Below are 72089 nucleotides of genomic sequence, written 5' to 3' on the forward strand. Positions count from 1 at the left end.
CTTTATGAATACCAGTGCTCGCTGATTTCTGGAATCACCGGAGTGTCCCAGTATCTATACTCCCAACAAATGTACAATGTCATGATACGAGATATACAACCTTATCAACGGTCAATTAGAAGAACTGGACTCAAGCAGATACAATGGAGCACATACAATGTAATAACACACATAATACATCATGGTACCATTAATATTCAAACAGTCTTCTATTTAAGAGAGACCAAAAATACAATCCAATAATGTCTTATGTTTATATTATTACATAGCATGTAGTTCAGGGCACAGGATTTCATATATAGTTGGAGGTGGGGGGTGTCTTACATTATTAATAATATTGTCGCGATCCAGGGGTATGTGGACCCACTAGGCCACTTCGATGTAGCGGAGAGGCAGCTAACCAACTCACAGTCTATGCAAAGTTGTATGGAAGAGGTTCGTAGCACAAGGGTACCTGAGATAGTCCAGACGACGGCAGGGCTCTGGCACAGATGGGGCTAGATGTGGCAGGTTGCGCCAGATGTGGTGGATGGCACCAGGAGTAGCAGATGACACCAGACCTGGTGTATTCCAGCAGACGTGGCGGGTTGCGCCAGACGTGGCGGATGGTACCAGGGATGACAGATGACACCAGACGTGGTGTATTCAACAGGTGGCACAACACGACTCCGATACTAGGCAGGCTCAGGAACGAAACACAGCACGAGATTTAGCAGATAGGAAGCAGGGCACGGGAATACTGGGAGCAGAAAACACTAAAAGACCATTTGCAATACAAACATGGGAAAACTACAACAACGCTCAGGCAAGGAGTGGAAGGGCGGAGCCCGTTTTATAATCCAGGGTGCACTGGGGATAGGATAGGGAACTTTTAGGGAGTGCGCACACTGGCCCTTTAAGGCCGGGGACGAGTGCGTGCTTGCACCCTATCGCACATGAAGGGGAGGCCGCGCCTGCCAACACTATGCCAATAGGACACTCTTTCTTTGTTGTTAGAATTTCCGTTATGTACGCCAGACCAGAGGCGGACACAGACTGCAGAGGGCCCCTGTGAAAAGAATGTGCCTGGGACCCCATAACTTAACCACACCCACGCTCATATAAAACTGCGCATATAGACCTCTGGGACCCGCTGCTTCTGTAACTGCCAATCACTTCTATGGGAGTTACGGAAACAGCATAGCTCAGCAAGCTTTGCTGTTTTCGTAACTCCCGAGCATCTAATCAGGAAGTGGCCGGGAAGCAGCAGGAGCCGAGAAAGGCAGAACAGGGTTTAGGGGGCCCCATTCTAGAGCTAGGCGTAGGTCCCAGAGGTGGGACCCGCATCTATCGAACATTTATGGCATATCCTGTGGATATACCAGGAATGTTAAGGAAGTGCAAATCACTTTAACTGTCCACTGAGCTCCACTCTACTCCAAACATTTTTCACAGACAGGGCAGCAACCACTACCTCCTAGTTCTTTTTATATTCAGTCAGTCCCCTTCACAACACTCAGCACACACACCACACAGTAAAAGCATCGGCAGGCTCAGGGGGCGGAGCAAGAAGAACCCTAACATTGATTGGCTGAGAAGCTCAGCCAACCACGATTGGGCTTAATTTGCGCAGCGCCGCTATCCCGGATCGATAACTGGTCCAAAGATAGCGATGCTATCTGGTGGTCTTAGTCCCCCAGTGAGCGTCACAGTCAGATGTTGCACTGCATCTGAGAGTGATGCTGGTTACTAGAGGACGAAGACCACCAGACAAAGCCAGCCTCGCCAGGCCCCTCACCTCCTTATACGTTTTCTAAGCAATAGATCGGCATGGCCGTGCGGCAGACGGAGGGGGCCCCCTCTCACCCTGTGCACTTTCAGAAACTCATAGATCAGGCCTCCTTCCTTAACATATGTTGTTGATGGCATCAATAACATATATGAAGGAAGGGGGCCCGATCTGTGATTTGACAAAAGTGCACAGGGAGGGAAGGGGGACCCCCTCCGTCAGCCACACGCCAGTGTCGATCTATGTGCCGGTCTATGCGCACAGTGTTTAGGGCAGCTGAGCGGGCCCCCAACCCCTCCGGGCCCCTCTGCAGCCAAAACCGGCTGCATCGGCGATATGTCCGCCCCTGTGCCAGACAAAATCCAGGCAAAATGCACTGTGAACCTAGCCTAACATAGATGATACTCTTTTTCCAAAAGAGCTAATGGACATTGCCATTAGCTCCATGTATACAAGGAATTAAATTTTTCCAACTAGTCAATACAGCCGGCTCATAACCTTCACTGATACACATATAAATCATCAGGCATCTGATAAGTACAAGGCCCAAACCACCACTGACATTGTATGTGTATAACAAAACAATGAACTGATGTAGTGATTTGGAGCCAATCTTATCTTACCTAATGTCTTACACAATTGTTAGTAAATGGGGTAGCAATAGATAATTATAATTATTAATTGAAATTGTTATGTCTGTGGCAATAAAACAGTCAGTGACCAACGGAAGTTTGTACCATTATTATTTCCTTGATATAGGACGTGGATCGGTTTAATACTATCATTATTACGGATTATAATTGCAGCATTTTATCAGCTATCAGAACATGGATGAAATGAATATTATTAACACTGGGAATGATTTTTCCGTGTAGATAATCATATGAAATATCTGTAGTGTGTGCCTATCTGGCTCCATGCTATTGTGTGCCACTCTATGTTGCCTCCGTACGGCTCCATACTATGGAGATATGTAATGTATACAAAGTTGAGCTTAGAAATGGTTAAAGAACCAGTTACAAATTCCCAGACTAGACTCGTGTATTTAGCAGCCCAAACATTAAGAGGCCACAGTGTGAATTCATTAACTATTCATATTGATAAAATGAGCTCTAATGATCTCTCTTTAGGTAGCCGCAGACGAGCATTGATAGCCATGTAATGTTTGTTATGTTTCCGTGAACAGGATGTGGGAATGTTTTCGAGGTTCTACTTTCCAACTTACAAAAATATTAAGGGGGTAATGCGCTTGTAGAGTTCACATATATTATATTTTCGTAACAAACACATATGTAGAGATAGTGTACTGAAACATCTAGAGAACTGAATGAAAGATCTAAAAATATTCTGCCATTTGATTATATACACGACATAGTAATATATTACCTTTGAGATTAAACCTGAGTATGCGTAATAGTGCCAAAGTTCATGTGTGGTTCCACATATGGTTACTGTATACAATTTGGTATAAAGACTATATTGTACATCCTGAAATTAAAATCATTAGAATGAGCTGTTGTGTGCAGACACTGAACAAGCAGAGAATGGTGACACAGTATATGAGCACATATTTCTATCTTCTAAAATGTCACTGAGACGGTATCAGTGGAGGTCTGGGTGTGGGGACCCCCCAACTGCTAGAACAAAGTAGCTGCAATGTTCTTCTGGGTGATGTGTCCCTTCAGCTCATAGATCTAAGATTTCTGAAGAAAGCTCAAATGAAGACAACAAAAAGCTGACTGAGAGAAAAATTGTAAATCTAGCTGAGACTGGGCTATAAGACATACTATAACTAGAAGTTAGGGTGATGATGTCCTGTAACTAATTCAATGATTATACAGATGTTTTATTACTCAAGCGTAAAAAAAAAACATACTTGAGGACTTGCAATAATTCAAGAACTAGCCGTTCCGGTATGGCTGTACAATTGTGTATTATTGAACACATTTAGGAAGAGCATTCACATCTCCATAGTATTTGAAAGCATCATCTTGTTGCTGACCTGCACCATGCCCCGTGTCTGCTGTTAATGCTCACATGAAAATGGCATTTGATGGTTTGGTGCAATAACAAAATGTAAGCTTTACTGCTTGGAACCTGTAAAAACCTGACTTAATTACATTGCATACACTCAGTTACTTAATAAAAATGTAAAATAAAGCAAAAGCAGCAAAGCACAGCAAAATAAAAAGTTGTAAGTATCCTCTTTCACCTAAATACCACGATCTACAGATTAGACGTTTATTTAATTACCATAGTTTTTAATACATAAATTGTTGTACCTGTAAAGGTAGCAGTTACTAAAATATTAATGGATCACATATATACTTTGATATAGATCATTTATTGCAAAAAATAATAAAAGCAAGTTCTTCAAATGTGGTAAAGAATAAACATTACACATAATATATTTAACTAGCAACAGACCTAAAAATTTAGGTTTGAAAGTAGTTAACACCAATTCCCCTTCTTTTACGATATATGTAAATGAGCCCTCACACTGAATACACGTTTAAAGGGGTATTCCTACAACAAACATATATGATGAAACCACAGAATAAAGGTGTATTATTTGGGCGTCCCACCTCTGTGACCCCTACCTATCAGGAAAATAAGATCCCTCTGACCCTAGTTTGTTAATCCACAGTGGTGGCAGGTGTATATAGGAGGAAATAAAGCGCAGAGTTGGCCGTGCATGGATGTGGCTCTCTCTTCTGTAGTCTACAGGAGTTACGGAAACAGCTAAGTGTGGCATGCACAGCCAGGTCTCCACTTCATCTCCTCCTATATGTAGTGGCCACTTTGGTTTGCCGAATAGGTGTTCGTGGACCCCTGTTCTACCAATAGTTGGGATTCCAGATGTGGGACCCCTACCTGTCAGACATATTTTGTGGATATGCCATAAATGTCTGTGGTCGGAATACTCCTTGTTCCTGCCCTTGTGCCTGCAGGATTGATATGGAGGGAGGCAGACAGTCACCAGTCCAGAGAATTGTTATCCCTGTAGTAGTAGTAGTAGTAGTGGCTTCATTTATTAGGCCTGTAAAGACATTACTTTGTAAGCCAGGTAAAAAAAAAATATGCAATGTTACCTGGAGTTAAAGGGCATTTGAATATTTAGTTTAGCTCCAGTCTGTACCCTCATTTTTAAGTTTTTGGATGGAAATGTGTAGTAAAAGGGTTATTGGTAAAACATATCCCCATTAAAGATTGTAGTTCCCCTTTAGACAAGCGAATTACAGGAGAATCTGCCCATATTCAACTGTTACCTTGTAACTACCATTTATTTGCAAATATGGCTGAATCTAGCTGCTCAAAAAACTTGAATTTTCAAGGCTTGAGTTGGGCTTTCACACTTAAAGGGGCATTCTTATCAAAGAATGTAATAGCATATCACTAGGATATGCCAGAACATTCTGATTGGTGGGGCTCTGACCCCTGGGAACCCGCAGATCTGAATAATAAAGGGAATGCCCCTCGGGTCTTCTCCTGCACAGCGGCTCTCCTTGCCACCCACTGTGCAGGGAACTGCAAAACCGCTACATTCAAGTGAATGGGGCTGCGTTGTAGTACCCTGGGGTGTGCAGGTAAACACTATGCAGCAGCTGCAGATATAAGTTAGTAGTCCCTTCATTATAAGGATTGTGGGGGTTGTGGCAATCGGACCCCACTGATCAGTAAATTATGGCATATTCTAGTGATATACCATCACATTCTATGGTGAGAATACCCCTTAAAGCAACAGTACATATTTAAAAAAAAATATTGGCAGTATGGTTTACGATGTTTCTTACCATTAATATTGATATGACTATTGGTACTGCCATAATCACTAATAATAATCATAAAAGTTGTATAGTAGTAGCATAAGTAGTAATAATAATAATAGTAGTAATAATAAGATTAAAATACATGTTTTTCTAAAAATTCTTGTTGTTATAAATGAACTTTACAGTTAGAAGATGAATATACATGTTTTTTTTAAAGCTGCGATAGTATTGAAAACCCTCTAATATGAAAGACAGATTTCTATCAACAAAAATGACTACCTCCAAATCAAAAATCTCATAAAATCAATGAAAGGCCACATCTGTTTTTCCTCTCTGCAGTCCTCGTAAGCCAAGGAAGAGAGTGTAAAATGTTTCTACTAATACAAATGTGTAGACATAAATTGGCTGCGCTGACTAGACAACAGAGGCTTAGAATATAATTAGGGGATTTATACTTCTTTCTGAAATGTGGCTTCTCTACATAATTACTATTTAGGTTTTTTTATTCAATGTCTATTTTTGGAGTGAAGATCTACATTTATCTTTCTCCATTTATTATTATTATTATTATTATTATTATTATTATTATTATTATTATTATTATTAATAATAATAGTAGTATTAGTAATTTTATATTTTAAGACTACAGTTTTTAGCTGTTTTCCATGGTGTGGGGTCGGAAGTTTAGTAAATCGTACCCAATGGGAGGAAATGAATTCCTAGCACATTATTAGACTTACATCCAAGAAAAAGAGACTGGAAGCAGCACTCAGCAAAAAAAAATGTGAATTTATTCACCCAACACAGCAACGTTTCACTTCCTCCATGGAAGCATTTTCAAGGCAAAATTCATAAGGCAAAATCTATAGTAATTGCCATTAAATGCTCTATATGGCTAAAAAAAAAAAAAAAAAGTACAGTTAGTGAGACTCGCAGACGAGGTTCCCTGGGAAACAATGCATTCTATGTGTGATTAACATATTAAAGGGAATCTGTTACTCTACTCAAGGAAGTTTCTAGCGCTTTTAACAGAATGAATGAATCCATCTTGGTGCTGATATCTGGCCAAAGGAGGAAAGCTGCAAATACACTTATTTACATATGTTACATGATAGATGGAGCTTCAGGTGTGCACTCAGTCGGTGCCAGAGGGTTTGTTTCAAGTTAATGGGACAGTGCTGCAATACCTCAGAACAGCCACTACAAAAGTAACAGCATGTGACAGTACGAACAGCAATGAAACTTATGTAAACAATGAGGATGTTGCAGCGCTCATACAAGTGCCGTGGGCCCTTTTAACAGCTAATCGGCAGGGTTGCTGAATGTCGGACCCCCACCGATCTATTATTGATAGCCTATCCTTTGGATAGGCCATCAATTTTAAACTTCCTCTAAGTCTATGAATATACAGGAAATTTGGAGCTCTGTGTCAGATACAATTCCAATCCCTATAATCAGTACAGAATTTTGCACCAACTTAGATAAATACTAAATAAAAAAAATGATCAAAGGTGGCTATCCACTTTAAGCAATTTTAGTAAAACTCGTCAAATGATATTTGAGAATCCCATTTTCACGATCTGTGGGTATGTGGACCCACTGGGTCGTACCACCGTAGCGGGACAGCAGCTGGCCAAACAGTGTACCAAGTCAATGTTTATATAGTCCAAGGACAAGGGTACCTGGAGCAGTTCAGACAGTAGTAACGGCTAGGCTAAGATGGGACCTTAGCAGAAGACACCAGGCGTGATGTAACACAGCAGGCGTGACCGATGGCACAACACGACTCCAACTTTCTAAGGCACAGCAACAACGGTAGCATGGGAGAGAGGATACAGGATAACACTAAGGGACCATTTGCAAAACTAACACGGGTAAAAACAACAACGCTCAGGCAATGAGTGAAAGAGTAGAGCCCTTTTTATAATCCACGGTGATCTTTGGTTAATTGATGAATATTTCCCAGTAAAGAAATATTCGGCACACAAGGTGATGATTTTAGCAAATCTTTCGGTTTTATTTTATCAAAAGTTGATGCCAGAGGTTTAGTGCACTAAACCTCTGGCCATCAACTTTTGATAAAATAAAACCGAAAGATTCGCTAAAATCATCACCTTGTGTGCCGAATATTTGTTTACTACGTAATTGGGTTGGGACCCTATTCGTGCACCTACCTGGATCTTGTGCGCTTTGAACCACTACTACCTGATGATTATTTCCCTTTAAAGTCGGGCACGAACGTGTGCGCGCACCCTACGGGACACAACAGAACGGAGCGAAAGTGAGCGCTGGTGTCTCCAGGGGAGGAGATGCGGGCCATCGCTCACAGATCCATGGCTGCAGCCGTCGGGGCGTGAGTAATCCTGACGGTCCGCGGCCGTTACACCCAGGAACTAGAGAACATTACTACTATACACATACATTATGGTAAATTATAAATTAGAATGTATGTCATATTTATAAATAAACGAAAATACATGACAAAAAATCACTATTTTGAAAAAAATAGGGTTACATGCAGGACAAGACATGCTAATAAACATAACATTTTACTTAGATATTAACCATAGGAATTGAGTGGCTACATAATGTCTACAATCAGGATCAGTACAAGTAAGTTCGTAGCTAGAATACTCATTATATACCTCTAAAGCGGTGTTCTAGAAGGTACCTTTCTTATAGTCCGCTAGATTGTACATTTACTGACTTTCTGACATAATGTTATTAAAAATGTTATTAAAAAAAATTGTCGCCTGTCTCCCCCGATGGGCAGCTGTCAAAATCCTACAACTGTATGTTAACAATATGGCTGTATGTGAAGTATCATCCAAAGTTACATTGTTTTCAGTGTGGTTTCTGTGACAATTCTGTGAATGGGGGCCTGTTTACATCAGCGTTAGTGTTTCCATTGCTCTGCTCCGTCTGAGGAGCAGAAGAACAAAGATAAAGGAAGTGCCGGTTCGGTTGTATGACAGACAACATCGGCGCCCGTCGGAAACCATTGACTTTAAAAAAAAAACATTTTTCCCCCAAAATTAGGTGGCCCTAGGCATGCGTCTACATTGCATTTATCATTGCATTTAAATTTGCCCACAGAATTAATATCATTGCAGTATAACAGTATCATGGGACATTCAGAATTTAGATGCACAGAATAAATTGATTCCTCTAGGATTATAACATTTTTGTGCAGAAACTATTTATGAAAAACACACACACACACACACACACACACACACACACACACACACACACACACACACACACACACACACACACACACACACACACACACATAAATATAGAGAAAAGGCATATAAAACCATTGTACTCCTGCTGAAATGCAAATCATGCCAATCTTGCTGGTATATTTTGCAGGGTGTGACTATACTTCCATTTGTTTTGGATTTGATTTATTCGCAGGCTTTTCACATTTTGACAAGAAAACACCTTATTAAACTAAGCAATGACTTTTCATAGCTTTCAGGCTGCAGTTTAACTTTTTTACTCTCTGTATGTGGCTTTATAATGCCCTGAGGTTTTATTTCAGAGAGGCGTTGTTTCCAGCTAATCCTACCCATAATTTCCCTTAATATTACAGTATTTTCCAGGATCCTTGGATTTAATGCAGTGTATGGTAACTAAGGCTAAACATCAATGAAAAGATGCTTGAATAGTGAATATGTGTGAGTGGACAGAAACACAAATGGGGAGAACGTTAAAAGGAAGGTGGAGGAGAACGACGACAAGATTCCCAGGAGAGCCCCATCTGTGAACACTTCACCACTCCCCAACGAATGGAGCTCTGCGTGGGCACAGGTGGATCCCAGCCTCCTGCTGGAGCAGAGCTCAGCGCGTAGCCTGAAAGAAGACTTTCATTACTGTTGGCTGTTTGGATTGGAAAGGAGCCATCTCAAACATTTGCAGGTGGCTTGGCCATACTTTGACACTTAAATATTTGAGGCCGTGATAAAATCAGAATATTACTACAATATGGCGCTATACAAAGTGTAATGTGCAATCCTTAATATGAAATGTATGTTAAAAGATCCATTCCCTGGAGACCACTAAGAAATTCACATTTGAAATTAGTATACTACTTATTCCCAAATGTTTTGGTTTTAATGTGTTTTGGGAGGGAATGGAAATGAAAGCAAGTCCGTCCAAGTTCTTTCGCCTTTCATGCTCATGTTACAACTGTTCGAGGCATACATTTTCAAAAGGCTCACATTTTTTATTTTTGCTTATCCTCCTATGGCAAATAGGAAAACTCATAAGTCTCGCAGATTCATAATCCTGTTTGTAACAGCTCAGACAGGGTGAGGGAAAATAAAGGAAATTTTGACATCATATGGTCAGATGCTATCAAGAAACACTTTGATACCCATGAGAACCTTCTCTCCGGAATACCTGTATCCTCACATGGGAATAAAATCTATCTACAATTGTAAATTATATTCAGATTACAGATTTATAAACGTAATTTACCATGTAGTAATAATACAAAAAAAAACTAGCATTGTACGTCCCAGGGCTGGCCTGACCCAACAGAGGATCACAGGAGCCTCCGGTGGGCCGAGCATATGGTATAGTGGTAGGCAACTCCATCTGAAGCTGCCAAAGAACGGATGATCACTTCTACTGGGGATTTTCACTGTTTTGGATTATTTCAAACATAATATTAGTTCTCAGTGATGATATGACCAGTGGGTGCAATATAGCAATGTTATAAAAGTAGATGTCAAGTAGAGAGATACTATGGAAAAACAACTACGTGACAAGAGCTTCTAATGGTCTTCTGGCAAAGACGTGAATTCCAAGAAGCTTTGGACTTAGTTCAGATGTAGTGGATTTGCATTTTGCGGATTCTGCATCACAAATACACAGCAAAGTACAGTACAATACACGTGGATGGGGTTTTCAAAAGCCAATCCAGATGTAGTGGTAAAAATTTGTATTGAATCGAGGTCATGCTGCGGATTCTTAAATTCGCAGAATGTAAATTATGTTGCGGATTTGTTTCAGATTATTTCTGCTTCAATGTATGGGGTGAAATCCGCAGTGAATCTGGAGCACAATAGACATGCAGCACATGCAGATTTTGCCGTAGAAGACTGCCAACGAAATCTGTGGCAGATTTTTTCGACTACTTGTGGATCTGCCCTTAATACAGGTACAGAGTGTTTCAAAGCTGTACCGGGGTCTTCATCACATACGGGATTTAATCATGTTATACCTGTATTAAAGCCTCTTTTTTTCATATTCAATTTTTTTTTATTGAATTTCAATATACACAGATACAGAACACAGTGGAGTGAACGTCTCCATACACTAAAGGAAGACAACACATAAGGTCAAAGCCCAAAACAAAACAAAAAAAAGTGTCATTAAAGCCTCTTTTAATTCACGTTTGACTCAGGGTCAAGTGCCAATTATAAAGCCCTTTGCTACAGTATTTCTCTACTTAATGTGGGTATATTTAAAAAATGTCCTAACCCTAACACTAATATCTCCTGTACTGTCCTAGTTCGTTCAAAATCAGGCTTCTGTTACAACTGTTTGAGGCATATATTTTCAAAAGGCTCTTGCTTTACAGCTCCTGAACCCTGGGATAGTCATGACCTTCGAATTTATTGTAGGGTTGCGCCTATTCACGTGCAACTCCAATAGGTCGGCGCTCATTATATGGTGTTCTCTAGTCTATCTATTGGATATAACAGACACATTGCCTTAGACATCACAAGCCTCTTTTTTCCGTGTTCATTTTTTATAATTTAGCATTTTCTTTACATTTGTTCTGGAGTGTGGACCTTGCTTGCTTTCATGTAAGGTGCCTCCTGGTGTTGCTTTAGTGTAGAAACAGAAACTTACAGGAGTGCCATATTAATATCATACCTCCCAACCATCCCGGATTCCGGCCAGTGTCCCGCTCTCTCCCAGGCGGGCAGTGGCATGTCCCAGTTTCAACTGTATCTGCGTCCTCATTATGCAAGTAGCATAATTAATATACAATTTAAACCAATTAAACAAAATACATAAAACATAAACAGAATACTACATGCAACCTAGGGATGTCCAAATGTTGTCCTATGTGTTCATTTTATCCTTTGCAACCCTAAGCAACTCTATCAATCCTCAGAGATACCACAATACAATTTTCCTTAAACTGTAAATAAAATCGTAAAACAAATTCATATAACATATACTACATCCACTTTATGTAAAAGCCACATGGTTTGAAACAATTCAAAACAGGACATTTGACATTGAAACAATATAATGTTGCTTCAGAACGGACTTTTCATTATGTGCCTTTGTCCTTTTTGCTAAAAAGAAATTCAATAAAGGTCAAATATCTTGAAGCATGTGCCAAAAAATCCCCACAAATCTTGTTCAATACATGTTGATTTAAAACGTAAAAACGAAACTATAGCACAATGTGGAAATACTGATATGTGGCAATGCTTGTAAACCATTGCAGCGAAAAATATTATTTATGTTTGCCATAAATATAAAAACATAGATAAACACTTTTATCTAATATTCCAATAAACCATAAAGGGAAACCATGAAACATCTATCAAAGAACATAATATTTGATATCCTACCCGATCTGGCGATTTGTAGAAGGTGCTTGTGTGATGACTGAGCTGGACTGGGGAGATGGCATTGCCTGCTGTATTACAACGCTGGTATCATGGTTTGGCAGTCTTGCATTTGATAGCTGGTGTGATGCAGGTCCTGCCATGCCTCCAACCGAATTATGTAGTGTGATGTTCTGCCAGAAGAAGAAAAGAAAATTGCCTATCATTTTGCCTCTTTTGTTTATCAATTTCACCAGATCAAAATCATTGTCAATCCTCTTATGACATTTTTACATGGTCACATAGTTACTTGGGTTGAAAGAGACACATGTCCAGCAAGTTCAACCTTTCTCAGACCTAGCTGTTTGATCTAAAGCAGGGGTGCACACATTTTTTGGGCTTGAGGGATGCATTGGGAGATTGTGCTACTTCAAGGAGGCTGCAATAAAACTTCGGATGCTTAAAAAAGTATTCCCATCTTAGACATTTATGGTTTATCCACAGAATAAAATCTCTGATAGCATGTCTGATAGCTGTGGGTCCCACCTATGGGCCCCACACCTTTCCCCAGTACGGGGGTCCCCCGATCTCGTCCCACATGACGAAGCGGACTATGGCTGCAGCATCCAGGCAGGGAATTAGTGGAGAAGTGGCCGGGTTTATGGAACAGCTGAGCTTATTGTGCTACGCTGTTTCCATAGAACTGAATAGGAGTTACGGAAACAGTGAGTTTGGCTGTTTTCGCCAATATCTCAGCCAGTCCTATGAAGAATGAATGGAGCAGCAGCGTGCATGCTCTACCACTGCTCCATTAACCCCTTTGCGACATGTCATGTACATGGGGAAGTATAGTATGCCTCCGGCAGGGCTTTATAGGCGACAGTCAGTATAGCGCTATTCTGCAATACATTAGTATTGCAGCATGCCATGCAAGCGATCCAACGATCGCTGGCACAAATACCCTGGGGACTAATAAAAAAAAGAAAAATACAGTTCAATAAAGGTTTTTTTAATGTACAAAAAATATATATTAAAAGTTAAAAAACAAAACCTTTTCGCATATTTTCCCTAAAGTAATGTTAAACAAAAACAGTTTACATAACTGGTATTTCCGCATCCGTAAAAGTCCGAACTATTACAATATAATGTTATTTAACCCGCTTGGCTATTAAAAATTAAAACCACCTAAATTGCTATTTTTTGGTCACCTTAGCACCCCAAAAAAATTGAATAAAAAGTAATTAAAAAGTGGCATGTACCCAAAAATGGTACCAATACAAACTATAGCTCGTCCTGCAAAAAATAAGCCATCACACTACTAAATCGACTGAAAAATAAAAAAGTTATGGCTCTCAGAAAGTGGCGACACAAAACCATTTTGTTTTTAAACAAAACGTTTTTTCTTTATAAAAGTGGTAAAACATGGAAGAAATTATAAATTTGGTATCGCTGTCATATCAATCCGTAGAATAAAGTTAACATGTCGTTTTTACTGCATGATGAATGTGCTAAATACGAAACCCAATTCACTGTTTTTTACCTTTCCACCCTACAAATAATTTTTTTTCAGTTTGCCAGTACTATATGGCACATTAAATAATGCCGTGGAACACTACAACTTGTCCCACAAAAAATAAGCCCTCATACAGCTATGTCAATGGAAAAATATAACAGTTATGGCTTTTGGAAGGAGGGAAGGGAAAGACAAAAATGAAAATTTCAAAAATGGCTGCGTCTCCAGGGGACTCTTGTTCTCATGATCACTGGGATCCCAGTGCTGGGACCCCCAGCGGTCAAACAATTATCAGCTATCCTGTGGATAGGTAATAAGTTGTTATTGTGGACAACCCCTTTATGCTCTGGCAATTTCCCCTGTTGGCCATTCTTTCTGCCTGAAAATGAGCGTTTTTCTTTACTACAGGTCACTACAGATACAGGCCACACAGTTACAGGTTATGTCTGTGTGACAGGCATCGTTCAGCAGGAATGCCACAAAGAATTTTTGGGTCCCATACAACTGAAAGTCTGTGCCCCTGACCCAAGCCTTAGAGTAAAGAAGGGAAGTTTGGGGCAGGGTGACAAGTAGGGATAATAAGTCAGGGGCTCTGTTGGGTTGAGGCAGAGAGAACAGAAGGCTTTGTTAGGGGAGGTGGGGGCAGTGGGGGCACCTAGTGACAGAGACTCTGTGTGGGGATGAGAGACAAGGTGTCAGGAGCTCTCTTGAAGGGGCACAAGGTATCAGAGGTTCTGAGAAGAGAGGGACAGTTGGAGTTAGAGATATAGGTTAGCAGGGGTTCTGAGCAGGGTAGAGTTGGGGAGAGACAAGGTACAAAGGACTCTGAGAGGGGAGGGGTAGGAGGGAGAGACAAGGTATAAGTGCTCTGAAAGGGGAGTGGAGTAGACAAGGTGGCACGAGCTCTGTGAGGAGAGGCAGTAAAAGGAGACACAGGGAGCTCTGGGGGGGGGGGGGTGGCAGTAGGTGCCAGGTGTTCTTGGTGGGTGCAAACGGCTAAGAGGGACCATTAAAGCATAAAATTAAAGCTGCTACCTGTACAGAATACAGACAGACAGCAGCTTGAGTCTCTCCCTGCCCTCGAAAAAGAAAATCGTTAATGGTTTACTGAGTGGCGCTCCAGCGGCTGGCCCCAGTGATCTGCAAGGAGGGACACAGCTAATCAGACTGGCAATCAGCTGTTTCTGTTCAGAAGGGCATGCTGCGGGTTGTGCACCGCTGGTCTGTTCCTCTAGAAGGCTAAATAAAAAACCCTGGCCAACAGTAGTTAATTTTGGATCAAAAGAGGGGGAAAAAAATCCTCATGGTTGATGGATAATTTCCCTTGACCAATTCATCTTATAATAAGATCATTCTCAATGTCATTAGTCAAGTCTAGGCTTTTTGAATGCTGCTAATGTATCCGCTAGGGCATTCCAAGGTTGACTACTTTAAGGCATCATTTACACGAGCGTAATATACGCGCGTGCGATGCGCGTGCTTTTCACGCGTGTCGTACGCACCTATATTAGTCTATGGGGCAGTGCAGACAGTGCGTAAATTTTGCGTAGCGCGAGTGCGTTGCGTAAAACTCACGACATGTCCTATCTTTGTGCGCTGTTCGCGCATCACGCACCCATTGAAGTCAATGGGTGCGTGAAAACCACGCATGCCGCACGGAAGCACTTCCGTGGTACGCGCGTGATTCGCGCAACAGCTGTCAAACCATGAATGTAAACAGAAAAGCACCACGTGCTTTTCTGTTTACAAACATCCAAACGGAGTGTCATAATGATGGCGAAAATCACGCAGCCGCGCATCATACACTGATGACACACGCAGCTGTTAACTGCCTTTTGTGCACGCAAAACGCAGCATTTTTTGCGCGCGCAAAACACACACGCTCGTGTAAATCAGGCCTAACTATAAAGAATCCTTTTTTACAAAGGGGAGTGGCTTACTCAGGAGGCGGAACATGCTTGTTGTACACAGCTTCATTGGTGAATAATTTGAGGAGGGTCAAAATGGGGGTGTATTATATGAGGAGGCTGTACTGTACTATACGTTGAGCCAGGGACATAATGTGCTTTACGCAGAGTTTGGAAGGTAATACGCTATACATGATTTAAGGAAGTAATGCACCATACTTAGGGTCAAGGGGGGTAGCCTGCTAAATATGATCTGTCAACGTCCTTTTGATTTAGAATATTATCTGATAGCAAATGCCAACAGTGGGCATCAGGTTTTTATTGTTGGGGTTGTTATTGTCAAGCAGAATAGTGTATCCTGCTCTGGTATTTTACCAAGTACAAAAAAAAACACCCCCGTAATAAATGTAAGAAATATTTTGGCACCCACCAAGTATAACTATTTTTTCTATTTATTGACCTGGCAGAAATAAAACTGAAAAAAATGTTGTATATCAGCATGAAATATCTATGAAATAGCTATACATTGAGATAAATAACGTGTTCAATACAAACTTTACCATAATTTAGGAGCTTTCAGAATGACGAGGAGGCGTCAATTAATTCTGGATTTCTGATAAATATAAAGGAACTTTTTAAAGACAGCCTGCTGTATATCCAGCCCCGCATTTTCAAACATTTGTTTTACGATTTAAGATGTATTTAACACCTCTGAAGGAGTAAGACTCAAAGCTGGAACTGAACGGCATAAAACCAGTTGCACAAAGTAAAATAAATACACCTTTCAGTGTAGACGTCTTACGGGTTTCAGCAGAGCTGGATTGAAACAAGAGTATTTGGAATAAAAGTTCAAAGTGACAATATGAGAAATGGCAGGTCTCAAAATTATAAGTGCTGCATTAATAGGCTCAGGAAAAAATTTGCGTACACAGTACTTTATATAGAGCAGCTTGTACATACTACCTGTACCAAAAATAGCCTGGTTACGGTAAACTGCGGTAGTGATACCTCCACACACCTCATCACTGAGAACAGTACATGGGTCTCACACTATCTTTTTCCTATAGGCACTCTCTCGACGCTCAGCCTCTACCGGTGCATCATAAAGCCAACAGTTTTGACTTTCACACTATTAGGGTATGTTCACACGCACTAATTACGGACGTAATTTGGGCGTTTTTGCCCCGAATTACATCCGAAAATAGCGCCTCAATAGCGTTGACAAACATCTGCCCATTGAAAGCAATGGGCAGACGTTTGTCTGTTCACACGAGGCGTATATTTACGCACCGCTGTCAAATGACGGCGCGTAAATAGACGCCCGCGTCAAAGAAGTGACCTGTCACTTCTTTGGGCGTAATTGGAGCCGTTACTCATTGACTCCAATTAATAGCAGCGCCAATTACGTCCGTAATGGACGCGGCGTTTAAGCGCCTGCACATGCCGTTACGGCTGAAATTACGGGGATGTTTTCAGGCGGAAACATCCCCGTAATTTCAGCCGTTACGGACGCCCTCGTGTGAACATACCCTTATAATGGAAACTATTTACATTACGTTTGTATTTATGTACCGATGTAGCACTGCAGAGTTTGTCTAACTAGACCTGTCATTTGGCACACATTATCCTGACATCATAAAGACCTTTTTTTTTTAGATAGCTCGGATGTAAACCTACTGTATTGTCAAACTAATAGATTAACTCAGAGAGATATCGTAATACAAAGTCTATGTTGCCACCAAGGCCAGAATATAGGGATGGCAAAAAGGGCAATTGCCGAACTGCCTACACTACTTAGGGGCCTCCAGTTTCCCAGTACCATTACAGAGGGCCTGTCATTTGGTCGTAAAAATGTAACTGAGTTACTGACCTGAATGGCGCTGTCTCCCTGATTCCAGCGCTGTTTTTATTTTTTTCCTGAACCTTCCCGAGTGATATGGCCCACCGTTGTTTTCTCCCTATATGCCAATTTGCACTGAACTACACATTTAGGCTTCATGCACACGACCGTGCCCGTAATCACAACCCGCGATTGTGGGCGCGGCCGGCCACCAATGCCCGCGGGCCGCAGTCTGCATTTTCGGCCCGTTCTCCCATACACCGTATGGGAGCACGGCCCGTAAAGCGCAAAAGATAGGACGTTCTATCTTTTGCGGTACAGTTCTACGACACAGACACCTATCTGTAGCGATACGGAAAGGTGTCCGCGGCCAGTAGAACTGAATGGGTCCGTAATTGCAGACCGTATTATGGTCCGCATTTACGGAGAATTTTTACGGTCGTGTGCATGGGACCTAAGTGTGTATGTTCAGTGCATGCGCTGGGGAATACTACCGGCACATATGCTGCACGTGTCCATAGACCGGACAGGAAGCAAAAGATGTATTCTTTTGGCGTCTGCCATCCAGGTACACGCCAGTATAATTTATTTTTTTCAAGTGAAGCATGCTGTAATTACCTACAAAGTTGGCAACTACAAAAATAATGTATACCATGCAGTATATGTTTTTTTTTTTAACATGGCAGCCCTATAGCTGACATATGCAACTGTATGCCATACAATTGCATACATCCGTGGTTGGTGTCTGGTGCATACATTGGAAGATCTTCCCAACATTTTGGTTGTCCAGGTTTAGAAATGGCTGCTTTCTTGCAAAAACAGTGCCACACCTATCCTTGGTTTATGTCTGGTATTACAGCTCTATTGAAGTAAATTTGGCAGAGTTGCAATACCACACACAACCTGTGGATAGGTGTGGCGCTGTTTTTGCAAGAAAGACTGCATGTTTTTCTAATTCTGGACAACCCCTTTAACATGGCATAAATAGACATTAAAATCAGAAGTCCTTTCTCCTTTTTGGAGCTATGATGCCCAGTTTCTCTGCATTGTTATCTAGAAAAAAATACAGCGTCTGCCATACTCCTATGTATCCACTTTATTCCAGATGACCAAAGAATCAGTCAAGTTTAAATACAGTATGCTGGATCCTTGTTTTCCTCAATAGCAATAGAGTAATACGTCTGTGTTTAAAATCTAATAGAGCTGCCAAAGAGATGCAGGATCCCTCTGCTGTATGAGTTCCATGCAAATCTGACAAAAAAAAGTGTGGCATGCTCCATCACTCTGTATGTATAGAGATATTCTTCCCTAGAAGCATATGTTCAACAGAGCCTGTACCGCAGTGCACGGAGACTGTACCGCAGTGCATGTAGCCTATACGGCTCCGAACTAAAGGAACAGTGAAGAATCCATGCACTGGGCTCTGCCTCATGCATGAGCCTGTAATTGTCAGCAAATTTACTGTGCTGAACCATACTAGTCCTTCTCAATGAATTAGAATATCATCAAAAAGTTTATTTATTTCAGTAATTCAATTCAAAAAGTGAAACTCATGTATTATATTTATTCATTACACACAGAGTGATCTATTTCCAGCATTTTTTCCTTTTAATGTTGATGATTATGGTAACAGTTAATGAAAACCCAAAATTTAGTCTCAGAAAATTAGAATATTGGGTAAATGTTGAAGATTGTAGACTCATGGTGTCACACTCTAATGAGCGAATCAACACAAAACACCTGCAAAGGTTTCCTAAGCCTTTAAATGGTCCAACAGTCTGGTTCAGTAGGCTACACAATCATGGGGAAGACTGCTGACATGACAGTTGTCCAGAAGACAGTCATTGACACCCTCCACAAGGAGGGTAAGTCACAAGAGGATATTGCTAAAAAAAAAGTTGGCTGTTCACAGAGTGCTGTATCCAACAATATTAATGGAATGTTGAGAGGAAGGAAAAAGTGAGGTAGAAAAAGGTGCAGAAGCAACAGGGATAACCGCAGCCTTGAGAGGATTGTCAAAAAAAGACCATTTAATAATCTGGGGGAAATTCACAAGGAGTGGACTGCGGCTGGAGTCTGTGCTTCAAGAGCCACCACACACAGATGTATCCAGGACATGGGCTACAACTGTCACATTCCTTGAGACAACGTCAGAAGCGTCTTACCTGGGCTAAGGAGAAAAAGGACTGGTTTGTTGCTCAGTGGTCCAATGTCCTGTTTTCAGATGATCGTAAATTTTGCATTTCATTTGGAAATCAAGGTCCCAGAATCTGGAGGAAAAGTGGCGAGGCATCAATCCAAGTTGCTCGTGGTCCAGTGTGAGGTTTCCACAGTCAGTGATGGTTTGGGGGCCGTGTCATCTGCTGGTGTTGGTCCACTGTGTTATGTTATATCAAGTCCAGAGTCAATGCAGCCGTCTACCAATTTTCGAGCACTTCATTTATCCCTCTGCTGACAAGCTTTATGGAGATGCTGATTTCATTTTCCAGCAGGACTTGGCACCTGCCCACACTGCCAAAAGTACCAATACCAGGTCTATTAACCGCAGTATCACTGTGCTTGATTGGCCAGCAAACTCGCCTGACCTAAACCCCATAGAGACCAACACTGCAGACGAGCTGAAGGCCGCTATCAAAGCAACTTGGGCTTCCATAACACCTCAACAGTGCCACAGGCTGATCGCCTCCATGCCACGCCGCATTGATAACACCTCAGCAGTGCCACAGGCTGATCGCCTCCATGCCACGCCGCATTGATGCAGTAATTCATGCAAAAGGAGCCCCGACCAAGTATTAAGTGCATATACTGTACATACTTTTCAGTAGGCCAACATTTCGGTATTAAAAATAATTTTTGAAATTGGGCTTATGTAATATTCTAATTTTCTGAGACGCTAAATTTTGGGTTTTCATTAACTGTTACCATAATCATCAACATTAAAAGGAAAAAATGCTGGAAATAGATCACTCTGTGTGCAATGAATCTATATAATATATGCGTTTCACTTTTTGAATTGAATTATTGAAATAAATTAACTTTTCGATGATATTCTAATTCATTGAGAAGGACTAGTATATTAAAAAATATTATAATACTGGGATATGTTCTGCAACTTAACAACTGATTACATATGTTTTTTGTGTTTTTTAAAAAAATAAAGGGTAAGGATTATTCACTAATATATCTGCGTATTAACATACTATACATAGTAATGTTAGTTTTGTAGTCAGTATCATAAATATGTGAGACTATTACAAACAATTCACACATATTCTGCTAGAGAAAAAAAAAGGCAATCAAAAGCATTTTTGTTTTTTTACTATTTGGGAGTTCTCCTTTTTTTACTCTATATACTAATGTGGATTCTAAGACCCTGTTAACCAGGAGTTTTTTGCAGAAAGAAAAAATCTGCCTCAGAATTCCTTTTTTCCCATGTTTTTCGTGGCCCATGACTATTGAAAGCCATTGAAAGCCCACGGCCACTGAATCTAATTCCAGGAGTGAAACACTCTCAGAAACGAGTGCCGTGATTTTCTTTGGCCTCCCATTTATTACAAGGGGACGCCGAGACCATGGAAAGAAATAGCTTGTTGCTTTTTTTTCCCGTGAGCGGCCAACAGCTGTCCATGTTAAAAAAAATACCTCTGCCTCCCATTGAAATCAATGGGGATGGCGATTGATGGTTGATTCTGACGCAGTTGTGCACATCAAAATCAGCGCCAAAGAACTCTGTGCGAACTGACCCTTAGGCAGATTCTACAGCCTTGCACCCCAGCTTTGCCTCAGTTTGATGCCGTGTGTATATACATATTTGCTACAAGTTTGTAAAATGTGTGTTCTGTGACTGGATTTCTATGGAATGGCAGGTAGGATTGGTAGTGGGACCTTTCAGTCCGTTTCCGACTCCAGTACGGCCATTATTCCTAGCCCAGTTAGCTCAGGTGAAGCTACTGGACTCATTACTGAGCCATAAAAGCTCTACATCTAGTGCAGAGGGGGGCAGAGCCTGGGAATCTACACAAGGATAGTGTGCAAAGCCTGATCTAAGGAACATTGTACTCCTGGTTTATAATAGGTGGGGAAACTTGCTGTTTAGTTAGTGTCCAATCAGGCCAGGTGTTTGCTTAGTTTATATGATGCAAGATTTGGATACTGGATAACCACTTATTTCTTTTTGGACTTTAAACTTGAACAGTATCAACGTTTTGATATATATGTATATATGATATATATCACAGGTGCATGACCAGTGTAAGCCAATGTAAGCCAATTGTTAGGACAATAGAGTTCATTCATGTAATTCTGGCACTTCTACAGCACTAGGGTTAGATACTTATGCAAGCAGAATTTCTCAGTTTTTATCCTATTTAAAAAAATCTACTGACAAAGAATGAATTGGGAATTTGGAAAATTTACTTGGGCTGCATTCAGACAGCCGTAATACTAATGCGTTATAGCTTCCTCATTAAGGCCAAAATACACAGACCACCTGTGGTTCTACTGAACCGAACTTAGATTAAGGCTGGATTCACACGAACGTGTATTGCGTCCGTGCGGGCCGCGTGGTTTTCACGCGCCACGCACAGACCAATACAAGTCTATGGGGCAGTACAGACAGTCCGTGCTTTTTGCGCAGCGTTTGTCCGCTGCGCAAAAAGCGCGACATGGTCAATATCTCTGCGTATTTTGCGCATCACGCACCCATTGAAGTCAATGGGTGCGTGAAAACCACTCAGGTCGCACGGAAGCACTTCCGTGCGAACTGCCTGTTTCGCGCACCAGCTGTCAAAAGGATGAATGTAAACAGAAAAGCACCACGTGCTTTTCTGTTTACAAACATCCGAATGGCGTGTCATAATGATGGCGGCTGCGCGAAAAGCACGCAGCCGCGCATCATATGATGCTGTCTCATGGAGCAGGTAAAACGCCACACACGTCTGAATCAGCCCTAACAGAAGCTCCTATAAGGGTCTAAATTCAGAGCTCATTAGATGCACAAGTGGTAATGCAGCCATTATGCGGATATTACAATGCATCGGTATTACAGCTCTCTGAAAGTGGCCTAGGTAAATGATTAAACTCATAATTCCTTATTTGTCGTTTAATTTTTTTTTTTTTTAAATAATACGATTAAGGCCTTATTCACAAGACAGTGAAAAAAAATGGGAATTAAAAACTGATCAACTGTCAGTTTTTCATGTCCCTTTTGCATCAGTGTGTCTCTAAATTTTCATCCATTTACAGTCCGTCGCTCCTTTTTTAATGGCCGTTTTTCATCCATTTGTCATCCGTTTTTCATGACAAAAAGGATGGATTTCATTTGTCAGGTGTTTTTTTTGTCCCAACCCCCTGAAATCACCACAGTGCCCATGTAGATAGTGCTGCAATGTCCCTGTAGATAGTGTCACAGTGCCTACTGTAGATAATGGCCACATAGGGTGCGTGAAAACTGCACACGGCACACGGACGCACTTCCTTGTGCCGCGCGTGATACGCGCTACAGTAGTCAAAACTATGAATGAAAACAGAAAAGAACCACATGCTTTTCTGTTTACAAACATAAAAACAGTGTCATAATGATGGCGGCTGCGCGAAAATCACACAGCCACGCATCATATGCTGCTGACACACGGAGCTTTTATGGACCTTTTGCGTGCGCAAAATTCCGCGTTTTTTGCACGTGCAAAACGCACACGCTCGTGCGAATCCGGCCTAAAAGTGATGATGGTCTACACTAACCGTATTTTAAGTGTTCTTGCCCGGCTTAGGCAGAACTATAATGGAAGTCTCATAGGGATGGGGGGAGAGCCCATTTCTCGTAACTAGCTTGGAACTAGAAGTTGGAGGGCTAATTCTTTTGCGTATCTTTTGTATATGTCCGATGTGAGGCCATCCGGACCTGGGGCTTTCCCAAAAGGAAGAGCGGCAATGTCCTCTGAGAGCTCTGTCATAGTAATAGGGGCCTCTAAGAGTGCCAGCTGGGTCTCGTTTAGTTTGGGTAAGGTAGATCTAATTGGTATTTGACCACATATAATATGACATTTTTCTTGAATACGCTCTACTATGTCATTGATTGTATTACGAATGTATGCTTATACAGCACACATTGTGGCATATTACAAACCTCAGTAAATGATTGCTTTTATTGCGAGTGATGTTTCATCTCCTACTTTTATCTTATTCATTACCTTATTTGTGACATTTGTAATAAAGATTTGATATTTTTAGTAAGATTCTTTTGACTGTGTGCCCTTTTGCAGATTTAAATTATTTATTGAATTTATATATATATATATATATATATATATATATATATATATATTCATCCACCGACCATATATACATGCATCCACCTACCCTATTTATTCAGTTTACAGAGCTATGGCCACTCACTTCTAGATTCTTTTTGTCTGAGCTTATGATCTAATTCATGGCAGACTTTGCAAAGCCCCAGCTTTACATGAGAAATGCAAACAGTTCATGTAATAAAAACCAGGCAACATATTGAGATTGGCCACATTCCAAACACTTTATATGTTTTATTTCAACCAAATCTCGGCAATGAACTGAACAGTTACTGCAGTTTGTTGAGAATTCACCTTGGTATATACAATATATATGCCTAGATATTGCTAACTTCATAAAAACCTGTGTGTGTAATAAACTTCTCTCCTAAACTGAATAACGTATTTAATTCCAAAAGTTAGACCTTCAAACTTTTACATATAATATCTCTGAATGTCATGATCAGTTTCTTAATATTCTGCATTATCTATTACAAGTATAAGGCCTGTATGCTCAGATGCAGAAATGTGTACTCAATGAGTATTAACCAAGCATATGTGTAGCACTTCCAATAATACAATTATTGAAAGCTTATGGCCTTAAAATTCTTAAAATAAATTGGAAAGTCTGTTCCTATGACTTGGCCTTTGTAATAGCTTAAAGGGAACCTGTCACTAGGTTGAAGGCCACTAAACCACCAGTATGTCATTATGCAGCGTTCCAAACCTGCCCATGTCTAACCCGTTAGTTTCAGCATTAGGTAGTAAAAGAACTTATAAATTACCCGAGATGAGTCCAGCAGCATTAGACAAATGCGCATGGAGTCGATGTAGCCGGAACAAAAATGTTAAACCCCAGATGCATGACGACGTGCTGGTGGTTTAGTGGCCCGAAATCTAGTGATGGCTTACGTCATTTGCTTCATGTTGGTTCACTGGTTAGCATTGTTGCTTTGCAGAACTGAGGTCCATGGTTCAATTCTAACCAAGGAGAACATCTGCATGCTTTTTTTTTTTCCCCCACACTCCCAAGACATACTGATTCGTTAATTGGTTTCCTATAAAATTAGCGCTAGTGTGCATGTGTCTGAGAAAGGGAAATTAGATTGTGAGCCCTATTGGGGACAGGGACTGATGTGAATAGTGAATAGTGAAAGTCTCTTTGTTAATGGTGACATTTGACTATATAAGCTACAGGAACTTCATAATTTTACATGATTGATATTGGGCTAATAAACTGAACAATTCAAATGTTGCTATTTGAGATGAGCAAATTTGTTGAAATCCGTTTGGGTCCGATTTTATTGAATTGGCGGTACTTTATATGGTATAACTTTATTCTTAGGCAAATTTTAATAAGGGGAATCACATTAAAATAACCATTTGTATTGCAAAATAATTTTGTTCTTATTGTTTTAGACTAACTGCTGCCTAACATAAATTTGTGTAATATAAAGGTGAATACAGATATTAAACAATACATTTTCATAAAGGCTTCCGAACAAGAAATACAATCCAATAAATGGTGGTAATTTGAATGTGCAAAACACATTTAATAATCAGTAGTTGTCATTTACTCTTTATCCATTTCAATATTTTCAAACGGTAAGTGACTAATTGTATCTAATTGAAGAACATTATGAGCTTACACAAGTTCGGTATCTGATCAGGATGAAGGCTTTCGTGAACCAGAGCCTTTCATAATAAATATCCTAAATGACTCCGTCTACTACAGAGGGTTAAGCTATTATAGACTAAAACTTCTTGGTCAAACGATGAGCACAAATTCACAAAATTATCTACTTTTCCAACCATCTTTGTCATCAAGATTAAACAAGTCCATCTCAATACAATGTGAATATTTCTGGTAGTCAGAAGGTTTTTCAACAATTTAGACCCCAAGAGTGTTTGATAAATGACCTCCATGCCTGTCCCATGCATTAGTATAGGCTAATAACTTAATTGTATGTTTATCTCTTGCCTGGAGGAGCAACTCAACAATGCTATCTTGTTCCAGGCAAGCTGAAACTCCTGTCCTGTCAATCACATTTACCAGCAAGTTTAGAAGAGTCGGTCCTGAGTCTTATTGAGTTATATCCATTGTCTAAAAAGCTAAATGCCCAATTTATGTCTGCAAAACTCCAGCCTCATTTCATGGCATTATTGAATTACTATTTTTACTCCTGAATTGCCTCATGAATCATCAGTGAAAGGGGCTTCTGTCGCCCAATGGTCTTTCTGACATGGACTATAACCTTCATCTCTACAGAGATAATTGGGTAATGTCAAGGCGTGATGCCTGTAAGTATTGCCCTGTCAAAGTCCGAGAGCTTCACCTAATTTAACATTTAGAGAGAGAGAAGACAATAGGCACATGTATCAGGATCATCAATTACAAATCAAACATTCGGACTGGAACTTGAGAATTTACTTGTAGAGAAATTTACTATGGGTTTACCATGGCCTTTACTTTATAAAACAATGTAAAGTATACACCAACATTTTTTACCAATGTTGCCAGAAGCCATATGCTGTCTCCTGATCTACGATTTGTTTAATGGATGGACTTTAAATTGTATTGAGTTGTATGATACTAGAAAACATGGCTGATTTCTTCATGAAACAGCGCCACTCTTGTTTATTGGCTGGGTCCAGAATTACAGCTCAGCCCCATTCATGTGTATGGGGTTGGACTGCAATACCAAGTACAGCCCATGGACAAGAGTGGTATTTTTTCTAATATCATACAACCCCTTTACTATACTCCCTTACACCTAAGGCTAACTCTCTAATTCACTTATGGCTGATAAAAACACAAGAATATAATATGTTATTTTCAAAGGAAGGCAAATTGACTAGTATTTCTTCCCTGTGGGAGGGAGTTGGAGGGTAGATCAGATCTAAGAAACGAAATAAAATTCCTTTGGCTTTAATGATTTTCGAACAAAAAGATACAGAATCCATTGTTCTTTTGAGCCTGAAGAAGAGTCTTCATGGGACATGTTGAGCTTGTAATAACTATGTAATACTTACTGCCATAAATCTATGTAGCAAAATATGCGCTTATGTCATAGCTGTTACTCTTCATTAATCTATTGTATACTTCTTGGCAGCAATTATAGTGACTTGCAAAATGGTCAAAATTGCAGAATGAAATAGTCTGTAGTGTGCCATGAAGTCATGTTCCCATACATCTTGTACCATTTTCTCTAATACTTATGTTATAGCTTAACCCCTTAGTGGCCAGCCCATTTTAGGCTCTAATGACCAAGCAATTTTTTTATTTTATTTTTCGTTTTTCTATAGTAGCTGTATGAAGACTTCTTTTTTTGGGGGAGAATAGAAAAAAACAAACTGAAATTCCACCATAGTTCTATGTGTTTTAAATTGACGCTTTTCTCTGTGAGGCAAAAATAACACATTACCTTTATTCTTTGGCTCGGTACGATTACGACGATACCACATATGTATAGAATTTTTTATGTTTTACGACTTTTGCACAATAAAAACACGTTCCAAGAGCCGTCATTTTTTTATTTTTCTGTCAATGTAGTGATTTTTTGGGCTTGCTTTTTGTGGGACGAGACGTAGTTTTAAACGGTACTGTTTTGGGGTACATTGGACTTATTGATTAACTTTTATTATGACTTTTTGGGGGGCAATGGAAAAAAATAGCAATTTCGCCATTGTTTTTTGCAGGTTTTTTGTACGGTGGTCACCTTGCGGTTTAAATTACATATTAACTTTATTGTTTGAGTCATTATTGTCGCGGTGATACCATATATGTGTACTTTTATTTATTTTTTACACTTTTACTGAATAAAACCACTTTTTATGGAAAAAAATGGTTTTATTTATTTTTTTACTGTAATTTTTATTTAACATAACTTACTTATTTATTTTACCACGTGCTTTTCTGTTTACAAACATCCAAACGGAGTGTCATAATGATGGCGGCTGCGCGAAAATCACACAGCCGCGCATCATACGCTGATGACACATGGAGCTGTTATGTGCCTTTTGCGCACGCAAAACGCTGTGTTTTTTGCGTGCGCAAAACGCTACACGCTCGTGTAAATCAGGCCTAAGCCTGTATGCTGCCAAACTTGTGGTTCTTGCTGAGTGAGGACGGCACAGAAGTCTTCTGCGCATGCTCGCTCTTTGTTGAAGATAGGGAAACAGCGCATGCGTGGTTTCCCTGCACAGAGAAAGACGGTGAGTGAATAGTAGAAAAGGGAGAAGGAACAGAACACGCTCAACCACTATGCGAAGATCTACTGAAGGTCATGTCCAGTAGCAACGAAAGGTAAACAGAGAGCTGCGATGTCATATTTAGGGGGATAGAAGTCAGGAATGGTAGATTTTTATAAAATGAGTGTATTTACAAAGACTAATGCTTTTAGGCAGAGAACACAATGATCCAGATGTTACATTCCCTTTAAGGGCTTGTCCACACGTAATGGAATTGCTGCAGAAAATTTCTGCAGCAATTCCGCTAAAACTAGCAGACATTCCACTGCGGAAAAACCGCACCATTTCCTGAGTTTTTTACTGTCCACTTTCCACAGCAGGAATTGACATGCTGCGGAACGAAAAATACGCACATCAGGTAAATTTCGGGACGGAAATTTTACGCAGAGTGTGGAGATTTATTAAATCTCATCTACTTTACTGCTATTGTATTCCGCTGTGTATTTTCCGTCTGGAATTCCAGATGGAAAATACGCAGAATTCCATTAAGTGTGGACAAGCTCTAATGCTCCGGACACCAGCTTCCATTCTTACCAGGAGCAGCCGCAGGGTTGTTGCAGCTTGTGCCTCAGTGACAGATTCTCTTTGAGGGTATGTGCACACGATAACGTCAATTACGTCTGAAATTACGGAGCTGTTTTCAGGAGAAAACTGCTCCTGCATTTCAGACGTAATTGCTCGTACTCGCGTTTTGCGAGGTGTCCATTACGGACGTAATTTGGAGCTGTTCTTCATTGAAGTCAATGAAAAACGGCTCAAATTACGTCCCAAGAAGTGTCCTGCACTTCTTTGACGAGGCTGTTATTTTACGCACCGTCTTTTGACAGCGACGGGTAAAATTACAGGTCGTCGGCACAGTACATCGGCAAACACATTGAAATGAATGGGCCGACGTATTGGAGCCGTGTTTTCAGGCGTAATTCGAGGCGTAAAACGCCTCCATTACGCCTGAAAATAGGTCGTGTGAACCCAGCCTAACTGCATCTACATTTATATTTTTTTTAGACATTTCCGTTCTTTGATAACAAGGAAATCAATATGGCTGCTGAGGTTGGCCCAATCTCTAGTGCCAACAAATAAAACCTTGATGTCACTGGTACACTGTCAAACTTGTAGTAAGCATTTCTCTTCCATCAGTATACCTTTGTATTTTGTGTTGAGAAATATTGCTGTCCTTCCACAACATTTCCGATTTAAACCTGGCAAGTACATTGGACAGTCAAGGTTTCCTAGTGTGAATAGGAGAGGAAATTCAGCGCTATTCCGTGACCTTGACTTATTTCCTCGCTGTGTGAAGCATATTTTTCCTCAGGAAGATCACCGCTTCATAATCCCAGTGCTTTTCGTTCTTCAGGGACTTTAATCTATCAGCACCATTAGGAGCTAAAGAAAATAGACAAGGAGTGAGGCGTTCATGTTTGTATAGGCAGAGTTCATGCCTCGACCCATATAAGTACCTGATGACAATTTGCATAACTAATTATAAAGATGGGGCGGGGGGAACTAAATGCATATACGGTGCCTTTAAAAAATATTCACCCCTTTGGACATTATTATGTATTATTGTGTAACAGCATTGAATGATAGTGGATTTAGTAACGTTTTTCTGCAATTGATCAGCAGTAAAAATAAATCTTTACAAAATGATCTACAATCTTTAAAGTTATTAAACACTATATGCAAAACTATTCATCCGATTACTATTAGGGCATGTTCAGATGTGGCAGAAATTTTCCACTGCAGATTTTGCTGCAAATTCACGGTAAATACACAACGAATCTGCAGCAAAATTAGGATATTTGTGGGTTTGTCCAGACATTGCAGATTTCTACAAATCTGCACTGTGTAAACAAGGCCTAAGGCCCATGCACACAACCGTATTTTTCATCAGTAATTACGGACAGTAATTACTGACCCATTCATTTCTATTGGCCACGGACACCTTTCAATATTTTTACTGATGGGTGTCCATGCTGAAAAAATTATAGAACCTGTCCTATTCTTGTCAGTAATTACGGCAAGGAATCTCCCATAGAAGTGTATGGGAGCTTCCGTAAATACGGGTGGCTACGGATGTGCATCCGTATACCATCCATATTTATGGAAGCGTTGCTATGCAATATGCTGACGACATCATTTGCATGTTCCCTCTGTTTTTACAGATCCCTATATAAGGATGAAGTACGGATGCAATATGGACCGTATTTATGGACACACTTCCATATGTACGGATAAAATACTGATACCTACGGATCCGTATTTACGGACAGTATTTCGGGATAGATGAAAATACGGTCGTGTGCATGGGGCCTAAGGCCGGGTTCCCATGGGTCGGATACCCTGCGTAAAACTCACGCAGCGTGTCCGACCTGGAACCCACAGTAGATTCCGTCTGAAAAATCGCACCACGTTGTGGTGCAGTTTTTCGAACGAAATTTCTTCTACAGAAGAAGGCGCTCATACTTACCCTCTCTGTCTTCTCTGCGCGTGGTCCGGTCTCCTACGATGACGTTGCAGGCCATGTGACGCTGCAGCCTGTGATTGGAGGTGACAGGAGGCAGGACTGCAGGAAGAACGAGGGGCGTTCTGGGTAAGTATGATTTATTTATTTTTTACGGAGCTGCGATTTTTGTGGCATAATTGCTGCGATTACGCTGCAAAAGTCGCAACACTTGGCATTCTGTTGCGGGTTTTGCATCCCCATTGAATTCAATGGGAAAAACCCGCAACAGAAAATCAACAAAAAAGCAGCAGAAATTTCTGCTGCGGATTTAAATTCCACACCGCAGGTCAATTTATTAACGTTTACGCTGCAGGTTTTTTCCACAGCGTGGGCATGATATTTTCTAAATTTCATCCACTTTGCTGCTACTGTAAATGCTGCAGAATTTGCGCACAGAATTCCGTTTTGGAAATTCTGCAGCGTTTACGGTATGTGGGAACCCGGCAGATTTTGTTGCGGAAATTTTCTGTGAATGAAGATCAGAAATTCATACACCTGCTGCAGAAACAAGCCCACTCAGATAACTGGAACAGATTTTCAGTCATAGAAATTTCTGCAACAAAATGTGCCACGTGTGAATCCACTCTTACCGCAGAATACGTTTTTAACTGCGTCTTTACCACAATAGTTTTCTTTTACCATGGCAAAAACTACACATACTGTATAAACATGCAATTTTTCCACCTTCTTAACCACACCACTACTGTCCCCTGTAAATACACCCTGAAAACCTCTGTGTCTGGAAGGTACATCTGTTGATGAGTCAGATGCCAAATGTAACACCATGAAGGAAAAAAAAGAACACATCAGACAACTCCATGGCAGGGTTGCCAACCATCCGTAAATTTACGGACAGGCCGGAAAAATGGGTGTTTTTTTTGTCTGCCGTCCGTAGCATCCGGCAGAAAAAAGCACTGTCCGGGATTTTTCTGAAGTCTCCCAGAACTTTGCACTGCACATGCGCCAAAATGTACATGCGCAGTGCAAAGGAATAGTAGGCCGTGGACGGGCATATTTTAATCTGAAAATATGCAGGCCGGCCGCTACCAAGTGAGGTCGGATCCGGGAGTGGACCAATCCAGTCACCTGACCTATCACCTGACATAAGGTCAGGTGGCTCAGGTCAGATGACTGGACCGGTTCACTCCTGTGTCGTCACCAACCCCAGTCAAGAGTGATCCTCCACTGCTTTGCCGCATGACCACCTCTTCCTGATGGTGAGTCACGTCAGGCAGAGCAGAGAGTGGAAGCAGTAGGCTACAACTACCGCTCTCCGCTCTGTTTGCACTAAGTACGCTGTGCGGCGCTATTTACAAGGAAAGGGGGGCTGTGCTGTGCTATTTACAAGGGGGTCTGTGCTGCGCTGTTTACAAGGGGGGCTGTGCTGCGATATTTACAAGGGGGGGCCGTGCGGCACTATCAACAAGGGGGCTGTGTGGAGCTATCCACAAGGGGGGCTGAGTGGAGATATCTGCAAGGGGGGGGCATTGTGGTGCTATCAACAAGGGGGGCTGTGTGGCGCTATCTACAAGGGGGGCTGTGCAGCGCTATCTACAAGGGGGGCTGTGTGGCGCTATCTACAAGGGGCTGTGTGTGGCGCTATCTACAAGGGGAGCTGTGTGGCACTATTTACAAGGGGGGCTGTGTGGCACTATCTACAAGGGGGAGCTGTGTGGCACTATCTACAAGGGGAGGCTGTGCGGCGCTTTCTACAGGGGGGCCGTGGGGCACTATCTACAAGGGGGGCTGTGTGGCGCTATCTGCAAGGGGGGCTATGTGGCGCTATCTACAAGGGGGGGCTGTGTGGCGCTATCTACAAGGGGCTGTGTGTGGTGCTATCTACAAGGGGGCTGTGTGTCGCTATCTACAAGTGGGGGCTGTGGGAACCCGGCAGATTTTGTTGCAGATATTTTCTGCGAATGAAGATCAGTAATTCATACACCTGCTGCAGAAACAATCCCACTCAGATAACTGGAACTGATTTTCAGTCATAGAAAGTTCTGCAACAAAATGTGCCACGTGTGAATCCACTCTTACCGCAGAATACGTTTTTAACTGCGTCTTTACCACAATAGTTTTCTTTTATCATGGCAAAAACTGCACATACTGTAAAAACATGCAATTTTTCCACCTTCTTAACCACACCACTACTGTCCCCTGTAAATACACCCTGAAAACCTCTGTTTCTGGAAGGTACATCTGTTGTTGAGTCAGATGCCAAATGTAACACCATGAAGGAAAAAAAAGAACACATCAGACAACTCCATGGCAGGGTGGCCAACCATCCGTAACTTTACGGACAGTCCGGAAAAATGGGTGTTTTTTTCTGGAGTCCGTAGCATCCGGCAGAAAAAAGCACTGTCCGGGATTTTTCTGAAGTCTCCCAGAACTTTGCACTGTGCATGCGCCAAAATGTACATGCGCAGTGCAAAGGAATAGTAGGCCGTGACCGGGCATATTTTAATCTGAAAATCTGCAGGCCGGCCGCTACCAAGTGAGGTCGGATCCGGGAGTGGTAGCAGTAGGCTACAACTACTGCTCTCCACTCTGTTTGCCCTAAGTACGCTGTGCGGCGCTATTTACAAGGGATGGGGGGCTGTGCTGCGCTATTTACAAGGGGGGTCTGTGCTACGCTATTTACAAGGGGGGCTGTGCTGCGATATTTACAAGGGGGGGCTGTGCGGCGCTATCAACGGGGGCGGCTGTGTGGAGCTATCTACAAGGGGGGCTGAGTGGTGCTATCTACAAGGGAGGGCTGTGTGGCGCTATCTACAAGGGGGGTTGTGCAGCGCTATCTACAAGGGGGGGTTGTGCAGCGCTATCTACAAGGGGGGGCTGTGTGGCGCTATCTACCCAGGGGCTGTGTGTGGCGCAATCTACAAGGGGGCTGTGTGGCACTATCTACAAGGGGGGCTGTGTGGCACTATCTACAAGGGGGAGCTGTGGGGCACTATCTACAAGGGGAGGCTGTGCGGCGCTTTCTACAGGGGGGACTGTGTGGCGCTGTCTACAAGGGGGCTGTGTGTCGCTATCTACAAGGGGGGCTGTGTGGCACTATCTACAAGGGGGAGCTGTGTGGCGCTATCTACAAGGGGGGCTGTGGGGCACTATCTACAGGGGGCTGTGCGGCGCTATTTACAAGTGGGTGCTGTGTGGAGCTATCTACATGGGGGCTGTGTGGCGCTATCTACAAGGGAGACTATGTGGCGCTACCTACAAGGGGGGCTGTGTGGCACTATCTACAAGGGGGCTGTGTAGCGCTATCTACAAGGGGGAGCTGTGTGGCGCTATATACAGGGGGCTGTGTGGCGCTATCTATAGGGGGCACGGTTACTGAAGGGGCACTTTTATTGTGTCGAACACTGAGGGATCATTATTACCATCTGGATCACTGACGAGTTGTGGCTGGAATAAGTCGTCACAGTGGTCTGGGCTGGATGTAGAAAAATAGGGAAAGTGAACCACTCTAATCAGAGAAACATCCCTTAAGTCAGCGTGGGAAAGCTACAAGCGGAGCTGTGATTGGTCAGTCACTCCTAGAAAAAGTGCACAGGCAATGATTTTGTAATGTGTCCGTAAAAATTTTGGTGTGTCCGTGAATTTTAGCTCAGTTGTCCAGAAATTTCTGAAGTGGAGGTTAGCAACCCTGCTCCATAACCAGGTTACATACCAGTAAAGGCACAGATATGAGACAATAACTACAGTTATATCACTTATTACAGCTTAATTCTATACCTAAAAATGAAGGTAAAACAGGAAATAAAAAGAGACACGGCGCCACATGGTGCAAAGTAAAAGTAAGATGGGGCAAGTTCGGTGTTGAAACGCGTAGCCCTTCCATTAAACTTTGCCATGATGGTTATCTAAGTCGTCCATCCTTCTGTTCATCCGTGCAGCGCCGATGGTCCTAATTTTTATGTTTTACAATTAAAAATGAAGGTGTGACTGCAGTTAACCCCAATACCACATACAAGTCTATGGGTGTCCAGGATGCTGAGATATGTGCAGTTATTTGGTGGGGCCGTCACAGTGTAAAAGATGCTTTAGATCTCTGTCTGCTTGTCACATAGAGGAAACTATGGTTTGTGGAGGGTCAAAGAGCTTAGCCCCTTAAGGACAGGGCCAATTTTATTTGTATTTTTGTTTTTTCCTCCCCATACCTTCTAAAAGCCATAACTTTTTTATTTTTTCATAGACAGTTGTTTGAGGGCTTGTTTTTTGTCGGACAAGTTGTAGTTTTTCATGTCATCATTTAATGTAATATAAAATGTACTGGGAAACAGAAATAAAAATTATTTGTGGGGTGAAATGGGCAAACAGCGATTGCGCCATTTTTTGGTGGGTTTTGTTTTTGCAGTTTTCATTGTGTGGTAAAAACTACATGTTCACTTTATTCTATGAGTTAATATGATTACGGCGATACCAAATTTATCTATTTTTCATGTTTCGGAGCCATAACATTTTTATTTTTTTGTCGATTAAGCGGTGCGTTTGTTTATTTTTTTGCAGGGCGAGCTGTAGTTTTTATTTGGTATCCTATTGGGGTACATGTGACTTTTTCATCACTTTTTTGGGCGGTTAAGGTGACCAAAAAAACAGCAATCTGGGCGGTTTTTATTTTTGTAATGGCATTCACTGAGGAGGTAAAATAATGCTATATTGTAATAGTTCTGACTTTTACGGACACGGCGATACCAGTTATGATAACTTTTATTTTTTAACATTTCTTTAGGGAAAAAAATTGAAAAAGGGTTTTTTAACTTTTAATAATAATAATTTTTTTGGTACACTACTGAAAACTTTATTTATTTTTTACTTGTTTCATTAGTCCCCTTAGGGGATTTGAACCAGTGATCATCAGATCGCTGGTTCAATACACTGCAATACTAATGTATTTCAGTATATTGTAATTTTTACAGGTTTCCTGTTAAACCTTGCCAGGGGCATGTCTTAACAAAGGCAGAATGATGGCAGATCTGGGAGGCTTCATTAGGCCCCCAGGGTTGCCATGATACCCATCGGCACCCTGCAATTGCATTACGTGGGGAGGGGCGATGGGCTGCCAGAGGGGCCACCCCCTCTTTCTAACAGGTTAGATGACACAATCGCTATTGAACGCGGCATTTAAGGGATTAATCGGTCAGGAAAAGCATAATCGCTGTTTCTGGCTGTTAGTGAAGGGTGTCAGCTGTAATACACAGCTGACACCTGCAGCGTATGGAGCAGGCTCAGCGGGAGAGCCTGCTCCATACTTCAACCCCCATATCAGGACGTATCGGCACTTCCTGGTGGGTGAAGGGGATAAAAAAAATTACCACCCACAGAGATGCTATTTTCTGCCGTCGGGGGAGAGTTGGTATGCCCCCATACACATTAGATGGTTGGCCAATACCGCCGAGTTTGGCCGACATGCATCTAATAGGTTTGGCCATCTTAGGTGACCACAGTGTTCCCTCCATGTCGCAAGCACGCAACAGATCAACTAAAGCAGCTGTTCATGAAAATAGCCAGAAGAGCAAATGCAAAATCTGCACCAGGACCCTCTCCATATGTCACATTCCACAGCTTTCAAGAACTCTGCTTGCAGTCATTTAATGGGAACCTTTATTGTTTACTTCCAGAGGGTGAAAATCTGTCTAGGTCATGTCATGATTATACTCCTTCAGTTGCAGTACAGTTATCAGAGCTGTGTGTTAAGAGCTGTGCACAAGTTCTTTCCCTTCAAGTAAACAATGAAAGTTCCCAGTAAATGACTGCAATCAGAGATCTTGAAACCTTTGAGGAATTGATACAGAAAGTATATTGAAAAATTGTCACATTTTTTATTATGCAATGAATAACCTTAATTTCCTGAAACCATATTAACCCCTTAGGATATTATGAGGATTTTATTCAAGCACAGATGTTTACCTTAATTTTCCGTGATACAAACTTTTTAGAATTTTGTATCTCTTTTATATGTTCTTCTGAAGTGAAGTTCCTCAAATAAAAAATAACTTTCTATGTAATGCAATGATTTATAACAGGGCTCAATCATCCATAGAATGTCCATGGTTCTCGGAGAGCAAAAATGAGCATAATAGTCTTGGGAAAGAATAGCTGACATTATATTAAAACTGTGCTCGTGTTCACCATTTACACAAATGTGGTTCTTATTACAGAGCATGTAACCTGTTCCAGTTGCAGGCTTACTTTAAGCATGCAAAGGTTTGGATGAATGGAAATCAATCCATGTGTTCATGTTCATCTCCAGCAGTCATACAAGAGCCATATATTAACCACCTGTAGCAAAATTAATACATTATTCAAGTGTTTCGCATTTTTCACAGAAAGTAAGCTTAGGCTACGCACAACTTGTTATTTTTAACAATGGCATCTGCACTTTCCCAAAATTTTTCTTCATGATCTTCAAAAACAGCCAGACACAATTTATCACCCCTCTTCACACCGGTCACCCAGAATCACCCACCTGCCATTTCTCATTCACATCAATGTTTTTTTTCTTTTAAAACATCTAGACATATTTTTTATGTTGATGAAAGAAAGCAAACCTATAACAAACATAGGTAAAAAGAGCTTGTAACATTAGTTATGGGGAATATAACAGTCTGGTGTACAAGTAAATCAACATGTCATGGGCCAGACTGGCCCACCCGAGGATCTGCTGGTGGGCACAGCCTCTGTCACATTAATGGGGCCCAAAGATTCAGCAAAAGGCAACCCTGTTTGTAGCGGATTTTTAGCCAATCATTTGGCTCTAGGGTGTGTTTCTAATGAGTTAATTCACAAATCGTCTATTAGACCTAAATGAATGACCTGTTCTGAGTGTGCAATAATAACATCAACGTTTCCAATGCGCTTTAACCCCTTCCCTCCTCAGCCATTTTTCGGATTTTCACTTTTCTTTTTTCCTCCCCACCTTCCAAAAGCTCTAATTTTTTTATTTTTCCACATAGCCATATGAGGGCTTGTTTTTTGCGGGACAAGTTGTAGTTTTTCATGGCACTATTTATTGTACCACATAATGTACTGGGAAGTTGAAAAACGACATATTCACCTTATTCTACAGTTTGATACGATTTCGGCGATACCAAATTTATATGTTTTGTTTTATGTTTTACCACTTTTACAAAAATAACACTATTTGCTAAATTAAAAAAAACATTTGTGTCGCCATATTCTGAGAGACATAACTTTTTCATTTTTCCATCAATTTAGCGATGTGATGTGTGTATGGCGCGCGCTCAGCCCGTGAGATTGCTTCATACCTTCCCTTAACCCTTATCACGTACAGTTACGTGATAATGCATTAAGGGGTTAAAGTATATTTGCAAAGGTTCTGTATACTGAAGCTGTAGCGTTAGCCCTCAAAAACATTTTCTTTGGCGGGCCCAAACCAATACTGGTGTCAACTACTGGTCTTCAGAAGAGCTACTTGATGGAAAGAGGATTACATTTTTTACATGGCTGCCCCTTTTAGCCCTTCCGCAAACTATAGACTAGCATTTACTTTTAAATGATTTAAGCACAAAATAAAATGAAAAACATTTTTGGGGTATTTTTGCCTTGTCCATGTGTCTATGTGGACTTTATACTGGATGGGTTTGTTCCAAGATGATGAGATAATGCAAAATACAGCACAAATTCTTACCCTTTTGCTGTTTTCTTCTTCTTGCGCACTTCTAAATTCATGCTCCAAGTCAATATCATTGAAGAGCCCCACTTCTTCACAGTTTTTCAAGAAACGAGTTGGAGTTGGTGTCTGGTCTGTGAAAAAGGATTTATATGTTGTAATGTAATGTATGTAAAATATTTAATTATTACACACATACAACAATATACATATATACCTATATATACATACGCTATATGGCCAATAGTATGGGGACACTCCACTTAATTATTGAGTTCAGGTATTTTAGCCACACGAATTGCAAACAGGAGCATAAAATCAAGCCCACAGCCAATGCAATCTCCATAGACAAACATTATTAGTAGTATGAAGAGCTTAGGGGCTTTAAACGTGGTACTGTAAGGTCATAGGATGCCACCTTTGTCACAAGTCATTTAGTGAAAGTTCTGATCTGCTACATCTGCCCCGGGCAACTGTAAGTAATATTATTGTTCTATTACTGTAGTGTTATTATTGTGAAGTGGAAGCGTCTAGGAGTAACAATAGCTCAGCCACAAAGCGGTAGCCCCCTGAAAACTCATAGAACAAGGTAGCCGAGTGCTGTGGCATGTAAAATATCCCCTATCCTTTGTTGCATCACCCACTACAGAGTTCCAAACTGCCTCTGGTAGTGACATCAGAACAAGAACTGTGTGTGTCAGAAAGTTTATGAATTGGGTTTTCATGGTTGAGGAGCTGCCCACAAGCCTAAGATCATCAGTCCATCGCTGGACTCTGGAGAAGTGGAAACGTGTTCTCTGGAGTAAAGAATCGTGTTTCCCTATCTGGCAATCTGATGGATAAATCTGAATTTGGCAAATGCCAGAGGAACGCTACAGTACTTGCAGGAATGCATAGTGGCTATTGTAAAATTTGGTGGTGGAGGGATAAAGGTCTGGGGTTTGGACTAGGCCCTCTATTTACAGAGATGGATAATGTTAATGCTACAGCATATAAAGACATTTTAGACAATTGTATGCTTCCAAGTTTGGGGAAAGCCCTTTCCTCTGCCAGCATAACTGTGTCCCTGAGCGACAATGTATATATACTAGTTCTTCTCAATAAATTGACTGCATATACTGTACACACTTTTCAGTAGGCCAACATTTCGGTATTAAAAATAATTTTTGAACTTGGGCTTATATAATATTCTAATTTTCTGAGACACTAAATTTTGGATTTTCATTAACTGTTTGCCAAAATCATCAACATTAAAAGAAAAAAATGCTGGAAATAGATCACTCTGTGTGCAATGAATCTATATAATATAGGAGTTTCACTTTTTAAATTCAATTACTGAAATAAATTAACGTTTTGATGATATTCTAATTAATTAAGAAGGACTAGTATACACACCCAAATGACCAAGGATTCATTTTTGTTTTTTTACTGTCGACGTAGCCTTATAAGGGCTTGCTTTTTGCGGGACAAGTTGTATTTTTCAATTCCACCTTTATTGGGTGCATATAATATATTGCTTAACTTTTATTACCTTTATTTTAGGAAAGAATTGAAAATAAGCAGCTATTCCAGCATTGATTTTCACCTTATAAATTTACGCTGTTCACTATGCGGCGTAAATAACATGTTGCCTTTATTCTATGGGTCGGCACGATTACGGGGACACCAAATATGTAGAGGTTTTATGTTTTCCTATGTTTGCAAAATAAAAACACTTTTGAAAAATAAATTATTTGTTTTTGCATTCCAAGAGCTGTAACTTTTTTATTTTTCCATCGATGTAGCCATATGTGGGCTTGTTTTTTGCGGGACAAGGTGTAGTTTTCATTGGTAGTATTTTGGGATACATAGGACTTATTTATTAATTTTAAATGTATTTTTTATGGGGGAATGGGAGAAAAAATTTATTTTGATGTTGTTTTTGCGCTTTTTTCGGGCGCCGTTCACCCGGCGGTTTAATTTGTGTGTTAACTTTATTGTTCGAGTCACTATGATCGTGGAAATACCATATATGTGTATGTGTTCTGTTTTTTTTACACTTTTACTAAATAAAACCACTTTTTGGGGAAAAAAGTGGTTTTATTTTTACTGTAATCTTTTTATTTTTTTAATAAACTTTATTTAACCATTTTACTTATTTTTTTTGCCCCACTAGGAGACTTCACTTTGCGATCTTCTGATTGCAGATATAATGCTTTGGTATACATAGTATACTATATCATTATTGCCTTTCAGTGTAAAACTGACAGACAATCTATTCGGAAATGTCTCTGGCTGCCATGGAAACCGATCGGCGCCCCGCAACATCATTGCGGGGCTGCTAATGGGGTGACAGAGGGAGCTCCCTCTGTCAAACACATTAGATGCCGCTGTCGCCCAGTTGGGGTACGAGCCTGGCTGTGTACTGGCAGTACCCACGAGATCAGAGTGACGGATATATCTGTCGCGTTGCAGGAACTAGCTCGTACTTAGGATGGATATATCCACCGTTCGTCGTTAAGGGGTTAATAAGTCTATCTATCTATCGATCTATCGATCTATCTATCTATCTATCTATCTATCTATCTATATATCTAACACATAACCTTTTATAGCTCTGTTTTGGTTTTTTAACATGGAGGGACATGAATATTGCATTCAACACGTAGACTTTAGAAATCTAATTTGACATATAACCCACGTATTAGACTGCAGGATCTGTGGATCTGGACAAGTTCTTCTAACACATAACTAAAATACATCAATAAAATAAAAGCTGGTGATAAGCATAGAACAATCTATGATCAAGACATTGTCATAGGGGTTAGCGAGTGGTCGGAATTGGGGATTAAGGCTCTATTCACCTTGCTTTTGACATATACATATTGGGAAATACTTCTGACGTATACCTCCAATGGGTGCTTCCGCAGGCTGCACTTTCCTATACAGTGAATAAAATGTATACCAAAATATACAAGCCCAGCAGATGCCAAAAGGACACTCTACGGACAAGTTCGGTGTATATGCGCTGGTTTTCCCAGTACACACGCCAAACTGAGAGCGAATAGAGCCTGAATAAGATTCTAGTAAGTGGAGCTAGCATTTGACCTGTCACTTGCATAATGTTCAATCCTATACTTAACATTCTTAAAGTTGTAGCTGATAGAAAAGATATTTAGAGGTTCTATCACCTCTCCTGACATGTCTGTTTTAGTAAATACTTGCAGTCAACATGAAGTACCAATTCTGGAACATCTTTTCTTAGAACTTTGAGTTGTGCCGTTCCTTTGTTGTTTCTCCTTAAAATGTGTGAACAAATTAACAGCTGGGTGTTATCATTCTGCTTGTCAATAGGCTGTGTGCCTATACACTCACATATAGTGGAAGCACTGTTTAGACAATGCCAGACGGTGTAGGGACACACCCCAATGACATGGGAAATAATAACACTTATTTGTCAATTTATTCATACAATTCCAGGAGGAAAAAAAGAGGAACGGAATTATGCAGAGTTCTAGGAAAAGATTCTCCTTGTAATTTCGTGGGGAATACAAGTATTTACTAAAACAGACATGTCAGAAGAGATGCCAGGTCCTAAGGTCTGTCAGTTTAGTATGTATATGGAAATTGAGTGAATAATACAAAAACATCTAAGGTGAAAACCAAATAATTTCTGAATATAATAATTTTTCCTATATATGGATAGAATAGCTAAGCATTGGGGGATTTGTCACAACAGAAAACGATGCGGCTGTATGTAAGATACAAGTACCATTACATTTCAAAATGAAAGTATTTTTTTTTATTCACAAGAAATTAGCAAAAATAGGACTAAAAGAGAAATTCTACAGAACTAAAATTCAATTTACACCTGTTTCACATAGGTGTTATCTATCATAGTGTTTCCAGGTTGGTTATTTGCACTTGTAAACCAACGCTACACCAAAAAATTAACTTTTGAATTATTACACTTACAAAATCATTGTTTAAAAGAAAAACAATAATTAAAATGTCAGTCACATATTTCCTTTAAAATAATGAAAAACTAATGTTAAATGCTTAGGAATGAGGATTGATTTTCATACGACTTCATAGTCTTCTGCCAAGATTAGGAGAGCTCCTTTTATTCTCACTGTTAAATGGGATCTGATTTGGACTACTTCTGTCTAGAGATGAGCGAATTTCCTGAAATTAGTTTCGGGTCCGATTCTATCGAACTGGCCATCAGATTCAACATGGTCCGTACTCCGATTGCACTGAAAGTCTTGTATGACATTCTGAGGTCTTCTAGGACTATATCTAAGCTCTTCAACACCAAGACAGCATTTGTAATGTCAAAGTGACAGCTACAAATATGGCTATGGGTAAACGGAGGGTAGCCAATGTACTAAACAGCATTTTTAAAAACACACTGCACTGTCAGATTTTTCATGCTTTTTAAAATTTCAAAACCATTTAAAAACTATCCTTTTTTGGGAGCAGATGCCTGCCAGTGTTAATACACACACGTTGCTATTGGAAGATGCAATGGCTTTTTTAACAAGCCGTCCAAAAATGATCCCTTTTTGGGGGTAGATGCCTGCCGGTGTTTATATCCACACTGTTTAAATACACAGTGATATCGGAAGAAGCAATGGCTTTTTAAAAAGTGTTTAAAAAAATTATGCCTTTTTGGGGGCAGACGAGTGTTGGTGTTAATACACACAATGTGGTATCGGAAAAAGCAATGGCTTTTTAACAAGTGGTCCAAAAACGATGTTCTTTTTTGGGGGCGCCAGTGATTATACACACACAGTGGTATTGCAATGACCTTTTAAGAAAAGCTCCAAAAATTATCCTTCTTTGGAGAGTGACAACAGGTTTGGTGTTACTTTAAATTAAAAAATAAATAAATCAATATATATATATATATATATGTATGCCGTCTCCAACACCACGAATACATGTGCCAGTGACGGAGTGCCTGATCATCCTGGAAAGTGAAGAAGCAATGGCTTTTTACAAAAGCCGTCCAAAAATGTATCTTTGTTTTGGGAGCAGTTTCAGGTTTGTTATATTTACCCTGTGCCATGTAGGGGTTCCAGTCACAGCAGTACAGTATGGAACATGATGGATAAGGTAGGAGATGTGTGGCTGTGTGGGTGTAGTAGTGGCAGCAGTGGTAGCAGCAGTACAGTATGGAACATGATGGAAAATGCAGGAGATGTGCGGCTGTGTAGGGCTTGTAGTAGCAGCGGCATTCTATCGACACCAGATTTATATATATATATATATGTGTGTGTGTGTGTGTGTGTGTGTGTGTGTGTTTATGATATGGTGACGTTATGCAATTTGAGATTTGATTTTGGATAGGTGTCATTGTCTTGTAGCAGTATTCCAGATAGATTACTACTCAAAGTCCACTTTTGGGCAACCCTATGGAACATGCTTTTAGCATATTTAGCATTTATCAAAACACAGAACAGACACTAGATAACTAACTTTGTTGATCGTAAAAAGAGCCCCATAGAGATCTTAGATAGGGTATAATAATAAACCCTAGGGACCCATAGCAAAATTTGGAATGGGGCCTTTTACTCTACCATAAACATATTCAGTAACAAGTTCAGAACATGCAAAGCTTATTATTATTATTTTGGACTCTCCAATGAACAGGGACATCATGCACAACATGATGTAACAATAAAAGGATAATGCACATAGTGATGTTACACCACAGGGATAATGCACACAGTGATGCAACAGCATAATACACACAGTCATAGTAAATAACTCACAACACAGGTATCATGCACACAGTGATGTCATAATAGTGGGATAATACACACACTGATGTCTAAGTACATGGCTATTGCACACGGTGATGACGCAGTACTAGGGTAATGTACACACTGATATCCGTGCAAGAAGAACACAGATAATGTACAACATGATATCATAGCACAGGAATAATGCATACACAGAGGTTCACCTTTACACTGTGACATCACAGCACATGGGATGCAGGTGTAATGCACACATGATGTCACAGTACTTCAGGTACTGCAAAAAGTGATGCTGCAGAAGAGAGATATTGCACTCAGCAGGGGTAAGCATGTGGCTCCATAGTAAAACAGAATGAAACCACTTAAAAATTTTCCCACCCCCTTTTATTGTCCATAGTTACCACTAACACAACACCTTACCTGTGTGTAGAGATTGGCCCCCTTAGTTGTTGACCTCCCTAGTAGCTGCTATACCTGGTACCCTCGTAGTTACTCCTATGATCTATAACTTACTTTCTATGAAAGATTGTTAAGATTTTATTATCTTAAACAAATAAAAACAAGACACAGGAAACCTTAGGCCCTTTTCACACAGATTTTTACGCCGCTGATTTTGAAGAGTAAATCGCGTCGGAATCAGCAGCAAAAAATGCCCAAAACCACCTCCCATTGATTTCAATGGGAGACGGATGTGTTTTTTTCATGCTCGCGGTTTTAGCTGCTCGCGGGAAAAAAAAGCGACATGCTCTTTCTTCCTGCGGTTCCGACTCTGACCTCCCATTCAAAACAATGGCAGGCAGAGAAAGCATTTCTTGTGGCGTTGTTTGCCTGTGGCGAAATGGCCGCGGCAATAAAGTGTAGGCAGGTCAAAATCTGCCTCAAAATTCCTGAAGGAATTTTGAAGCAGATTTTTTCTGCCTGCAAAAGACTCTGTGTGAACAGGGCCTTACATCATGGGGACAGCTTATTTGGCAAGGAATTGTCTAGTGCAGTTAAGTCTCTACATTCGGATGTGGGACAAAATAGCCACATTGTACCATAGTAACAGTTGTATCCAATGGTTTGTTATTTTACTTATAAAGTGCCACATATTAAAATGTCTATAAACTTCCATTCCAGCATCCCTAACAGGCTCTATCAGACTGATATCTGCAGACTGTGCGTGCTTTTGAATTTATTGTCATGACTCATATCCATGGAACCAGGTTAATACGATGTGTGCTTTGTGCTGGAGCACATTTTCTTGCTGTAAGTGTCATTAGAAGATGGGTAGTAGGTTTCTACAAAGGTCAGCACTAATACTCAGGTGGGCTGTGACACTTAAAGGGGTTATCCAGGAAAAACATGGCTGCTTTCTTCTAAAACCAGTGCCACACTTCTACACAGTTGTGTGTGGTAAGGTATTCCAGCTCAGCCCTTTTCTCTTCAATGGAGATGAGCGGCAAACACACACAACGGGTGGACAGGTGAAAAGTTGCTATTATTTGTGTCTGGAAAACATTTCCAACATCACTGAACTATAATCAGGTTAGGATAGCACCATTTAGGATTCTCTGGATGCAAAGCCGACTGGAGGAATCCTTGATTATCACTGTATACAAAAGAAAGTCATAGGACCGCAGCATCATGAAATAATTATTTTTATTTTATTTTAACACATGAGTGACCAATAAATAGGAACATTTTAACATGGCTGCAGACTTCCCTACACATTACACAACCACCAGCCTGAACTAAGGCAAAGGATCCATGGATTCAAATGATATAGGGTATGGCCAAATGTAGAGTAAACACTGTGAAATTTCCAACCAAACTTTATGTGCGGAAAAACCACAGCATTTTCGCAAGATAAATTGACAAGCTGCGGATTTAAAATCTATACAGCAGGTCAATTTCCGCATTTCTCTTTGTTCAAATCTCATCCCCTGTGCTGCTACTGATTTCTGCATGGAAAATCCGGTCAGAAATTCTGCAGTATTTACGCTATGTGCGCCGTTCCCCAAAATTCCAATCTTAATAAACCATTTGAATGGATTTTGATGTCCAGACAATGCTTTTCAAGTGTTTAGTTCACCATTTTTGGATTCTTGCTCAGAGCTCAAGGACGAAAAACCAGCGTGATCTTCAGAGATGCTCTTCCCTATACCACTGCTGTAACACATTGTTGTATTTGAGTTACTGGACCAGCGCTGATTATAATCATCAGAAATTCGAGAGTGGGGGGTTGTGTCTCAGACTACCGAAGAAAACTGTGCATAGGGTAGTCTGAGAAGCTGGCAGCGATTTTACATCCATGAAGAGGGAACTAGGAACAGGATGAACCGCGGCAGCATCACTGAAAGAGGGCACCAGATATGTTAACTATACATGTATAGTACATTTTTACTGTGAACCGGAGGGTCGCTTTAAGGAAACTGTAGGTACTACTTATTTATGCTTTATTTGTCTATTTTTGGCAATACTGGTAAACCGTGAACCACTGCTTGACATTGGAGCAATTTGAAGTATTCAAATCTGCCGACAGGTCATTTGGAGCAACAAACCTGGTATTACTGTGAAATAAGTTTACTATGAGAGCATAAAATAGCATTATTTTAACGTTTCTCTGAACTTAAATGGTTAAAATAAATTTCCAACACATTGAGATTCCTTATTATTCTGAAAATAAATGATAACAAAATGTGCAAACCAATGCATAAAGTGACAAAATAAAAGGTGCTATTGCTAAAAATGAATCTGTAAGTCAAAACATGAGATTGGATGAAAAACCCAAAATTGGACAAAAACAAATACAAGTGAATACAAAACCATTCTAAAATTATTTTTACAAAACGAAATAGTGGACAATATAATGTAACCATTTCATTGGAAAAATAATTGTAGGCGAAGGAAATACAGATAATTTTGCATAATAACAGTACATGTAGTCAGGTTACTTCTTTTTTAGATTGGATACCATTCCTTTACTGTACCCAATTTGTCCAAGGAAGGTCAAGATTGGGTCAAGTGTGGGAATGGCGCCAACGGAAGACTGCAGTGGTCAAGGAAATAGGGAGCCAGAGACACTCACATTCAGCAGCTGGACACACTGCGTCAATACGCAGCCCCAAAAATCAATAGCATAGTTGGTGGAGTGTACTCATTGGGTTATAGGTAGTCATTGTCTGTCTGAGTCTCACCGAACTAGGTAGCAAACACTTAGGGTGAAGTAACGTCCCCAAAAGCACACCCACTTGTGTTAGGCCCCATGCACACGACCGTAGTTTTCATCCGTAATTACGGATCAGGTAATTACAGATGAAATTTGCGAACCCATTCATTTCTACAGGCCACTGACACCTTTCAGTATATTTATGGATGTGTGTCTGAACCATAGAAATGATCCGCAAAGTAAAAATGTCCTATTCTTGATCACAATTGCGGCACAGACTTCTATGGGCGCTACTGCAGTTACAGACAGATATCGATGTGCATCCGTATTTGAGTAAAAACCCTTACAGTCGTGTGCATGAGGCCTAAGAGTGTAAACACATGTCGGATTTGTGTCTTTTTTACCATGATTTGCACAAAATCACAGCACAAAAATTACACAATAACAGCACGCACCATAAACCTGGCTGATATTTTTGGGTAAAAAGGTGGCAATCCTAAGAGGCACCTTTGGGCCCCTTCCGGCACCAGATCTTGGGTGTAACTGCTACATCTGCACCTCCTATAGCTATGCCCTTGGGCATCATTACGTTGTGTTTGCCTTCAGAAATTTCTGTGAAAAAGTGATTCCGGTCTATTCGGAAAAACATTCAACATCACCTCTGTTATTTATTATATGTCATTTGTCTACCTTTAAAATTAATCAAATTCCATCTTACTTATTTATGGGAGGTTTTACCACTTTGAACCATGAAAGGTTCAACTCAAAATACAAAATTTAAAAAGATATCATTTTTTTTTTTAGAGATGTGACCCTAGTGAGTCTTATGTTACCTGACAGCATGTTATCATTCTTTATTGAAGGAAACTTCAAGGTCATTTCATGCTTGTGCCTGTGAATCATCAGGTGATCCTCAGTGGGGAATCGCTGTAACATAGAAAACATAACGGTGTAATAATGAGCATCAATACAACACAAACTGAGCTGTATAGGAAACAGGATCCATTCAAGACATCAAGGGCATGAATAAGTAACTAGACGTAACATACAATGGGTGTTCACTCACATGACAATACTTAACTGATTACCTATTAGTTGGGCATTAACAATAACTAAGATGAACTGCCAGTCTGGGGCACATTTTAGGAATCATTCAGTACCTGCTCAGCTTTAAAGGGTTTGTCTCATGAAGACAACCCCTTTCTATATGCCCGATTAGGAATGCATAGCTAAAAAAGACTGATAACCCCTTGCAGGATCCCTTCTATTAGCTAACACTGACATTGTGAGACATTGTACATTGGAAAAGATAGAAAATTATTGATAATTATGTGCGCCTTATAAAACTCTTCAGAGAGAACATACATTTATATTGCAGCCCCTTCCCCTTAGAGCAGCTGGTCACAAGGTCTCCAAAAACAGATTTCTCTGCAGTAATTAGGTTTACACAGAGAGACCTGTAATCGGAATAATCCCTTCAATACCTTGCCATGTCCTGCATATTCATAAAATTATATGTTTAAGATTGTATCTGTAAACCCGCTACCTGCCTAAAGTAAAATCTAACAATTATTCATATAGTATTACCAACCAACACTGACTCATAAAAAATAAATAAACAATATTGGCATCTAGAACGGGTTCCGGTGCATAAATCTGCCACATCTGTTTAAAAGAATTGTTTTTAATAGTGTTTTTGTAATGCTAATCCTTTCCCTTGATGACCACAACAAATCATGGAGAGAAGAGGATATGCAGATACTTGGCAGTTCTGTGAGGTCACTATTGATTGGAAAACAATAGGCAAAAACAGTCACTCAACAGCACCATGCCCAGTAAATATGTCATGTTTTAGCTCTTATTTAAACTGCTCTCAGACATTAGGTGTTTGTCGGCAGATTCCACTGATTCCGACTATCTAATGCCTGTGGGGACTGTCAAAATGTCTGCAGGTAGAATTTCACCTGCCGGATTCTATCATTTCTTCTGGAAATAAGTGGCAGCCTACCTGCTCCTGCTGCCTATCTCTTCCTGAGGCATTCGAGACCATTACCTGTAGGATGAACAATTGTTTAGCTGACAGATATCGGACTTGTATAGCTACCTTAACAATAAAACTAAAGTCTATCTTTTGCCCATTTGCTGTGTAGGTGAATACATTCTATTGTACACTATAGGCAGCCAGGTCAGGCAGAGGAGGGCTAAATAAAGTGTTCTACGGAAAATTGTCCACCCCTTGATCACTGCTTAGACATAGAAATGTCCGTTTACTTTGAAGAGTACCTTTAAAAAAATAAATATAAAAATCACAACCATTCCTTAAGTAACTGGAGATGTATATTAGATGTAGTGCAGCCAGAAATGCGGTATATACACATATGTTGAGATTTCACTTCCCTCTCCATAAATTCTGTAAATGTTCATTTTCTCTCTATAACCGTGCTGCATAGGCTGGCTCTTGCTGATGTGGTTCTGAAGAGATGTGCTGTGTGCTCTGAATAAATAGATGTGTCCACCTCTCCTCCACTCTCACATGAGACTCACACACGCTGAAGCATACAAAATGCAGCATCATCCCCCTCCTCTCTTTCCCTCTCCACTCCTCTGTGTCTTCACTTATTGTGATATTGAAGATTAGTTTTATAGGCACTGAGGAAGGTGAACATTTAGGGTCTCTTCACGCGCCAGTGAAAACCGGCTGTAAAACGACAGTTTTTTTTAACGGACATCACACAGTTGTTTTCTTAAAACAAATAAGTTCTATGGGTGTTTTCACATGGCTGTTTTTTTTAACGGACCATAAATACTGACCGTCAAAAAATAGCACATGTTCTATTTTCACTCGTTTTCACAGTCCGACGGCCCCATAAAAGTAAAGGGGTCAGTTTTTAACGGCCGTTTTTCAGAAAAGAATCTGTGTGACGGCCAATAAAAACGGATCGGTTGCTAGCAGTGGTGCATGCAGGAAGGGAATTCCAGTTGCCCCCCCCCTTTGACCAGGGCACCACTATTCCTCTTGCACAGGGAGGCCCTCACAAGGGGACTCAATTGTATCTAGGTCCTTAGGGCTTGGATACAATTGACAGAGCTGGTGATGCAAGAAAACCATTGGTTCCCTTCCCTGCCATTCCGGGCTTTTTTTAAAATCTTGTGTAGGAGGTTGGAAAATGCCCCCAAAGAATAGAAATTTAATATAGTTGGAGTTAACCACAAATGGTGTCCATATATAGCATGCTAGGAGGGAAAAGGGAAAAGATGGGAGAGTGTGTGGTTATTTGACAGTGTAGATTAAAATGTTGTACTTTATTAAACTATTTGTAATATTAAAAGTCCTATATTGATATAATTGTGACGAATGCAGAGGACCCCTTTGTCTGCATTCTATAGGGACCACCGTTTGCCCTGATAAACAATTATTGGCCAACCTAATTGTATTCTATTCCTCTCTCTGTAAGGCCGGATTCACACGAGCGTGTGCATTTTGCGCGCACAGAAGGTCCACAAAAGCTCTGTGTGTCATGAGTATATGATGCGTGGCTGCGTGATTTTCGCGCAGCCGCCATCATTATGACACTCTGTTTTTATGTTTGTAAACAGAAAAGCACATGGTGCTTTTCTGTTTTCATTCATAGTTTTGACTACTGTAGCGCGCATCACGCGCGACACAGGGAAGTACGTCCGTGTGCCGTGCGCGGTTTTCACGTACCCATTGACTACAATGGGTGCGTGATGCGCGAAAAACAGGCAAATATAGGACATGTCGTGAGTTTTACGCAGCGGACATACGCTGCGTGAAACTCACGGACTGTCTGAACGGCCCATTGACTAACATAGGTCCGTGCGACACCCGTGAAAATCACGCGTGTAGCATGGACCTATTATACGTTCGTCTGAATAAGCCCTTAAGAGGCATATGCAATATGTATGCCTATATTCCTATGAGCTGCTGCCTATATATCTGCAATTGACACCTTCACTCTAACACATGCAGTGAGTGCAGATCACCATAAATGGTAACATACAGTATGGTTTGTGAGAAATATTGTAAGAATTGAATGCCTGATGTTGAATCACATAGCAAACACCTAAATATGTAATAACTGTGTAGTTCTTTATATTGCGCTGGTGATCGAGGCTAGATTCTTACTGGAGTGGCAAGTGCAACCCCACATGTGACTATTATAGATTGTATTATAAGATTCCAGACCCTGAGGATATAGTAATGTAGTCCCTTATGTTGAGTTGTGAGTGCATTGAATTTAATAGTAATCCGTGCACCTATAGCTCTGAGGTGTCCTCTTATACTCAGCGCTCTCTAGTAGATATGTTAGAGCACGGAGTATTGTCTCCGGTTTCGCTGTGTGTCCGCTCGTTTCTCGTGGGAGAACAGCAGAGTGGAGCTAGCAGGGGTACACAGAACGCAGCTCTCGTCCGTGCACCACTGTCACTGTTTCTTCCTGTAGCGCTCGGCGCTTACTATGGTCAGAGCACCGGAAGATGAAGAAGCCGGAAATGCAGGCGAAACGCGCCTCAGGTGTCACAAGTTTTTACTCTAATGTCGTTAGCCCCATAACCACAATGTATCTCTCATAATACCTCTCAATAATAACACGTAATGAGTTCCCTGCCATTGCTCTCCCGCTGCCTCCGCTCTGAACAGGAGCGAGGACACTGCGAGGCAGAGTAGCAGCTTCCGGTGCTCTGACCATAGTAAGCGCTGAGTATGCCTCTTAACAGAGAGAGGAATAGAATACAATTAGGTTTGGCAATAATTGTTTATCAGGGCCAACAGTGGTCCCTATAGAATGCAGACAAAGGGGTCCTCTGCATTCGTCACAATTATATCAACATAGGACTTTTAATATTACAAATAGTTTAATAAAGTACAACATTTTAATCTACATTGTCAAATAACCACACACTCTCCCATATTTTCCCTTTTCCCTCCTAGCATACAGGCTTTTTTTATGCAGGCGGTGTGATGACTTCATTGCGCCGCCTGCATTGTTCCGCTGGAGCAGGCCTGGTCAATAAAGACCTGCATCACTGGAGGAGAGGACGGCGGGAGAACAGGGACAGGGGAGTGTGGCACTATCTACAGGGGCATTGTGGCATTTTTTACATGGGCACTGATTTTTTAACAGGCGAGAAAAATAAATGGTAAACGGATGACAAACAGCTGGAAAAAATATGAAATTTTAGAGACACAGTAATGCAAAATGTCTGTGAAAAACTGACAGTTTGATCTGTTCTTAACAGCCATTTTTTTTCACTATCGTGAATATAGCCCAACAGAGGGCTTGCAGGTTGGTAAAGGGGAGCTACAGGCTGCTAGAAGGTGAAGGAGATGCCACTTACGCCTAATATTACCGTTTGACGTGTTCACAAGTGCCAAAAAAAATTAACCAAAGGCATTTTTTTAAGTGATATAATTAACCCTAATTTGAAGATACTGTGACCTTTTTAATAAAGAAAGGAATATAATACATCTCGACGCCGACTGCAGATTTCAATAACTGCTGATACCAAGTGTGGTCATAAAATAATCTCATGCACTTACCTGTGAGCAGCCAGGAGCATTGCACACAAAGGACCGGTCCTGCTCCAAATTCATCTCTTATTCTTCATATATCTAGAACAAGAATGACGGTGATAATTAGATACCAAGAAATCTTCTCACTTCAAAAATAACCAGTTTCTCATTTTTATTATATTAAATAAACATTATAACAATACCATAAACAACTGGGGGAAAAAGGAGAACATGTATACCTATTACATCATTACTTGCTTAAATTACTATTTCTGCATGATTTAGATAATTTGTAGTATTTTGTACTATATGAGGTTTTTTTCTCACATTGTAATCCTTCCAAATTTCATCGGAATAAACTTATTCACACCTAAATAAATTTTGCTTATAGGATGCTGAAATCTGCGCTGCTGTATGAAGGGTCCTTCTTCTGAAGGATTCTTTTAGCTTTCTTTGTGCTTGGAGGAGTCACATTGCTGGAAAAATAATTCTCCATAAAACTTTTGCAATTCTGCAGAGCTCAGGAGTCAGAATTAGATCATTTTCATCCCGCAGAGCTACTATTTTGTAAGTTGGGAAATTCATTAATGACTACCTTGCTCCCGCCAAGTCAGTTCTACAAGAACAGGGACAGCTAAAGGAGTCCCTCACCACAAGGATCCTGATCTCAGTTTTCTGGACACCCATGAACATGGCCTGCTGAAGAGTGGGAGAATAGGGTTGGCAGTAGTTAAACCTTAATATTAGGGTTAAACTGAAAGTCTATCCATGCAGCAGACGGGAAAAAGTCGAACAGACAGAAGAAGTGGCATAACTTCCATATCTCCAACTGACTGCCAAAAAAACTGTAAATGTACCAAATAATCACATTACATTTGGTCCTATAGCCAAGGTTGTTGTGACATTCCCCAAATACCTTAACACAGGCTCACTGCGATTTATAACTCAGAGCAGCGCTATTCAATATAAGTGATTGTCAGAAGAGGCGCTAATAAACCCTTATCTCTAATAAAGCACCGGTTTTCTCACCTACATCATAAAGATTACTATGGATGAACAGATCTACATTAGGGCTTGTTTATGCAAGCATATTTTAGCTCTGACCCCTCTCCATTTTTTTTTCTCAAAATGAGATTGGATGTCAGCAGGGAGAAATATGTAATTCTTCTGTCCTCTGCTGAAATACACTCATGTTTTAGGCAAAATATACAGGAGGCAATATGGAGCTAACATATGACTCCCATGTATTCATTTTAGCTGCTCTAAATAGACAGAAAACACTGTGCGCCTACTACTCAATCTATTTATACCAACTATACTAGAAACTGTGCTATATAGCGCTAATATATACGCTGTAAGAAACCCATCTATACTTAGATGTACACTACCTGTAAAGGATCTGCCAGGCACAGCGGGGTTAACTCCCAGAACTAATCAGTCAGCACCTGAGAATACATCCCTGAGACTGACTCCTGCTTCCACCATTCAGGCTGGCAGGCTTAGGAGTGGGAGAGCCTATCGTAACCTGGCCAGACTCAGCTAGCTCCCGCCCTCGGTCTATTTAAGCCTGCACTTCCTGTCCCTCGGTGCTTGTTATTGCTTTTGTTTCTTTCCTTGTGGTTCCTGGCCCAGCTACAGCTCCTGCTATTTTTGATCCTGCTCCATACCGACCCTGGCTTACCGACTACTCTTCTGCTTTTCGTTTTGTACCTCGCACACTCCTGGCTTGACTCGGCTCGTTCACCACTCTGGTTGCTCACGGTGTTGCCGTGGGCAACGGCCCCTTTTCCTTGCTTGTGTTCCTTGTATGTTTGTCGTGTTTGTCGTGCACTTACTGAGCGCAGGGACCGCCGCCCAGTTGTACCCCATCGCCTAGGGCGGGTCGTTGCAAGTAGGCAGGGACAGAGTGGCGGGTAGATTAGGGCTCACTTGTCCGTCTCCCTACCCCCTGCCATTACATAATAACAAGCCCATACCTAGTCTACCCCTGGTCCCTGACACCACTATGGATCCCCGTGAGACCCTGGCTCAGCAAATGCAGGGTCTCTCCCTACAGGTCCAGGCCCTGGCTCAGAGGGTCAACCAGCCTGATGCTACCCTGGTAGTTCCCCGCACCGCACCTCTTGAACCCCACCTCAAGCTGCCCGACCGGTTCTCAGGGGACCGGAGGACTTTTCTCTCCTTTCGGGAGAGTTGTAGGCTTTACTTTCGTTTAAAGCCTCATTCCTCAGGTTCTGAGAGCCAGCGGGTGGGTATAATTATGTCCCGGCTCCAGGAAGGGCCCCAAGAGTGGGCCTTCTCCTTGGCTCCTGACGCCCCTGAACTTTCCTCCGTTGATTGTTTCTTTTCTGCTCTCGGACTTATTTATGACGAGACTGACAGGACTGCCTTTGCCGAGAGTCAGCTGGTGACCTTAAGTCAGGGTAAGAGACCTGTTGAGGAGTATTGCTCTGACTTTCGGAAGTGGTGCGTAGCTTCTCGGTGGAATGACCCTGCCTTAAGGTGCCAGTTTAGGTTGGGTCTGTCGAATGCCCTGAAAGACCTGCTTGTTAGCTATCCCTCTTCTGACTCCCTAGACCAGGTTATGGCTTTAGCGATACGACTTGACCGACGTCTCAGGGAACGACAACGTGAACGTTTATGTGTTTTCTCCTCCGACTCCCCCATGATGCCTCCCGAAGCTCCGTTGCTTCGTTCCTCCCCGAAAGATTCAGAGATACCTATGCAACTCGGGGCCTCCGTGTCCCCCCAACAACGTAGAGAATTCCGCAGGAAGAATGGTCTCTGCTTCTACTGTGGGGACGACAAGCATCAAGTGAACAACTGTCCTAAGCGTAAGGTTGCAGCCAGAGAACTTCCGCGTCTAAGTGATCATCGGGGAGGTCACTTGGGCGCACAGGTATTTCCCGTAAATATGAAACGTACTAAGATCTTGCTTCCCTTTCAGGTCTCTTTTGGTGGTAGGTCTGCTACCGGCAGTGCTTTCGTGGATTCAGGGTCCTCTACTAATATCATGTCTGTGGAATTTGCTATGTCCCTTGCTATGCCTCTTATTGATTTACCTAAACCTGTCCCGGTAGTGGGTATCGACGCCACTCCTCTTGCTAATGGTTATTTTACACAGCATACCCCTGTTTTTGAACTCCTTGTTGGCTCCATGCATTTGGAGCAATGCTCTGTACTGTTGATGCAGGGATTATCGTACGATTTGGTTCTAGGTCTTCCCTGGTTGCAGTTGCATAATCCTACGTTTGACTGGAATACTGGGGAGCTAACCAAATGGGGTAATGAATGTTGTACGTCATGTTTTTCTGTTAATTCTATTTCTCCCCCTAAGGAGGCGAATACGCTACCCGAGTTTGTTCAGGACTTCGCTGATGTTTTCTCTAGGGAGGCCTCCGAAGTGTTACCTCCTCATAGAGAATACGATTGCGCTATCGAATTGGTACCAGGAGCTAAGCTTCCTAAGGGTAGGATATTTAATCTTTCTTGTCCCGAACGTGAAGCTATGAGAGTGTATATCCAGGAATCCCTGGCCAAGGGTTACATTCGTCCCTCTTCTTCTCCGGTAGGTGCTGGCTTCTTCTTCGTGGGGAAGAAGGATGGTGGTCTTAGGCCATGCATTGACTACCGTAGCCTGAATAAGGTCACGGTAAGGAACCAGTATCCCCTTCCTTTGATTCCTGATCTCTTTAATCAGGTTCAGGGGGCCCAATGGTTTTCTAAATTGGATCTACGGGGGGCGTATAACCTTATTCGCATCAAAGAGGGGGATGAGTGGAAGACTGCGTTTAACACGCCCGAAGGCCATTTCGAATACCTCGTCATGCCCTTTGGGTTGTGTAATGCCCCTGCGGTCTTCCAGAATTTCATAAATGAGATTTTGAGAAATTACCTGGGGATTTTTCTGGTAGTGTACCTTGATGACATACTGGTGTTTTCCAAGGACTGGTCCTCCCACGTGGAGCATGTCAGGAAGGTGCTCCAGGTCCTTCGGGAAAATAAACTGTTTGCCAAAACCGAAAAATGTGTGTTTGGGGTACAGGAGATTCCATTTTTGGGTCAAATCCTCACTCCTCATGAATTCCGCATGGACCCCGCCAAGGTTCAGGCTGTGGCGGAATGGGTCCAACCTGCCTCCCTGAAGGCGTTACAGTGTTTTTTGGGGTTTGCAAATTATTACAGGAGATTTATTGCTAACTTCTCGGTCATCGCTAAGCCCCTTACGGACCTCACTCGCAAAGGTGCTGATCTCCTCCACTGGCCTCCTGAGGCTGTCCAGGCTTTTGAGGTCCTTAAGATGTGCTTTGTCTCGGCCCCGGTGCTGGTTCAGCCCAACCAAATGGAGCCATTTATCGTGGAAGTTGACGCATCTGAGGTGGGAGTGGGGGCTGTCTTGTCCCAGGGTACCAGGTCCCTCACCCATCTACGCCCCTGTGCCTACTTCTCCAGGAAGTTTTCGCCAACTGAAAGTAACTATGATATTGGCAACCGCGAACTCTTAGCCATTAAATGGGCATTTGAAGAGTGGCGCCACTTCCTGGAGGGGGCTAGGCACCAGGTAACGGTCCTTACCGACCACAAGAATCTGGTTTTCCTAGAATCTGCCCGGAGGCTAAACCCGAGACAAGCTCGATGGGCGTTATTTTTTACCAGATTCAATTTTTTGGTTACCTATAGGGCTGGGTCTAAAAATATTAAGGCTGATGCACTGTCGCGTAGCTTCATGGCCAGCCCTCCTTCGGAGGAAGATCCTGCTTGTATTTTGCCTCCAGGTATAATCATTTCCTCGATCGATTCTGATTTAGTCTCTGAAATTGCTGCTGATCAAGGTGCAGCTCCCGGGAACCTTCCTGAGAACAAGCTGTTTGTTCCCCTGCAATTCCGGCTAAGGGTACTTAGGGAAAATCATGACTCCGCACTATCTGGCCATCCAGGCATCCTGGGTACCAAACACCTCATTACCAGAAATTATTGGTGGCCTGGGTTGCCTAAAGACGTTAAGGCCTACGTCGCCGCTTGTGAGGTTTGTGCTAGGTCCAAGACTCCCAGGTCCCGACCAGCGGGCTTACTGCGTTCGTTGCCCATTCCCCAGAGACCTTGGACACATATCTCCATGGATTTTATCACCGATTTGCCTCCATCCCAAGGCAAGTCGGTGGTGTGGGTGGTGGTGGACCGCTTCAGTAAGATGTGCCACTTTGTGCCCCTCAAGAAACTACCCAACGCCAAAACGTTGGCTACCTTGTTTGTCAAACACATCCTGCGTCTCCATGGGGTCCCTGTCAATATTGTTTCGGACAGAGGGGTACAATTTGTTTCATTGTGTTGGAGAGCCTTCTGTATGAAGTTGGGGATTGATCTGTCCTTCTCCTCTGCCTTCCATCCTGAAACCAATGGCCAAACGGAGAGGACTAATCAGTCTCTAGAACAATACTTAAGGTGTTTTGTCTCTGACTGTCAATTTGATTGGGTCTCTTTCATTCCCCTCGCCGAATTTTCCATTAATAACCGGGTCAGTAACTCGTCAGGGGTCTCTCCTTTTTTTTGTAATTTTGGGTTTAATCCACGGTTCTCCTCCGTTTCACCTGGTAGTTCCAACAATCCTGAGGTAGAGGTCGTTCATCGGGAACTGTGCACAGTCTGGGCCCAGGTTCAGAAAAACCTAGAGGTGTCCCAGAGCGTACAAAAAACTCAGGCTGATAAGAAACGTTCTGCTAACCCCCTGTTTATGGTCGGGGATCTGGTGTGGTTGTCGTCTAGGAACTTGCGTCTCAAGGTTCCGTCCAAGAAGTTTGCTCCCCGGTTTATTGGGCCGTATAAGGTCATTGAGGTCCTCAATCCTGTCTCCTTCCGGCTGGAGTTACCCCCGTCTTTTCGGATACACGACGTGTTTCATGCCTCCCTCCTCAAATGCTGCTCCCCGTCCTTGGCTCCCTCGAGGAGACCTCCTGTTCCCATCCTCACCCCGGAGGGGGTGGAATTCGAGGTGGCCAGGATTGTGGACAGCAAGATGGTCCAAGGCTCCCTCCAGTACCTGGTCCATTGGAGAGGATACGGGCCCGAGGAGAGGACTTGGGTACCCGCCCGGGATGTTCACGCTGGGGTATTGGTCAGGAGGTTCCACCTGCGTTTCCCCAGTAAGCCAGGTCCACTTAGAAAGGGTCCGGTGGCCCCTCATAAAAGGGGGGGTACTGTAAAGGATCTGCCAGGCACAGCGGGGTTAACTCCCAGAACTAATCAGTCAGCACCTGAGAATACATCCCTGAGACTGACTCCTGCTTCCACCATTCAGGCTGGCAGGCTTAGGAGTGGGAGAGCCTATCGTAACCTGGCCAGACTCAGCTAGCTCCCGCCCTCGGTCTATTTAAGCCTGCACTTCCTGTCCCTCGGTGCTTGTTATTGCTTTTGTTTCTTTCCTTGTGGTTCCTGGCCCAGCTACAGCTCCTGCTATTTTTGATCCTGCTCCATACCGACCCTGGCTTACCGACTACTCTTCTGCTTTTCGTTTTGTACCTCGCACACTCCTGGCTTGACTCGGCTCGTTCACCACTCTGGTTGCTCACGGTGTTGCCGTGGGCAACGGCCCCTTTTCCTTGCTTGTGTTCCTTGTATGTTTGTCGTGTTTGTCGTGCACTTACTGAGCGCAGGGACCGCCGCCCAGTTGTACCCCGTCGCCTAGGGCGGGTCGTTGCAAGTAGGCAGGGACAGAGTGGCGGGTAGATTAGGGCTCACTTGTCCGTCTCCCTACCCCCTGCCATTACACTACCGTTCAAAAGTTTAGAGTCACTTAGAAATTTCCTTATTTTTGAAAGAAAAGCACAGTTTTTTTTCAATGAAGATAACATTAAATAAATCAGAAATACACTCTATACATTGTTAATGTGCTAAATGACTATTCTAGCTGCAAACGTCTGTTTTTTTAATGCAATATCTACATAGGTGTATAGAGGCCCATTTCCAGCAACCATCACTCCAGTGTTCTAATGGTACATTGTGTTTGATAACTGTGTTAGAAGGCTAATGGATGATTAGAAAACACTTGAAAACCCTTGTGCAATTATGTTAGCACCACTGTAAACACTTTTGCTGTTTAGAGGAGCTATAAAACTGACCTTCCTTTGAGCTAGTTGAGAATCTGGAGCATTACATTTGTGGGTTCGATTAAACTCTCCAAATGGCTAGAAATAGAGAGCTTTCATGTGAAACTCGACAGTCTATTCTTGTTCTTAGAAATGAAGGCTATTCCATGCGAGAAATTGCCAAGATACTGAAGATTTCCTACAACGGTGTGTACTACTCCCTTCAGAGGACAGCACACACAGGCTCTAACCAGAGTAGAAAGAGAAGTGGGAGGCCCCGCTGCACAACTGAGCAACAAGACAAGTACATTAGAGTCTCTAGTTTGAGAAATAGACGCCTCACAGGTCCTCAACTGGCAGCTTCATTGAATAGTACCCGCAAAACGCCAGTGTCAACGTCTACAGTGAAGAGGCGACTCCGGGATGCTGGCCTTCAGGGCAGAGTGGCAAAGAAAAAGCCATATCTGAGACTGGCTAATAAAAGTAAAAGATTAATACGGGGAAAAGCACACAGACATTGGACAGAGGAAGATTGGAAAAAAGTGTTATGGACAGATGAATCGAAGTTTGAGGTGTTTGGATCACACAGAAGAACATTTGTGAGACGCAGAACAACTGAAAAGATGCTGGAAGACTGCCTGACGCCATCTGTCAAGCATGGTGGAGGTAATGTGATGGTCTGGGGTTGCTTTGGTGCTGGTAAAGTGGGAGATTTGTACAAGGTAAAAGGGATTTTGAATAAGGAAGGCTATCACTCCATTTTGCAACGCCCTGCAATACCCTGTGGACAGCGCTGGATTGGAGCCAATTTCATCCTACAACAGGACAATGACCCAAAGCACACCTCCAAATTATGCAAGAACTATTTAGGGAAGGAGCAGGCAGCTGGTATTCTATCTGTAATGGAGTGGCCAGCGCTGTCACCAGATCTCAACCCCATAGAGCAGTTGTGGGAGCAGCTTGACCGTATGGTACGCAAGAAGTGCCCATCAAGCCAATCCAACTTGTGGGAGGGCCTTCTGGAAGCATGGGGTGAAATTTCTCCCGATTACCTCAGCAAATTAACAGCTAGAATGCCAAAGGTCTGCAATGCAGTAATTGCTGCAAATGGAGCATTCTTTGACGAAAGCAAAGTTCGAAGGAGAAAATTATTATTTCAAATAAAAATAATTATTTCTAACCTTGTTAATGTCTTGACTATATTTTCTAGTCATTTTGCAAATCATTTGATAAATATAAGTGTGAGTTTTCATGGAAAACACAAAATTGTCTGGGTGACCCTAAACTTTTGAACGGTAGTGTATGTGTCTGCGTAATTTCTACCCCTTTTCACACATCTTTTAACATTTTTTTTTTTTTTGCAGCACACTCTCAGATATTACTCATTTCTCTGTAGTTTACTGTATGTTGACTGAAAAAAAAGAAAGAAATTAAAAGAAATAAACCATTTTTATTTCCACTGCAGGAAAAATGTGCTGGAAAGGAACATATCTGCAATATTATGATTAGATAAGAAGGAGTTCTGCTCCAAGAGATTTCTAGCTTATGTTTTGTTTTGACTGTTTTTGGATGATCTGTTTTGCTCCCAAATGACAAATGGTCATTCCAACCCCTCCTCCCTGGGGCATTGCTATATGGGGTAGCAGTCGCACCAAAGCTCCGGTACCTGAGGAGGCCCAAAGGCCCCTGTGCCATATGAGAAGACACCAGAAATATAAATCACACATGGTGGGTGGGGGGCCCTGTTACAAATTTTGCATTGGGGCACAGGAGCTTCTCAATCACGGAGGATTCCCAAACAAAGTGCCCTGGCAGAGACACTTACATAGGGGCTATTTCAAAATGTTTTAATTTCTCTAACTAAATGGGTAATGTACTTATTTATTTTTGTTAATATCAGACACTGCTAGAAATTGCATGGCAGAATTTTGGGGAGTAGACCTTATCTCAATCCAGGAAGGCAAAAAAGAAGAGGACTTTTCTAATTAACTTTCATGTTTTTTTTTACTTTTTGCGATACAGCTTCTTATGCATTCTATATACATAGTAGCTGTATCGTTCTCTCTCTCTGCTGATCCCGTCAGTTCAGCTGAACTGACGGCTCAGCTGAGAGCAGGTCCTCTGTGTCTCTGACACACAAGATCCACCTCATATCGATCACAGCTGAACTGACGGAATCGGCTGAGTGAGAATGAGACAGCTTCTATGTGTACAGGAAACATAGAAGATTTATTATAAAAAGTAAACAAAAATTTTAATAAAGGTCAATTTAAAAAGTGTACATAGCCTTTAATTCTGCCAACAGAGTAGTAGGGAAACTTCATTATTTCAGTGGAGTTCAACCATAATCTATTGTCTATGGAGCTACCAGACCCTTGCCTGACTGATTTCAGGGGATATGTGAATTGGACTTGGACCGGTTGGTGACTGTTCATCTCTTTCCATCTACATAGAAATAACATTAATGTTTGGGCAGACCGAATATATGCAACTATTATGCGACTTTCATGCAACTTCTCCACAGGAAATGTCATTTCAAGGGCAGATTCATGCAACTCCCATTCCTTTCAATTGGCCTTCATTTAACACATGATTCCTGATGTCCTAAATCATGATGCACAGAAGTCGCACCATTCTATGGATGTCATTTGCACATGCTGGCGATGTAACTGCCATTTATGTGATCACTGCGCCTGACGTTCGTAGGCTCACTGTGGCTCGCACTTATAGAGACACTGATGATGGCACTTATGGGCCACCTTGGCAAGAGGCACTATGTCATGCTAGCCCTTTTCAGTATCAAGATGTGTCAGAAAAAGTTGTGAAGAAACGTAATAAATATGGCGTTTGGCCCTAACACAACTGATAACTGCTATAACTCTGCCCCAGAGTGTGTTAGAAAGTTACATAACGTTCAATTAAATATTGAGGCTATGTCCACCTTTGCAACCACATTTTTTTTTTATAGCTCCAATGCATCTAAAATGAAAAATAAAATAACATTGTAAACAGTCTTTACTCAAAAAAATCTCCTACCATTTTGTGTCTATTGCAGCTATGCAGATCTATGCATCTCCATGGTAACAGAAAACAAACAAACAAATTGTTTGTAGTCTGATCTGTCCCCTATTTTTGGCTAATCTGCCAGCTGTATGTTAGGAAGAAGTAGGGACAGATAGAAGGGAGAATGACTACAGGATCAGACTACACTAGGTTTGTTTGTTGTCTGATACCATGGAGATGCAAAGGTCTGCTTACAGAAACAAAACTGTAGGACTGAAGACCATTTTTTTTATTTATTTTTTGTAAATCTCTTTTTTATTTTTGGATATAACAAAATACAGAGTCATATAAAAGATATAGGAACAAATTACAAAATGTCGCCATTCGGCGACAGTACATTCCATAACACAATAGCATTAACATCGAAAAAAGAAAGAAAGTACATTTCTCATAATTTTAAGATGCTAATATTCACAATAGATCGAAGATTTCTGCCTCTGATAACCTGTAAGAATGAACTAGGAAACTATATACATGAGTCCCTGTCAATGTAAAGCTTACGGAAAGATCTGAGTAAAGTGACCGGCCCATCGTGTTTCTACGTCAATCACTACATCGGCCCATTCCGATGCCATAGACTTTTTACGTCATGGCATCGGAATAAGTTTACAGAGCAGGGAGCTGTCAAATCTCCCTGCTCTCAGAGGCTAGAGGCAACTGAGGGCTGGGAGCGTCCCTGCTCTGCCGTGTGAGATCGATATTAGTATCGATCTCACACGTTTAACCCCTCAGATGCGGTGCACAATAGCGAGCACCGCATCTGAGTGGTTTTGGAGGGAGGGAGGGAGCTCCCTCTCTCCCCCACCGACACCCGGCGATACGATCGCCGAGTGTCTGTGTCTCTAATGGCAGCCGGGGGTCTAATAAAGGCCCCCAGGTCTGCCTGGAGTGAATACCTGCTAGATCATGCTGCAGGCATGACCTAGCAGATGCCTGTCCTTGTTAAACGGACAGGCAGTGATACACTGCAATACAGAAGTATTGCAGTGTATTATAAATTCGATCGCAGAATCGCATATTATAGTCCCCTAATGGGACTAGTAAAAAAGTGAAAAAAGTTTAATAAAGTTAATTTGAAAAAAAATGAAAAACCCAGCTTTTCCCCATACAAAATGCTTTACTATTAAAAAAACAAAATAAAGTTAAAAAGTTACACATATTTGGTATCGCCGCGTCCGTAACAACCCCGACTATAAATCTATTACATTATTTAACCCGCACGGTGAACGCCGTAAAAAAATTAATAAAAAACTATGGAAAAATTGCTGTTTTCTGTGAATCCTGACTTAAAAAAAATGTGATAAAAAGTGATCAAAAAGTCGCATCTACTCCAAAATGGTACCAATAAAAACTACAAGTCGTCCCGCAAAAAAAAGCCCTCATACAACCGCATCGGTGAAAAAATAAAAACGTTACGGCTCTTCAAATATGGAGACACAAAAACAAATAATTTAGAAAAAAAAGCATTTTTACTGTGTAAAAGTAGTAAAACATACAAAAACTATACAAATTTGGTATCGTTGCAATCGTAACAACCCGCTGAATAAAGTTATTGTCTTATTTATACCACACGGTAAACGGCGTAGATTTAGGACGCAAAAAAGAGTGGCAAAATTTCAGATTTTTTTCTATTCCCCCCCAAAAAAAAGTTAATAAAAGTTAATCAATAAATAATATGTACCCAAAAATGGTGCTATTAAAAAATACACCTTGTCCCGCAAAAAAACAAGACCTTATACAGCTATGTCGACGCAAAAATAAAAAGGTTATAGCTCTTGGAATGCGACGATTGAAAAACGTAAAAAATAGCTTGGTCATTAAGGTCCAAAATAGGCCGGTCATTAAGTGGTTAAATATGTCAACACAGTAGTCGTATAACAACAAAAAATAGAATTGACATTAAGCTGAGTCAGGTGGTGAAAATCCTATATAAAGGGTTATGTAAACGAATAGAGGCATTAAGTTGATGTCTACTGTATAATAATAATAGAAGGGTTAACCGCCTGTTTAGGTGTGTTAGGTTCCAAGACACCCAGGATCTGAAGAAACTAGTGCTGGTCGAGCCAGTTTCCAAGGTCCCCATTCCACTAGAAATTTTTCATGTTTGCCCAAATCCCAACTCAATAGTTCCTGCATTCTGCAGACCATGTCAACTTTTGCAATCCATTCAGTAATGGAAGGGGGTCGCTCAAATCTCCAATGTAAAGGTACGAGCATTTTTGCTGCCATTAGGAGGTGAGTGAGCAAGTCATTTCTTTTTGGCGTATAAGTGCCTGAAAGGAGCCAAAATAAAAGAACAAAGAATTGGTTTCTTGGTAATTGCTCTACAACAAGATTCAATTGTTGTCCAAAAGGGTTGTATGTGAGGATGAAGACTATTTTTTAAGTTGATTCATTTTTAATTTTAGATGCATTAGATAAATTTAAAAAAAATTCTCTCTGAAGGCGTACGTAACTAGGCCACAAAAACACTTTCATTAATATTTTCATGCGCCCGACATTGACTTCTTAAATATTTCCCTTTTAAATCATTGTTTAATACAACACATTTACCATGGGGGTACTACTTTTATGAATCCATTCATTCATATACCCATAAACATGATCTAAGTTGTTGTCTTATAAAATAAAACATACATGGCCTTAACCAAAAACTTGATATAGTGCTGGAGGAGACTCCTACAATGACCCAAAGAAAGTATTTAGAAGAAACGTCTTAGAGCCCGCTAATAGAAGGTTTGTCAGTTGTCACAAAGTTTTCTTGAAAATAGAACTCCAACTAAAACTGAAAACTTACAGTGGCTTATTATATTATATTATATTATATTATATTATAGTATACATCAGGAAAAAATATTGTTCTCCTGAATTGGAAGACCCTACATTCTCCACTTGTTCAACCTTGAACTATACTGCCACCAATTTTTAAAAAAAGTTGGTGTTGGCAACTTGGTGATGCTCCACCGATTTGATTTTAGATGAAAGTCTGTGATCAAGATCTGCAACATTTGGATATTTATCCACCATCCCCCCTCCCCCCTAACTACCCTCCCAGTCATAAAGAAACACCAGTCCAAACTGTGTTCTATATGTACAGAGCTGAGTGAAGACAGCAGAAGGTATTGAGGTATATGACTATATAATTATGAGTATTGCTAAATCTTCTTTCAAATGGTGATGCTTATATCTTAGCGACATCTCCTTGAACTATACTAGGAAACACATGAATAATAGAATACATTGTTCCTTCAAAGATCATGAATCTGAATGGAGGATTAAACTAGATATACTGTAAGACATCATAAAGAAAGGAACGGGGGGAACAGAAATATGATTGCCTTTAGCATTTATGTCCACTCCCTAATATTGAAATAGAAGCTCTCTTTAATGGTTTGGATTGTAGCAGCTAATACTTTGATAGACTGAGAGACAGCTATCTGATTGTATTTCTCATGACAAGTAAAAATGATTTGCCAAAAACTCTCCCTGGTTTGACGCATTTAGCTCACTAATGCCAATGAGCAGATTTCCACAAAAATCATTCTTTATCCCCTAATCCCAATGATTTCAATCTTTACAGGGGAAAATCTTTAAAAGGGTCTATTATCCAAATTGTGTATAATCCTATTCATGTTTAAAGATGGTTTTTACCAGTGTAGTTGAATTTTCTGTTACTTACATATGACGTATGAGCTTTGCGCAGGTTAAGTCTTCCATATATCTCTTATTGCTCTTTGTCCAAAAAATAAAATAACCAGTAGTGCTATTGTATATTCACATTTGAATGTGCTATACTGAACTTTCATGTCGTAAACTATAATGTCATGCAAGGGCTAACTCAGCTCTGCTGCATCAAGGCATGAAGCGCACCTGTGCTCCATAGTCAAGGAGACTGGTGTCTTCTTAAGTGGTCTGGCTTGCAACTGAAATTTTTCAAACTAGTAGACTCTTCTTAAAATACTCTAGGGCATATGTGTAAGAATCAGCATACCTCCCATGCAAGCAGGTCTAGTGATGCCATTTTATGTAATATCACCATGTGCCAACATTGTATGCCACTGTATATATAGCACATAGCACTTTGTCCTGAGTCAGCCTTCACAGGAGTCAGCCTAACATGTCAAGTGATGACAAATAGGAGCACAGTATGCTTGGTATATAGGAGTCCGAGTCCCTGCGCCAGCAAGTCTGACATGCAGACTCTCCAAATGTATTGATTTTTATCCAATCAAGTTATACAGTCTTTACTACTTTCTTAAATTCTTTCTAACATCTTTCAGTTTCAGGCATCAAGTCATCACGCCGCACAGGAGTTTAAAAGAAGATCGTAAAACGCTGTTCCCTCTCTGTTAAGGGGGTTCTGGCAATGTGACTGACAGTTATGGGAGCACTGCATCTGACGTTTATAGGGCCAATGTCGCTGGCACTTATAGTGACACTGGTGATTGCACTTATAGTGACACTGGTGATTGCACTTATAGTGACACTGGTGATTGCACTTATAGTGACACTGGTGATTGCACTTATAGTGACACTGGTGATTGCACTTATAGTGACACTGGTGATTGCACTTATAGTGACACTGGTGATTGGACTTATAGTGACACTGGTGATTGGACTTATAGTGACACTGGTGATTGGACTTATAGTGACACTGGTGATTGGACTTATAGTGACACTGGTGATTGGACTTATAGTGACACTGGTGATTGGACTTATAGTGACACTGATGATTGCACTTATAGTGACACTGGTGATTGGACTTATAGTGGCACTGGTGATTGCACTTATAGTGACACTGGTGATTGCACTTATAGTGACACTGGTGATTGCACTTATAGTGACACTGGTGATTGCATTTATAGTGACACTGGTGATTGGACTTATAGTGACACTGGTGATTGCACTTATAGTGACACTGGTGATTGCACTTATAGTGACACTGGTGATTGCACTTATAGTGGCACTGGTGATTGCACTTATAGTGACACTGGTGATTGCACTTATAGTGACACTGGTGATTGCACTTATAGTGCCACTGGTGATTGCACTTATAGTGACACTGGTGATTGCATTTATAGTGACACTGGTGATTGCACTTATAGTGACACTGGTGATTGCACTTATAGTGACACTGGTGATTGCACTTATAGTGACACTGGTGATTGGACTTATAGTGACACTGGTGATTGCACTTATAGTGACACTGGTGATTGGACTTATAGTGACTCTGGTGATTGGACTTATAGTGACACTGGTGATTGGACTTATAGTGACACTGGTGATTGCACTTATAGTGACACTGGTGATTGGACTTATAGTGGCACTGGTGATTGCACTTATAGTGACACTGGTGATTGCACTTATAGTGACACTGGTGATTGCACTTATAGTGACACTGGTGATTGCACTTATAGTGACACTGGTGATTGCACTTATAGTGACACTGGTGATTGCACTTATAGTGACACTGGTGATTGCACTTATAGTGCCACTGGTGATTGCACTTATAGTGACACTGGTGATTGCATTTATAGTGACACTGGTGATTGCACTTATAGTGACACTGGTGATTGCACTTATAGTGACACTGGTGATTGCACTTATAGTGACACTGGTGATTGGACTTATAGTGACACTGGTGATTGCACTTATAGTGACACTGGTGATTGGACTTATAGTGACACTGGTGATTGGACTTATAGTGACACTGGTGATTGGACTTATAGTGACACTGGTGATTGGACTTATAGTGACACTGGTGATTGCACTTATAGTGACACTGGTGATTGCACTTATAGTGGCACTGGTGATTGCACTTATAGTGACACTGGTGATTGCACTTATAGTGACACTGGTGATTGCACTTATAGTGACACTGGTGATTGCACTTATAGTGACACTGGTGATTGCACTTATAGTGGCACTGGTGATTGCACTTATAGTGACACTGGTGATTGCACTTATAGTGACACTGGTGATTGCACTTATAGTGGCACTGGTGATTGCACTTATAGTGACACTGGTGATTGCACTTATAGTGCCACTGGTGATTGCACTTATAGTGCCACTGGTGATTGCACTTATAGTGACACTGGTGATTGCATTTATAGTGACACTGGTGATTGCACTTATAGTGACACTGGTGATTGCACTTATAGTGACACTGGTGATTGCACTTATAGTGACACTGGTGATTGGACTTATAGTGACACTGGTGATTGCACTTATAGTGACACTGGTGATTGGACTTATAGTGACACTGGTGATTGGACTTATAGTGATGTCAGGGATCATTACTATGTATATTGTCTGAAAAATATTATCCTCACATATATGTATATACATTTCAGTTCTTTGTGTAATATACTGATATATATAACAAGTTCTTTGTTCATGTCGGACACACCTATGGAAGACACCGCCCCCTGGAATGCAAAGAGGAGTGTGCAGAAGAATGTATAGGAAAAGTTACAGCTGGGGAGCTAATAGAATTTAAGGAAGTCCCACATCTATAGGGAGGGGCATGTGTCTTCTCTGTGTGTGTTTCTTTGTTCTGAATAAAGTTCAGTTCCTCCTGGCTGACATTGAAGCTGTACCTCAGACATTTGTGTGGTGTACTTCTCTCCAGGCATGCCTTCAGCTTTCAATTTACAGAGGTGGTTATTCGGTGTGAAATACGGACCTGACAGTGACACTGGTGATTGCACTTATAGTGACACTGGTGATTGCACTTATAGTGACACTGGTGATTGCACTTATAGTGACACTGGTGATTGCACTTATAGTGACACTGGCGATTGCACTTATAGTGACACTGGCGATTGCACTTATAGTGACACTGGTGATTTCACTTATAGTGACACTGGTGATTGCACTTATAGTGACACTGGTGGTTGCACTTATAGTGACACTGGTGATTGCACTTATAGTGACACTGGTGATTGCACTTATAGTGACACTGGCGATCGCACTTATGGAGCACTGCGGAAACCACAATGGGGGGAAAGGCTGTCACCAACCATTATGGAGGCACTCTGTCTGCCACTGTGTTGAATGTTTTGTAGGCAATCAAAAAGGGGCATGTGCTGAATCATGCATGTTATATGTCATGTGAGTGGATGTACTTTTTTTAAAAAACAGAATGTCAGGGGGGTATGTAAATGGAGTAAATACGGCGGCACATTACTTTTTCTGGCTAATAAAATATTGGCTTTGCAAGGTCAAAAAAACCAAACATTTACTTTTGACTCCTTCATCCTGTAGAGCCATTATTTTATTAGTCAGAGATTAAAAATTCATTGGGTACCATTGTTTTTCCACATGTCAGTTGTACAGTCACTGGGACAGCCAAGGCAGAAGCACAAATTCGTTTAAAGTGGATCGGTGAGCTATGTTTGCTGCCCTGCCTGAGAGCAGCATAAAGAGGTGGCAGATTCTGTCACTTATTAGTTAATGTTAAGTCGTTATTGAGTACAGGGAACTTATACTTGCAGTGCGCAGCCAGTTCCGTAAGTATGAGTTTAACCCCTTCACGCACCAGGACGTCCCAGTACGTTCCCAGGTTCGTTATGTAAATTTTTCCAATTAAGTCCCTTAGAAAATCTATTAATAGAGCATTTTGGGTTTAAAAAAAACTCTAGGTGTTCCCATCCGCTAACCTTCTCATTTGTAGTATGTAACAAAGAAAAGGGTCCTCTGTCCTTAGCGCAGCTGCCTTTCTCTTCCATTCTAAATATGGCTGGAGGTTCTAGCAATGTCTAAAGCACTTTCCAGGCCACTGTTGTTTTTTATTTGTTTGGGGGGGGTTGTCAAATCTGTCCATGTATGGACAATTTAAAGGGGAATTCCACCTTTGGCATTATCTGCTAACATATAAAGCCTTTTGAAGACTTTTCTTGGCAATCCTTTCATTGGTGTTACATTTCTTCCAAAGGTAGGTAGATTTCCCCTTTTAAACGGGTTGTCAGTTTTCAGCAAATTTATGTTTATTTTTTTCTATAATTAAAAGTTAGAAAAATTTTCAATATACTTTCTGTATTAATTCCTCACGGTTTTCAAGATTTCTGCTTGTTGTCATTCAGTAGGAACATTCATAGTTTACTTCTAGTGAATAAAATTCTGTCCATGATCATGTGATTGACACACAGGTGCATGGCTCGTTAGCAGACACTGCTCTGATACACATACTGCAACTGTAACGAGCTGTGCACCTGTGTGTCCATCACATAACCATGGACAGAATTTTATCCACTGGAAGTAAATTATGAATGTTCCTACTGAATAACAACAAGCAGAGATCTTGAAAACCGTGAGGAATTAATACAGAAAGTATATTGGAAAATTGTAAAGCTTTTAATTATACAAAAAAAATAACATTAAGTTGCTGAAACCGAAAAACCCCTTTAAGTCCCGAAAGGAGAGTGTGTACAGGTCTTCTGAATGCCTACAGAGTGTATGAGGACTGTTTGCATAAAATGTGGAGTTGCCCTTTAATATAGTTATGGTTTAGGCATTCTTGAAATGATTTGTATGTGTTAATGGTTCGGTATTCCTGGCTTGTATGCAGATTATTATGAGACATCGTGATGTCATGTAAACACTGCTGTCTAGATTTCCTTGGCCCCTAAAAGACAAAAGTAGCGTAGCATCACACAATTGTTGCTTTAAGTCTCTGATTGTTGCTTCCTTCATTACAAAACACTTTTGGCCTGTGGCAGAAATGAAGTACTTCGGTTTTACGACTGTGATAATTTAGTTAGAATAGCAATTTCTCCCTGTCCATAGCTGGTATTTCCTTCCCCTCTCTGCTGCCCGTACACAGCCTCGCAACAATGTTTGTTTTCACAAATTCCAAATGGTAAACTCATTTGAATTCCACCAGTGGAGGAACGCCAGCTTTTTATGAGCAGCGACCGATTACAGGCTTATTAACCATTCAGAGATTACATCACAGAGAATAATTGTTGAGTGATTACATCAACGCTGGAGGATTCCAACCCAGCAAACTTCTGGAATTTAGAGGAAAACTATTTGTCATCATGTATTACATTCTCAAATAAAATATGCTTCCAAGCATTGCATTCAGATGACAATTTGCTTCTTTTGTCTTAGTGAGAGGACCTAACAGAAAGCTGGAAATGGAACCGTTTCAATGCTTTACATATCGTGTAGTCAACCATGTGCTTCCCGTGCCAGCAGTAACCCAAATTACTCATGTTCTAGTGATGTCACCGGTTCATTGGTTATACTTTGAAGGCAAAGCAAGAATCTGGTAACTGTGCAAGTATAAAGTAGTTTGGGCAGATTTATCCATGTGGGCCTGTCTGTAGTAATAGGCAGGACCAGTTTTAGGGGCTGTCAAATTGGGCAATTGTGAGTCTTATTCTGTTTTACAGTTTTCATTTGTTTGACACTGTAAGGGTATGTTCACACGCAAACTTAAAAACTGCTGAAAATACGG

The 72089-nt window shown here is 41.2% G+C and overlaps 1 protein-coding gene across 1 annotated transcript; it reads right to left on the reverse strand.

Moving 5' to 3' along the window:
• Positions 1-11842: 11842 nt before the first annotated feature.
• On the reverse strand, positions 11843-52562 carry LOC142652598 (cyclic AMP-responsive element-binding protein 5-like). Its single transcript, XM_075828252.1, has 5 exons — positions 52509-52562; positions 47782-47875; positions 38072-38187; positions 12147-12316; positions 11843-11864 (listed from the first exon to the last, which is right to left on the reverse strand). Exons 1-5 carry the CDS (start codon positions 52560-52562, stop codon positions 11843-11845), a joined length of 456 nt encoding a protein of 151 aa, XP_075684367.1.
• Positions 52563-72089: the final 19527 nt, after the last annotated feature.

Source organism: Rhinoderma darwinii, chromosome 5 (genome assembly GCF_050947455.1).
Source record: "Rhinoderma darwinii isolate aRhiDar2 chromosome 5, aRhiDar2.hap1, whole genome shotgun sequence".
NCBI classification, from domain to species: Eukaryota; Metazoa; Chordata; class Amphibia; order Anura; family Rhinodermatidae; genus Rhinoderma; species Rhinoderma darwinii.

What these genes read in the sequence shown, in the direction of transcription:
- LOC142652598 (XM_075828252.1), bottom strand. Translation starts at nt 52,562, where the DNA reads ATGAATTTGGAGCAGGACCGGTCCTTTGTGTGCAATGCTCCTGGCTGC. An exon ending in GAATGATAACATGCTGTCAG is followed by an intron (nt 38,188 to 47,781) that starts GTAACATAAGAC and finishes CCTTTTTCACAG; the next exon opens with ACCAGACACCAACTCCAACT. An exon ending in AAGAAGAAAACAGCAAAAGG is followed by an intron (nt 12,317 to 38,071) that starts GTAAGAATTTGT and finishes TTCTTCTGGCAG; the next exon opens with AACATCACACTACATAATTC.